At 43.6% G+C, this 72089-nt stretch overlaps 3 protein-coding genes and 1 pseudogene across 3 annotated transcripts; 2 read left to right on the top strand and 2 right to left on the bottom strand.

Annotated features, from left to right (window-relative positions):
- Positions 1 to 14327: 14327 nt before the first annotated feature.
- Positions 14328 to 15800, bottom strand: LOC135546898 (uncharacterized). The gene has a single exon (XM_064975457.1). The coding sequence runs from the start codon at positions 15798 to 15800 to the stop codon at positions 14328 to 14330; it is 1473 nt and encodes a 490-aa protein (XP_064831529.1).
- A 15509-nt stretch (positions 15801 to 31309) lies between these two features.
- Positions 31310 to 34152, top strand: LOC135547727 (motor neuron and pancreas homeobox 1-like). Its single transcript, XM_064976974.1, has 3 exons — positions 31310 to 32188; positions 33147 to 33307; positions 33777 to 34152. The coding sequence occupies exons 1-3, from the start codon at positions 31774 to 31776 to the stop codon at positions 34146 to 34148; spliced, it is 948 nt and encodes a 315-aa protein (XP_064833046.1). The 5' UTR covers positions 31310 to 31773; the 3' UTR covers positions 34149 to 34152.
- Positions 34153 to 44528: 10376 nt separating this feature from the next.
- On the bottom strand, positions 44529 to 53458 carry LOC135547724 (tubulin alpha chain-like). The gene is made up of 4 exons (XM_064976970.1): positions 53209 to 53458; positions 47820 to 48042; positions 47486 to 47634; positions 44529 to 45919 (listed from the first exon to the last, which is right to left on the bottom strand). Exons 1-4 carry the CDS (start codon positions 53209 to 53211, stop codon positions 44945 to 44947), a joined length of 1350 nt encoding a protein of 449 aa, XP_064833042.1. The 5' UTR covers positions 53212 to 53458; the 3' UTR covers positions 44529 to 44944.
- A 14061-nt stretch (positions 53459 to 67519) lies between these two features.
- LOC135547722 (tubulin alpha chain-like) lies at positions 67520 to 70911 on the top strand (annotated as a pseudogene).
- Positions 70912 to 72089: the final 1178 nt, after the last annotated feature.

Here is a 72089-nt window from a genome sequence, read left to right as displayed (position 1 = left end):
CCTGGGCCATGTTTTCAAGTGCCATACGAAAACTGCATTCAGTTACCAAGTGAGACCCACTGCACATTTGCCTAAGTTTGAGTATTTTACCTTTATTTAACTAGGCAAGTCAGTTAAGAACAAATTCTTATTTTCAATGACAGCCTAGGAACAATGGGTTAACTGCCTGTTCAGGGGCAGAATGACAGATTTGTACCTTGTCAGCTCGGGGGTTTGAACTTGCAACCTTCCAGTTACTAGTCCAACGCTCTAACCACTAGGCTACACTGCCGAGTAAAGTAAAATATTTTTTTTTAAACCTGGGCACACACTGCTTGAATTAACGTTGTTTCGACATCATTTTGTCAAGGTACTGTGATATGGAATCAATATGGAATCAACGTGGAAAATACATTGGATTTGAAAAAAGTCCTCGACCAGTAGGCTGCTATTTTCATCAAATTTCAACCAACGTTGTAAACATTGAAATTAGGGTAAAACACTTCAACTTAAATATATTGACTGAACCTGACCAACCTAACAGGTTGTTACATTAATCTAATTTCAACATAAATTTCAGTTGATTATTATAGCCCTACACACGACCTATCCAATCAGAAAAAGGACAGAGCCCTCCACACGACCTATCCAATCAGAAAAAGGACAGAACCCTCCACACGAACTATCCAATCAGAAAAAGGACAGAACCCTCCACACGACCTATCCAATCAGAAAAAGGACAGAGCCCTACACACGACCTATCCAATCAGAAAAAGGACAGAGCCCTGCACACGACCTATCCAATCAGAAAAAGGACAGAACCCTCCACACGAACTATCCAATCAGAAAAAGGACAGAGCCCTCCACACGACCTATCCAATCAGAAAAAGGACAGAGCCCTCCACACGACCTATCCAATCAGAAAAAGGACAGAGCCCTCCACACGACCTATCCAATCAGAAAAAGGACAGAACCCTCCACACGAACTATCCAATCAGAAAAAGGACAGAGCCCTGCACACGACCTATCCAATCAGAAAAAGGACAGAGCCCTCCACACGACCTATCCAATCAGAAAAAGGACAGAGCCCTCCACACGACCTCCAATCAGAAAAAGGACAGAACCCTCCACACAAACTATCCAATCAGAAAAAGGACAGAGCCCTCCACACAAACTATCCAATCAGAAAAAGGACAGAGCCCTCCACACAAACTATCCAATCAGAAAAAGGACAGAACCCTCCACACGACCTATCCAATCAGAAAAAGGACAGAACCCTCCACACAAACTATCCAATCAGAAAAAGGACAGAGCCCTCCACACGACCTATCCAATCAGAAAAAGGACAGAGCCCTGCACACGACCTATCCAATCAGAAAAAGGACAGAACCCTCCACACGACCTATCCAATCAGAAAAAGGACAGAACCCTCCACACAAACTATCCAATCAGAAAAAGGACAGAACCCTCCACACGACCTATCCAATCAGAAAAAGGACAGAGCCCTCCACACAAACTATCCAATCAGAAAAAGGACAGAACCCTCCACACGACCTATCCAATCAGAAAAAGGACAGAGCCCTCCACACAAACTATCCAATCAGAAAAAGGACAGAGCCCTCCACACGACCTATCCAATCAGAAAAAGGACAGAGCCCTCCACACGACCTATCCAATCAGAAAAAGGACAGAACCCTCCAATCAGAAAAAGGACAGAACCCTATCCAATCAGAAAAAGGACAGAACCCTCCACACAAACTATCCAATCAGAAAAAGGACAGAACCCTCCACACGACCTATCCAATCAGAAAAAGGACAGAGCCCTCCACACGACCTATCCAATCAGAAAAAGGACAGAACCCTCCACACGACCTATCCAATCAGAAAAAGGACAGAGCCCTCCACACAAACTATCCAATCAGACCTATCCAATCAAAAAGGACAGAGCACCTATCCAATCAGAAAAAGGACAGAGCCCTCCATCCGACCTATCCAATCAGAAAAAGGACAGAGCCCTCCACACGACCTATCCAATCAGAAAAAGGACAGAGCCCTGCACATGACCTATCCAATCAGAAAAAGGACAGAGCCCTCCACACGACCTATCCAATCAGAAAAAGGACAGAGCCCTCCACACGACCTATCCAATCAGAAAAAGGACAGAGCCCTCCACATGACCTATCCAATCAGAAAAAGGACAGAGCCCTCCACACGACCTATCCAATCAGAAAAAGGACAGAGCCCTCCACACAAACTATCCAATCAGAAAAAGGACAGAGCCCTCCACACAAACTATCCAATCAGAAAAAGGACAGAACCCTCCACACGACCTATCCAATCAGAAAAAGGACAGAGCCCTGCACACGACCTATCCAATCAGAAAAAGGACAGAGCCCTCCACACGACCTATCCAATCAGAAAAAGGACAGAGCCCTCCACACGACCTATCCAATCAGAAAAAGGACAGAGCCCTCCACACGACCTCTCCAATCAGAAAAAGGACAGAACCCTCCACACGAACTATCCAATCAGAAAAACGACAGAGCCCTCCACACGACCTATCCAATCAGAAAAAGGACAGAACCCTCCACACGACCTATCCAATCAGAAAAAGGACAGAGCCCTCCACACGACCTATCCAATCAGAAAAAGGACAGAACCCTCCACACGACCTATCCAATCAGAAAAAGGACAGAACCCTCCACACGAACTATCCAATCAGAAAAACGACAGAGCCCTCCACACGACCTATCCAATCAGAAAAAGGACAGAACCCTCCACACGACCTATCCAATCAGAAAAAGGACAGAGCCCTCCACACGACCTATCCAATCAGAAAAACGACAGAACCCTCCACACGACCTATCCAATCAGAAAAACGACAGAGCCCTCCACACGACCTATCCAATCAGAAAAACGACAGAGCCCTCCACACGACCTATCCAATCAGAAAAAGGACAGAACCCTCCACACGACCTATCCAATCAGAAAAACGACAGAGCCCTCCACACGACCTATCCAATCAGAAAAAGGACAGAGCCCTCCACACGACCTATCCAATCAGAAAAACGACAGAGCCCTCCACACAACCTCTCCAATCAGAAAAAGGACAGAGCCCTCAACGTGATCTCTCCAATCAATCTTGAGAGAGAGAGCTTGGTGACAGCTTGGTGACAGCTTGGTGAGTGCTGGGTGATAGATTGGTGACAGCTGGGTGACTGCTGGGTGATAGATTGGTGACATCTGGGGGAGTAAGTTCTGTCTCGATTGACTGCTGGGTGACAGCTTGGTGAGTAAGTTCTGTCTCGATTGACAGCTTGGTGACAGCTTGGTGAGTAAGTTCTGTCTCGTATGACAGCTTGGTGACAGCTTGGTGAGTAAGTTCTGTCTCGTATGATAGCTGGGTGTAGAAGTCCTGTTTTTTTATGTACTAGTCTGGAAAATATTGCTTTGAGAGACCTAGATGCCACATATCACGTTTGGTGCAGATTGGTCATTCGGTGCCAGAAGAGTAGCAATTTAAGTGTTTTTCACTAAATCCATCATGGCAGACTTTATGGGTTTCAACCTTTGGTTGCGATTGAGAAACCCTGAATGGGAGACTAAATGATAACTGTATATCAATTCTCCAGTAGGAGGTGCTGTCCAGCCTCTAGTTTTTTTTTCTTCTTCTTCTGCAAGTTGATATAACATTGTCTGACATTGTTTTAAAGGTACAAATTCAACACGTTTTCTACAAGGTTTGGATATGAAAGAACATTGGTTACGATGATAACATAATCCTGAGGGTTGAAATTCCACCGTCAAAAAAAACAAGATACTTAACCCTTTTTAAAATTATTTTACTAGGCAAGCCAGTTAACAACAAATTCTTATTTTCAACAACAGCCTAGGAACAGTGGGTGAACTGCCTGTTCAGGGGCAGAACGACAGATTTGTACCTTGTCAGCTCGGGGGTTTGAACTTGCAACCTTCCAGTTTCTAGTCCAACGCTCTAACCACTAGGCTACCCTGCCACCCCAACCCTTGAATGCTTTTATTAGAATGAAGGATGAAGGCCCACTTTAATACATTATTTAAAATCCAATGTATCTTCCATGCAGATTCCACGTCGCAATACATTGACAAATTACATTGGACACAACATTGATTCAACCAGTGTGTGGCCAGTGGGAAATTACAGGGCCGTAAATGAAGCAAGAAGTTCATTCATGATCAGTCACATAGATCAACTAATATGTTGCAGCATTATATCCATGAGGCAATGGGTTTTTTATTGTTGAATACCTAAATGGTGGCAGGGTAGACTAGTGGTTCGAGTGTTTGATTAGTAACCGGAATGGTTGCAAGTTCAAATCCCAGAGTTGACAAGGTAAAAATCTGTTGTTCTGCCCCTGAACAGGCAGTTAACCCACTGTTCCAAGGTTGTCATTGAAAATATGAATTTGTTCCTAACTGACTTGCCTCGTTAAAAGTAAAATATGGCAACAGGCATAATATAATAATTTCCTTTTTTAAAAGATCAATGTTAGTTTTTTTGATAGACTGCTCTAATATTTTCAAATAGTTTTCTAATTATTTCCAAAAAAAAACACAAATGTGGCTAATGGTTAGCCTCAGTTACAGCCTAAATTCTAAATGTAAAACAAATACATTTAACTTGTTTACCCCAAGTGAAAGGTGAAGGAAAGTGATAGCCTATAATGATCTCCTTGCGTTCACCATGAGCTATCTGTGAAGTCTGTGAAGAAGGCTTATCACTGCACTGTGGGAACAGGAAAGCTGAAAGATAGCCAGATAGACAAAGTGCTTTAACACACATCATTACCTGGCCATTTACAGGAATTAGAGCAGGGAGTAGTGGTAGTTCAGGTACACAGAATCGAGAGTGAGGCCTTACCTCGGGGTCAAGGTGTAATAAGGAATTTAGTGACATATCAACAGAGCACAAACCATGGGCGGTCATGAAGGGTTTCTGGTTTTGCAACGATTCCAATCCTCCCAGATGCGTCATGGTCCTGCATCCTTCATTCTAATAACGGCATTCAAGGGTTAAGTATCCCGATGAATAGTTGATGGCACACTAAACACTGGTGGCTAGTCATGTCCACAGTCAGTTTAACCCCTGTCCTCCCCGCCTGTCAGTCCCTGTGGGATCAGCTTGTTAGAGGCTGAATGACAGGGTTGTCCAAACAAGCCTCTATTATCTGTCTGGTTGAGCAGAAGGGCCAAGGACAATGAAGGGAAGAAGGGCCAAGGACTATGAAGGGAAGAAGGGCCCAGGACCAGGAAAGGAAGGAAGGCCAAGGACGAGGAAGGGAAGAAGGGCCAAGGACTAGGAAGGGAAGAAGGGCCCAGGACTAGGAAGGGAAGAAAGGCCCAGGACTAGGAAGGGAAGAAGGGCCAAGGACTAGAAAGGGAAGAAGGGCCCAGGACTAGGAAGGGAAGAAGGGCCCAGGACTAGGAAGGGAAGAAGGGCCCAGGACTAGGAAGGGAAGAAGGGCCCAGGACTAGGAAGGGACGAAGGGCCCAGGACTAGGAAGGGAAGAAGGGCCCAGGACTAGGAAGGGAAGAAGGGCCCAGGACTAGAAAGGGAAGAAGGGCCCAGGACTAGGAAGGGAAGAAGGGCCCAGGACTAGGAAGGGAAGAAGGGCCCAGGACTAGGAAGGGAAGAAGGGCCCAGGACTAGGAAGGGACGAAGGGCCCAGGACTAGGAAGGGAAGAAGGGCCCAGGACTAGGAAGGGAAGAAGGGCCCAGGACTAGGAAGGGAAGAAGGGCCCAGGACGAGGAAGGGAAGAGGGCCCAGGACGAGGAAGGGAAGAAGGCCCAGGACGAGGAAGGGAAGAAGGCCCAGGACGAGGAAGGGAAGAAGGGCCCAGGACTAGGAAGGGAAGAAGGGCCCAGGACTAGGAAGGGAAGAAGGGCCCAGGACTAGGAAGGGAAGAAGGGCTCAGGACTAGGAAGGGAAGAAGGGCCCAGGACTAGGAAGGGAAGAAGGCCCAGGACTAGGAAGGGAAGAAGGGCCCAGGACTAGGAAGGGAAGAAGGGCCAAGGACCAGGAAGGGAAGAAAGGCCAAGGACCAGGAAGGGAAGAAAGGCCAAGGACCAGGAAGGGAAGAAGGGCCATGGACGAGGAAGGGAATAAGAGCCAAGGATGTGGAAGGGAAGAAGGGCCCAGGACTAGGAAGGGAAGAAGGGCCAAGGACTAGGAAGGGAAGAAGGGCCAAGGACTAGGAAGGGAAGAAGGGCCCAGGTCTAGGAAGGGAAGAAGGGCCCAGGTCTAGGAAGGGAAGAAGGGCCCAGGACTAGGAAGGGAAGAAGGGCCAAGGACTAGGAAGGGAAGAAGGGCCAAGGATTAGGAAGGGAAGAAGGGCCCAGGACTAGGAAGGGAAGAAGGGCCAAATACCAGGAAGGGAAGAAAGGCCAAGGACGAGGAAGGGAAGAAGGGCCAAGGACTAGGAAGGGAAGAAGGACCCAGGACTAGGAAGGGAAGAAGGACCCAGGACTAGGAAGGGAAGAAGGGCCAAGGACGAGGAAGGGAAGAAGGGCCAAGGACGAGGAAGGGAAGAAGGGCCAACGACGAGGAAGGGAATAAGAGCCAAGGACAAGGAAGGGAAGAAGGGCCCAGGACTAGGAAGGGAAGAAGGGCCAAGAATTAGGAAGGGAAGAAGGGCCAAGGACTAGGAAGGGAAGAAGGGCCCAGGACTAGGAAGGGAAGAAGTGCCAAGGACTTGGAAGGGAAAAAGGGCCAAGGACTAAGAAGGGAAGAAGGACCAGAATAGCACCCTTGTGCTACATCTGTTTAACATAAAAAGGAAATTGTCATCTCCAATTGTCTCCATTCTGTTTTTGAGTGGCCGTCCCTTGGTAATATCTTGAGACAGAGTGTTAAAATAAATGTTGGGTTAATCCACCCCCCCAAAAAATGGGGGGGATCGGTCAAATTAAGTAGTTGTTCAGTGGGCACACAAGATTTGGTTGTGAATCCAAGATTCCATGCCTTGGGAAGACAACCCAATGTCCAAATCAAACGTCATGGTTACCGTGATGTAACTGCAGCAACAGATTTATGCTATGGCTTGACGTTTTAATTAGGCCATGTAGTGGCGTATCTTAGCTGTCAAACACGGCAAAAGTACAACCTTAGGCATTCATTCCGTGTGGTTAAATTAAGGGTTAAGGTTTGGGACAGGCCTAAACAAACCAGTGCCTAGCACTGAGATTGAACATGTGACCCTTGGAGACAGATTCTGCTGCTTAAAATCTCCCACCGAATCTCCCAACCATCCATCCATCCCCCATCCACCATCCATCCACCCACCATCCACCCACCATCCACCCACCCACCCACCCACCCACCCACCATCCATCCACCATGTGAACAAACCAGAACAAGTGTGACCTTATCAGCTGTGACTCCTGTTCTGTTACGGTTGTGTCTCTGTTCCCCTCCATAAATCATCCATCTTAATTAAACATCCCCTCTCTCCTCCTCTCCTTCCCCGTTAATACCGCAGCTAGGTCGTCTCTGCACTGCTGCTACACAACGAACCTAATGGAACTAGTTGTCCTCATAACGCTGCATTGTTGCCACTGCTGTTGGGCTAGCTGGTGGTAGAGAGACGGCTGAGAGGGGAAGAGAAGGGAAGGAGGGAAAGATAGAGAAGGGGAAAGTCAGAGAGAAAGAGGCGGGAAGGTGGATTCTAATTTGTGAATTAAATTTCATAAATTATCCGTTGACAGATCCACCCTCTCAGCCTTCCAGAGATCCTCCTGACAAAACAGCCAATGAACAGATTGATAATTCCTCCATTAGCCCCTTGGGCCGTCCAGTCCTGGCTCTGACCGACCACTTCCTAAAGGAGATGGTGTTTTGTTTAAGAGCTGGCAGGGGTCAGAGTGCTACTCGGAGGGTGGGTGTACACAGTCACACAGAAAGTTCTGGAACGTTTGGTCGGTTTAAACAGAAAAATGAAAAGAAGAGACTCCTATCTTTGGTTTAGCTTTTCAGAAAAAAATGAGCCGCTTCAAGAAAAAAATCCTTATGCTTAATGTTTCTCCCTCAACGTGCTAGCTGTGTTGTGGTCCTGCTATTTGTTGTTGTTAGATGCCAAGAAATGTCCTTGAGAAATATATGTAGAGGAGAATGAACAGCAGAGAGGCCTGTGTTTGTCCCCAGGCCTTGGGTTAGAGCACATAGATCATCTCTTCCCAGGTCATTTAAATACTAGACAGGTCCTCCGTTCACAGAGTCCTCCGTTCACAGAGTCCTCCGTTCACAGAGTCCTCCGTTCACAGAGCAGGGGATTCAGGAGATTACCTGTTTTAGGCAGGCTCTCCTGTTTATGACAGCTAGCACCTACAATACAGGCAGGCTCTCTTGTTTAAGACAGCCAGCACCTACAATACAGGCAGGCTCTCTTGTTTAAGACAGCCAGCACCTACAATACAGGCAGGCTCTCCTGTTTAGGACAGCCAGCACCTACAATACAGGCAGGCTCTCTTGTTTAGGACAGCCAGCACCTACAATACAGGCAGGCTCTCCTGCTTAGGACAGCCAGCACCTACAATACAGGCAGGCTCTCTTGTTTAGGACAGCCAGCACCTACAATACAGGCCGGCTCTCCTGTTTAGGACAGCCAGCACCTACAATACAGGCAGGCTCTCCTGCTTAGGACAGCCAGCACCTACAATACAGGCAGGCTCTCTTGTTTATGACAGCCAGCACCTACAATACAGGCCGGCTCTCCTGTTTAGGACAGCCAGCAGCTACAATACAGGCAGGCTCTCCTGTTCAATCCCACTGGTGTGTCTTACTGTAGGTCCCATGTCAGCATGTTAGGTTGAAGCGCCTCACAGGCACCGGTTTGCAGCATTTGGGAGACAAGATTTTATGTTATTGTCAACTTGCACATAAATGTGTTTCGAAGAGGGGGGGGATAAATACATTGTACCCATCTCACACAGAGGAGAGGAACATCTGATTAGAAAATGCCAGTTCTATTGGTGGGCGTGTCAGCTCATTAGCTAGCAGAGCAGAAGGCAGGGTGGTGGGGGGGGGGGGGGCAGAGCTAATCCAACTGTCTACTTTAATGTTCTTTCTCTCTGCTGCAGGGAGGAGAGCTGGGACAGATAGACAGAGAATGGATGAGACCCCAGTTAAAAACCCTGGGTAGGATAACCTACTTGAAGTGACTGGGATGCTCTTCGAGGATAAACAGAAGTTATGTGACTAACCAAATAGAAAAAAAATACACAGCTATTTATATGATGGTGTGTATGAATTGATGCCAACAAGATGCCTACTCCCTCCTTTGTTCACTCCTACTAAATGTCCAGAGCACTCCAGTGAAGTTTGAGCATTTTGAAAGAAGTGTACAGATGCTCAACAATTCCTAAAGAAATGATGCACACTGTGGACACCCTGTCGCGCTGGAGGGAGGAGAGCTGGGGCCTTAGGGCAAGGTCTACACCGGGCAGTAAAAAAGAGCCATTCAGCCCTCAGCCATTCATACACAAATGTGACACAGAGGGGTATCCCCTGCTGACACTGTCTGACCCCTGGATTACACTGAAGACGGTAGGAAGGTTTTGAACGCAAACACAACACTGACAAAAAGCTAGAAAGCTTACAGTAGTTTAAAAAGATGAACCACAGGGCTGCACCAAATATAAACTTTAAATCTGAGTTCTGTTTATGAGTCTATGCCTCAGAGAAATTTTATTCTGATGCTGGACGGTGTACACTAGTCTAGACCCTAAATGTATGTCACGATTTGACCTGAGTATTGTTTGTTTTCTTTATTGTTTTGGTTAGGTCAGGGTGTGACTTGGGTGATGTATGTGTTTTTTTGCACTGTCTATGGGGTTTGTAGGTTTATGGGGTTGTGTTATCATCTAGGTGTTTCTATATGTCTATGGTTGCCTAGATTGGTTCTCAATTAGAGGCAGGTGTTTATCGTTGTCTCTGATTGGGAACCATATTTAGGCAGCCATCTTCTTTGGGGTATTTCGTGGGTTATTGTCTATGTCTAGTTGCCTGTGTTTGCACGTTGGTATGATAATGTCACGTTTGTTTAGTGTCTATCTTTATTAAAAGTATAATGTATTCTAATCACGCTGCGCTTTGGTCTCCTCCATATGACGATCGTGACAATTTAAAAGACAAATCTCTCCAAAACGTGACAGATACAGAGCCTTCATAACTCTTGACTTTTCCAACATTTTTGTTCTGGTTAAACCCAGTTTAGTCTTGAATATTACCAATCTTAGGTCACCAACTGGTGTTTCACTTGGTGGTTAAGGTTAGGTTGTGTTTGGTTACTAGATGCCAATAGGAAGAAAATAAATAACAAAACAAACATGTAAACAAACTAGCACTTAACACCTTGCTACATGTATAGTATAATAGTGAAGGCTGTTACATGTGTGTTTGTTATGACGGTGTGTTCTGTTACAGCCCGAATTTAAAATGGATTGAATTGAGATATCTGTAAGGTCCCTCTGTCAATCAGTGAATTTCAACCACAGAGATTCAACTACAGAAACCAGGGAGGTTTTCAAATGCCTCGCAAAGAAGGTACCTATTGATGGGTAAAAATAAAATAAAAAAGCAGACATTTAATATCCCTTTGAGCATCGTGAATTATTAATTATACTATGGATGGTTTATCAATGCACCCAGTCACTACAAAGATACAGGAGTCCTTCCTAACTCAGTTGCCGGAGAGGAAGGAAACCTCTCAGGGATTTCACAATGAAGGCAATGGTGACTTTAAAACAGTTACAGAGTTGAATGGCTGTGATAGGAGACAGCTGTGGATGGATCAACAACATTGTAGTTACTCCACAATATTAACCTAATTGACAGTGAAAAGAAGGAAGTCTGTCCAGAATAACAATATTCCAAAACATGCATCCTGTTTGCAAAAAGGCATTAAAGTAAAACTGCAAAAAATGTGGCAAAGAAATTGCCTTTATGTCCTGAAAACAAAGCGTTATGTTTGGGGCAAATCCAATACAACACAATACCACTCTTCATATTTTCAAGCATGGGGGTGGCTGCATCGTGGTAACGGTATGCTTGTTATCAGCAAAGACTAGGGAGATTTCTAGGATATAAATAATTGGAATAGAGCTAAGAACAGGCAAAATCCTAGAGGAAAACCTGATTCAGTCTGCGTTCCACCAGACCCTGGGAGACTAAATCACCTTTCAGCAGGACAATAACCTAAAACACAAGGCCAAATATACACTGGAGTTGCTTACCAAGATGACATTGAATGTTCCTGAGTGGCCAAGTTACAGTATTGAATTAAATCATCTTGAAAATATATGGCAAGACTTGAAAATAGCTGTCTAGCAATGATCACCAACCAATTTGACAGAGCATGAAGAATTAAAAAAAATAATAACAATGTATAAATACTGTAGAATCCAGGTGTGCAAAGCTCTTAGAGACTTACAGCTGTGAGTCTTTCTGGGTAACCGCTGCCAAAGGTGATTCTAACATGTATTTACTCTGAATACTTACAGTATATAAATGAGACATTTCTGTATTTAATTTTTTATAAAATCTGCAAAAAGTTCTAAAAAAAACGCGTTTTCACTTTGTCGTTATGCGGTATTGTATGTCGATCGGGAAAAAAATATTTGATCCATTTTGAATTCAGGCTGTAACATATCACAATGTGGAATAAGTTTCGGGGTATGAACACTTTCTGAAGGCACTATGAGAGAATCTCTCTCGATTTCCGCACGTCTTTTGTTATGTCCTTGTGTCTCTCTGATTGAACGGAGAAGGGATTGAACATTGAACATTTCCTCACCAACCAGCAGTGGGCGGAGGGGCGGTCCAGGGTCTCTGGGTTCAGCTCCATCCTAAATGGCGTGATTAACGATGGCTGCCGTAGTTGAGACGTCAACACAATAAAGAGGGCTGGAGGGGTGTAGAGGGGAGTGTTAACCAATAATTACCGCTAGATACAATCTCTCTGAATGATGTGGTACTACAACAGACACAAGTACGCTTGCAGCACAATGAGAGGGGAGAAGAGGAGGTTGAGGGGCTAATTGGGATTGGAGAGCTGTCTCAAACATCTGTTGCTCCAGGACCAAGGATGGTAGATGGTTGGTTGGGCTATAGCTTCACACAGCAGGGTCTGTGGTAGTGGTGGCTGACCATCGTGGGTGGTATGTAGGGGCTATGTTCACAAGCTCTGCTTTACGGAGATCAGTTTTCTCATCACACCCAGCTCAAGCGTAGTGGTTTTATAATAACATGGGGTGGCAGGTAGCCTTTCATGGCCTCCAACTGCTTTTAAATGCTAGTAAAACTAAGTGCATGCTCTTCAACTGATTGCTGCCCGCACCCCTCTGCCCGCCTGACTAGCATCACTACTCTGGAAGGTTCTGACCTAGAATATGTGGACAACTACAAATACCTAGGTGTCTGGTTAGACTGTAAACTCTCCTTCCAGACTCATATTAAGCATTTCCAATCCAAAATTAAATCTAGAATTGGCTTCCTATTTCGCAACAAAGCCTGCTTCACTCATGCTGCCAAACATATCCTCGTAAAACTGACTATCCTACTGATCCTTAACTTAGGTTATGCAATTTACAAAATAGCCTCCAACATTCTACTCAGCAAACTGAAGGTAGTCTATCACAGTGCCATCCGTTTTGTCACCAAAGCCCCATAATCTACCAACCACTGCGACCTGTATGATCTCGTTGGCTGGCCCTCACTACATATTCGTCGCCAAACCCACTGGCTCCAGGTCATCTACAAGTCTATGCTAGGTAAAGCTCCGCCTTATCTCAGCTCACTGGTCACCATAGCAGCACCCACCTGTAGCACGTGTTCAAGCAGGTATATTTCACTGGTCATCCCCAAAGCCAACACTTCATTTGGCTGCCTTTCCTTCCAGTTCTCTGCTGCCAATGACTGGAATGAATTGCAAAAATCACTGAAGTTGGAGACTCATATCTCCCTCACTAACTTAAAGCATCAGCTGTCAGAGCAGTTCACATATCACTGGCTGTGTACAGGTACAATCTGTAAATAACCTGAAATAGCACACCCAACTACCTCATCCCCATATTATTACGTACCCTCTTGCTCTTTTGCACCCCATTATCTCTACTTGCACATCATCATCTGCACATCTATCACTCCAGTGTTAATGCTAAATTGTAATTGTAATTATTTCGCCTCTATGGCCTTACTTCCCTACTCTTCTACATTTGCACACACTGTACATAGATTTTTCTATTTTGTTATTGACTGTACATTTGTTTATGTGTAACTCTGTGTTGTTGTTTGTGTCTCACTGCTTTGCTTTATCTTGGCCAGGTCGCAGTTGCAAATGAGAACTTGTTCTCCACTGGCCTACCAGGTTAAATAAAGTTGAAATGAAATAAAAAATAAAATAAATAATAATGGTTAGAGAGTTGGACTAGTAAACGAAAGTGTTGCAGTTATCAAAACAGTCTACACAAAACTTAGCTCTTATTTTAAGGGTTTCTCAAATCCCCAATGGGAAAAATAAATGATGAAAAAACGATTGGAACCATTTCCCTGTCTAACAGCTAGGTTTTATGGGTGTTATGACTCACACTGTGGTACTCTATAGGCAGCTGTTGTTTAGATCAAACCTTGATATTGTAGCCTACAGACAGAGAGTATGAATCAGGCTGTTTGAGAAGGTTTGAATCCTAAGCAACCTGCCTACACATTGTTTGAAGTCCAATAGACCAACATAGTTACTGTTGTAGATCAAAGCTGTGTGCTGGAAAACCTTGGTGGAGCATGGGTGGAGTAGGGACTGTGTTGCTGTAAAACCTTGGTGGAGCATGGGTGGAGTAGGCACTGTGTTGCTGTAAAACCTTGGTGGAGCATGGGTGGAGTAGGGACTGTGTTGCTCATGGGTGGAGTAGGGACTGTGTTGCTCATGGGTGGAGTAGGGACTGTGTTGCTCATGGGTGGAGTAGGGACTGTGTTGCTCATGGGTGGAGTAGGGACTGTGTTGCTCATGGGTGGAGTAGGGACTGTGTTGCTGGTGGAGTAGGGACTGTGTTGCTGTAAAACCTTGGTGGAGCATGGGTGGAGTAGGGACTGTGTTGCTGTAAAACCTTGGTGGAGCATGTGTGGAGTAGGGACTGTGTTGCTGGTGGAGTAGGGACTGTCTTGCTGTAAAACCTTGGTGGAGCATGGGTGGAGTAGGGACTGTGTTGCTCATGGGTGGAGTAGGGACTGTGTTGCTCATGGGTGGAGTAGGGACTGTGTTGCTCATGGGTGGAGTAGGGACTGTGTTGCTCATGGGTGGAGTAGGGACTGTGTTGCTCATGGGTGGAGTAGGGACTGTGTTGCTGGTGGAGTAGGGACTGTGTTGCTGTAAAACCTTGGTGGAGCATGGGTGGAGTAGGGACTGTGTTGCTGGTGGAGTAGGGACTGTGTTGCTGTAAAACCTTGGTGGAGCATGGGTTGAGTAGGGACTGTGTTGCTCATGGGTGGAGTAGGGACTGTGTTGCTCATGGGTGGAGTAGGGACTGTGTTGCTCATGGGTGGAGTAGGGACTGTGTTGCTGTAAAACCTTGGTGGAGCATGGGTGGAGTAGGGACTGTGTTGCTCATGGGTGGAGTTGGGACTGTGTTGCTCATGGGTGGAGTAGGGACTGTGTTGCTCATGGGTGGAGTAGGGACTGTGTTGCTCATGGGTGGAGTAGGGACTGTGTTGCTGTAAAACCTTGGTAGAGCATGGGTGGAGATGGGAGTGTGTTGCTGTAAAACCTTGGTGGAGCATGGGTGGAGTAGGGACTGTGTTGCTGTAAAACCTTGGTGGAGCATGGGTGGAGTAGGGACTGTGTTGCTGGGAAACCTTGGTGGAGCATGGGTGGAGTAGGGACTGTGTTGCTGGAAAACCTTGGTGGAGCATGGGTGGAGTATGGACTGTGTTGCTCATGGGTGGAGTAGGGACTGTGTTGCTCATGGGTGGAGTAGGGACTGTGTGCTGTAAAACCTTGGTGGAGCATGGGTGGAGTAGGGACTGTGTTGCTGGAAAACCTTGGTGGAGCATGGGTGGAGTCGGGACTGTGTTGCTGGAAAAACTTGGTGGAGCATGGGTGGAATAGGGACTGTGTTGCTGGAAAACCTTGGTGGAGCATGGGTGGAGTAGGGACTGTGTTGCTGGAAAACCTTGGTGGAGCATGGGTGGAATAGGGACTGTGTTGCTGGAAAACCTTGGTGGAGCATGGGTGGAGTAGGGACTGTGTTGCTCATGGGTGGAGTAGGGACTGTGTTGCTGTAAAACCTTGGTGGGGCATGGGTGGAGTAGGGACTGTGTTGCTGGAAAACCTTGGTGGAGCATGGGTGGAATAGGGACTGTGTTGCTGGAAAACCTTGGTGGAGCATGGGTGGAGTAGGGACTGTGTTGCTCATGGGTGGTGTAGGGACTGTGTTGCTGTAAAACCTTGGTGGAGCATGGGTGGAATAGGGACTGTGTTGCTGTAAAACCTTGGTGGAGCATGGGTGGAGTAGGGACTGTGTTGCTGGAAAACCTTGGTGGAGCATGGGTGGAGTAGGGACTGTGTTGCTGGAAAACCTTGGTGGAGCATGGGTGGAGTAGGGACTGTGTTGCTGGAAAACCTTGGTGGAGCATGGGTGGAGTAGGGACTGTGTTGCTGGAAAACCTTGGTGGAGCATGGGTGGAGTAGGGACTGTGTTGCTGGAAAACCTTGGTGGAGCATGGGTGGAGTAGGGACTGTGTTGCTGGAAAACCTTGGTGGAGCATGGGTGGAATAGGGACTGTGTTGCTCATGAATTGCCTTTCTTTGTTTTGGCTTGAGCCTTATTCCCACTTCCCACTTCCCATCATAATTTTATGATTGACATTTCTACGGTTTTTACATCGGAAGGTGATTATGGAACGTGATTAATTCATTATTACAACATCTTAACACAGCATAACACAGTATAACACAGCAAAACACAGCATAACACAGCATAATACAGCATAACACAGCATAACACAGCATAACACATCATAACACAGCACAACACAGCACATAACACAGCATAACACATCATAACACATCATAACACAGCAACACAAGTACAGTAAAGTAAAAATACATAATAATGACAAATGTTAACGGAAATAATGTAGTTATTAGTATTTTATTTAATATTAACAGCTGATTTTCCAGACGGAAGCAAAAGAAGAAAAAAATAAACCTATTTAAGTCAATAAGTAAGTAAACTGGAGAAGAAGAGAAAATGTCCCTGATCTCTCATAAACACAACACAAGCTTCTGGAAAATACACAAACAATCTACCAGTAGCCTCCCCATTAACTGTTTATATACTTTATTGACTGTCACATTAGGCGGCTCAGAGAGCAAGGCAATGAGACGCACAAACTGCTTGGTGTTCTACACCAGCAAAGGACCTGTGCTACTTCTCCACCTGACATCCTGGTCATCCACCCCGATGGAAATGACTTGGGATTTACCAGGGGCACTAGAGGTGGTCATCCGAATGTTTCCCAGGACAACGGTGGTCTTCTCTGATAGCTGGATGTTCCAGGGGGACCAGAAGATGAACAAATGCATAGAGGTGGCCTGGAGCTCGGTCAATCAGCTGGTGTACACATTTCACGGAACACAACCTCCCACTCTGCCATTAAGCAGTGTGTCCCTGGGATGTACTGTAGGGGTGGAGTGCATCTGACGGATGAGCGCAACAAAGTATTTCTTGAGAGCCTCCATCGTTCTCTCCTCCGCTGTAGCAAGACACGAGCAGCAGTCCCCACACCACACTCCCTGTCCATTGCCTCTCAACAATGCTGTTTTAAAGGAATAATCCACTCAAAACCAGAAATGTTTAATTATTTCCATTGTTAAATATCGCAAATATGTGATAACAATATGTATTGTGACTAAATGTCACATTTCAGAACTATAGTAAATTAAGAAGCAACTTGTGAAAATTGTGGAAATCTGCAGAGCTCAAGTCGACTCCAAAACCCACAATGCAATGCTCTCTCTAGAACGGCTGGCCGGCTAGCTCGGTAGCTAGCTTGAAAATGTAGTTATATACAATAATACCAAAGTCAATAACAGCATGTAATTTCAGAAGTAGTTAGCTAGTTGTAAAATCCCCGAAACAAACTGCACTATCAATTTCTAAAGGATATTCTCACTATGTTCAACCTGCTAAAGATCGCATTTATAGCTCAAAGTCGTGTGAGTCAGGTTGCTATGGCAACGCGCAGGGGACCTGCAAGCGGGGAGATGGAGGAGAAACCCGCTTTGCGCCATGTAGTCCATGAGCCATGCCCCTCTTCCCCAAATATGTGCTGTCGGGCTCAGTTGGGACGACGATGTCTCATCGTGATTTTTTTTCTTTTAAAGATCATGACAAAGGTTAAAGTTCTGTTGACGTGAACATTCCCGAAAATGGTGTCTGATGGAAAGCAGTGGGAATCTAAGCTTTCCAATGATATACAGTATAATTAAAAGGTATAAGTGAGCAATAACCTGTCGTGTACTGACATTGTTTGTCAAAGGGTAAAATCCCTATGGGAATAATCAATGGGATGGAGATAAAAGTCCTAACACACAGAAAACTCCCATTGCTGCGCTGCTATCACACATTTTCCAACTCTGGGAATATAGTCCTTCAAAATAAATCACTATGAGTCATCGTCGGCCCAAGTGAGCCCGGCCGACCCCCCCCTCCCCCTTTGTCTTGATGATATAGACAGATGGCTGTGTTGTAGTCCAGTATACTCATACCATCTATTGTTTTATTTGGCAATCTGGAATGCAGGTAAATCTGACATTTCTTACATTTCTCGAATTTTAGCTAGATGGCAGCCAAAAAAACCTCTGAAACTCAATTGCTAACGACCCGGTTTGCGGTTCTCTCGTGAGGAGAGGCGGGGTGGGGTGTGTGTTGTGTACCTCCAATCAAGTTGATTTGCTACAATAATACTGTGTCCTACAGACCGACAGGGTGAGAATAATCATAGAACCTGTTTACAGTGTCTGGTATCAGTTCAGCTGTACAATGGATCCTTTGTTTATCTGGTGAGACGTTTCCCATAAAGCATCATCAAAGGGCCATAATGCTACGCTAACTATAATCCTGATTGTTTGATGTGTGCTTTCATGTGCTGCGAACGAGTCCTATTGGGAGTGTAATTATGATTTTTTTTACAACCAGACTTTACAATCACAACTTTCACACATAACAAGCGCCATGGAAACAAGCGCCATTGATAAGATCAAAGCATATAGAAATATTATGATATGATAAAAAATAAAATCCCAAAACTGATATACAGAAACTACCCACTGTAATTGTCACCTGCTCCAAACCAATAATGCTGACAGGTGGAGGTGTTCTGTTCTCACTATTGTCCCATGCAGCTCCAAGCTTGTCCTGTGAGTTCCAAACAACGCCGGTTAATGAATGACGAGCGTGTTTAATAAATGACCACCGTCTCAGTAATGAGTTGACATTAAATAAGGTTCCAAGGTCTAGCAGGCTGTAACTGGATGGAAGGTGATTTATCTGCCCAGTCTAAATGTGTGGGAATTAACTCTAATTTAACAGACTAGCCACCAGCCACTGATTTCCCACAGTGGGGGAAAAAAACCACATGGTGTACTTAAGACATTTATTACGGACGGGAAACTTTAGTCAGGTACAGCTCATGCTGTGGACTGTGATCTCTCTGAATCTCAGGGGGTATTTATTCAAGTGTGTGTTGGTCACTATGGATTATTGTTGATAATCTCCACTAAAACACTTTGGTTTCAGGGTAAATGTTACTTAATTATTGCAATGAGGGGCTCTACTCAATCTGTATAGTGGAAAGTTCACCGTTACAGCGGGATTGAAATTTAAAGTCATGTTCCTACGTTAGCAGTGACTGCATTCACAGTAAACCAACTCACTATCACAGATTAACATTAGCAGAGACTGCATTCACAGTAAACCAACTCACTATCACAGATTAACATTAGCAGAGACTGCATTCACAGTAAACCAACTCACTATCACAGATTAACATTAGCAGAGACTGCATTCACAGTAAACCAACTCACTATCACAGATTAACATGAAATAGACATTAAATTGAAATAGGCACAATTTTCTTTCGTAATGCATTCGTGTTCAGTACACAATTTTCTTATTGTGGTTAATATTAGCTAGGTTAGCTAGGTTAGCAAGCTTGGCTAGGTGTTAACCTCTTGGAACTCTAGGGGCAGTATTTCATTTTTGGATAAAAAAACGTTCCCGTTTTAAACAAGATATTTTGTCACGAAAAGATGCTCGACTATGCATATAATTGACAGCTTTGGAAAGAAAACACTCTGACGTTTCCAAAACTGCAAAGATATTATCTGTGAGTGCCACAGAACTGACGCTACAGGCGAAACCAAGATGAAACTTCAAACAGGAAATGAGCAACATTTTTGAAGCGCTGTTTACCAAAGACTCCTTATATGGCTGTGAATGCGCCCTGAACGAGCCTACAATTTCTGCTGTTTCCCCAAGGTGTCTGCAGCATTGTGACGTATTGGTAGGCATATCATTGGAAGATTGACCATAAGAGACCACATTTACCAGGTGTCCGCCCGGTGTCCTGCGTCGAAATTGGTGCGTAAACTTCAGCTGCAAGTATTTTTCCATGTGATTGAGAGGAGAAAGCAGACTTCCACGAACGATATATCAATGAAGAGATATGTGAAAAACACCTTGAGGATTGATTCTAAACAACGTTTGCCATGTTTCAGTCGATATTATGGAGTTAATTTTGAAAAAAGTTTGGCGTTTTAGTGACTAAATTTTTGTTTTTTTTTGGTAGCAAAACGTGATGTACAAAACGGAGCGATTTCTCCTACACAAAGAATCTTTCAGGAAAAACTGAACATTTGCTATCTAACTGAGAGTCTCCTCATTGAAAACATCCGAAGTTCTTCAAAGGTAAATTATTTTATTTGAATGCTTTTCTGTTTTTTGTGAAAATGTTGCCCGCTAAATGCTACGCTAAATGCTACGCTAAATGCTACGCTAGCTATCAATACTCTTACACAAATGCTTGTTTTGCTATGGTTGAAAAGCATATTTTGAAAATCTGAGATGACAGTGTTGTTAAGAAAAGGCTAAGCTTGAGAGCTAGCATATTTATTTCATTTCATTTGCGATTTTTATGAATAGTTAACGTTGCGTTATGCTAATGAGCTTGAGGCTATAACTGGATACAGGTTTTTTTCGTAGCCAAACGTGAACAAAATGGAGCGATTTGTCCTACACAAATAATATTTTTTGAAAAACTGAACATTTGCTATCTAACTGAGAGTCTCCTCATTGAAAACATCCGAAGTTCTTCAAAGGTAAATGATTTTATTTGAATGCTTTTCTTGTTTTTGTGAAAATGTTGCTAGCTGATTTCTAGGCTTATAGCTATGCTAGCTATCAATACTCTTACACAAATGCTTGTTTAGCTATAGTTCAATAGCATATTTTGAAAATCTGAGATGACAGTGTTGTTAACAAAAGTCTAAGCTTGAGAGCAAATATATTTATTTCATTTCATTTGCGATTTTCATGAATAGTTAACGTTGCGTTATGCTAATGAGCTTGAGGCTATAAATAGGATCCCGGATCCGGGATTGCTCGTCGCATGAAGTTAAGGTTCGGCGTTAGGGGTAGGGTTTAGGGTTTAAGGTTTAAGGTTAGGGCTATTAGTATTTTATTAGGATCCCCGTTAGCTAAAACAGCAGCTACTCTTCCTGGCGTCCACATGAATCATAAAACAATACATAATACGTAACATTAACACAGAAGTACAGCACAGGAACGACAAACGATTAAATCTTCTTCTGGATCATCCAAATGCTCTGTAGCAAACTTCAGACGGGCCTGGACATGTACTGGTTTAAGCAGGGGGACACGTCTGGCACTGCAGGATTTGAGTCCCTGGCGGCGTAATGTGTTACTGATGGTAGGCTTTGTTACTTTGGTCCCAGCTCTCTGCAGGTCATTCACTAAGTCCCCCCCGTGTGGTTCTGGGATTTTTGCTCACCGTTCTTGTGATCATTTTGACCCCACGGGGTGAGATCTTGCGTGGAGCCCCAGATCGAGGGAGATTATCAGTGGTCTTGTATGTCTTCCATTTCCTAATAATTGCTCCCACAGTTGATTTCTTCAAACCAAGTTGCTTACCTATTGCAGATTCAGTCTTCCCAGCCTGGTGCAGGTCTACAATTTTGTTTCTGGTGTCCTTTGACAGCTCTTTGGTCTTGGCCATAGTGGAGTTTGGAGTGTGACTATTTGAGGTTGTGGACAGGTGTCTTTTATACTGATAACAAGTTCAGACAGGTGCCATTAATACAGGTAACGAGTGGAGGACAGAGGAGCCTCTTAAAGAAGAAGTTACAGGTCTGTGAGAGCCAGAAATCTTGCTTGTTTGTAGGTGACCAAATACTTATTTTTCACCATAATTTGCTAATAAATTAATAAAAATCCTACAATGTGATTTTCTGGATTTTTTTCTCTCATTTTGTCTGTCATAGTTTAAGTGTACCTATGATGAAAATTACAGGCCTCTCTCATATTTTTAAGTGGGAGAACTTGCACAATTGGTGGCTGACTAAATACTTTTTTGCCCCACTGTAGATTCAACTACAGAGACCAGGGAGGTGTTCGAATGCCTCGCATCTAACAGGTCTGTGAGAGCCGGAATTCTTACTCGTTGGTGGCTGATCAAATACTTATGTCATGCAATAAAATGCAAATGAATTACTTAAAAATCATACAAAGTGATATTCTGGATTTTTGTTTTAGATTCCGTCTCTCACAATTGAGGTGTACCTATGATAAAAATGACAGGCCTCTACATGCTTTGTAAGTAGGAAAACCTGCAAAATCGTCAGTGTATCAAATACTTGTTCTCCCCACTGTACATGTTATTCAATCACTTCATCTAAACCGCTTTGTGTACGTCAACTGGACCGTCTTGATGCACTGTAAGTCCCTCCTCTACCATCTACTTCATTGGTTTTTAATGACCATATACCCAAGTGGATAGATGAACGATGTCCACACTCCAGTCCAGTTGGTGGCGATAATGCACCTTTTAAAGTTGGTTGCCAACCACCATATAAAATCCACAGAAGAAGAAGAAGAAGAAGACAAAGAAGAAGGAACGAGGAGAGAAAACAAACAAAAAATGAACTGATAGAAAGAGGAAGGGACTAAGGTACACAATAGTACATTCTGGTAGATAGAAGGGGCTCTTTGCTAAAAGGGTAAATTGGTCATCAAAAAGAAAGGAGGAAGTGTGCCTTAGTCCTCCTTTCTTTTTGAAAAAATGAATTAGGTTCAGTAGCAGGATGTATGTAAATTCACTGGGAAACCAAGCCAGGGAGGAAAAGCCATATTACAACCTGTGTGTTGTGATAATTGCATCGTTTTCTCTATAACCTGTTAGTTCGTATGCCTTGGCACCGTGATATACAGGCCTAAAGGCAGAGACAATAAGACACAGTGATATACAGGCCTAAAGGCAGAGACAATAAGACACAGTGATATACAGGCCTAAAGGGAGAGACAATAAGAAGACACAGTGATATACAGGCCTAAAGGCAGAGACAATAAGACACAGTGATATACAGGCCTAAAGGCAGAGACAATAAGAAGACACAGTGATATATAGGCCTAAAGGCAGAGACAATAAGAAGACACAGTGATATACAGGCCTAAAGGCAGAGACAATAAGACACAGTGATATACAGGCCTAAAGGCAGAGACAATAAGTCACAGTGATATACAGGACTAAAGGCAGAGACAATAAGACACAGTGATATACAGGCCTAAAGGCAGAGACAATAAGAAGACACAGTGGTATACAGGCCTAAAGGCAGAGACAATAGGAAGACACAGTGATATACAGGCCTAAAGGCTGAGACAATAAGACACAGTGATATACAGGCCTAAAGGCAGAGACAATAAGAAGACACAGTGATATATAGGACTAAAGGCAGAGACAATAAGAAGACACAGTGATATATAGGCCTAAAGGCAGAGACAATAAGAAGACACAGTGATATATAGACCTAAAGGCAGAGACAATAAGACACAGTGATATACAGGCCTAAAGGCAGAGACAATAAGAAGACACAGTGATATACAGGCCTAAAGGCAGAGACAATAAGAAGACACAGTGGTATACAGGCCTAAAGGCAGAGACAATAAGAAGACACAGTGATATACAGACCTAAAGGCAGATACAATAAGACACAGTGATATATAGGACTAAAGGCAGATACAATAAGACACAGTGATATATAGACCTAAAGGCAGAGACAATAAGAAGACACAGTGATATACAGGCCTAATGGCAGATACAATAAGACACAGTGATATATAGACCTAAAGGCAGAGACAATAAGACACAGTGATATACAGGCCTAAAGGCAGAGACAATAAGACACAGTGATATACAGGCCTAAAAGGCAGAGACAATAAGACACAGTGGCAGAATAAATTCAACCACACCTTTGTTTCATCACAAAACCGGAGAGGAACCTCTGTCCAGTGAAGTCCACAAAGCATATTGCATGTAACTAATAGTTATATGACCTACAGCAGGTCAATCAAGTTAATGTTTCTGACATTTTCAGACTACTAAACAACTACTGATTTAGAACCACAGAGAGTTACCGCAAGTCAGAAGAGAAAACAGGAGCTGCCTCCACTATTCCAGCACCATTTCAACTTCAACAACATCAAATCCCCTCTACTTAGTCCAATACTATAACAACTTAAAGATACCAAAAACAATTTAGTCCAATCAACATAAGCTAAATATGATGTGGCTGTCCATGGTACTGATTTATGTGTCTCTGTTTGTGTGTGTGTGTGTGTGTGTGTGTGTGTGTGTGTGTGTGTGTGTGTGTGTGTGTGTGTGTGTGTGTGTGTGTGGCATCCCCCTCTCGTTCATGTTGTCTCTAACACCAATGCCATCCCCCTCTCGTTCATGTTGTCTCTAACACCAATGCCATCCCCCTCTCGTTCATGTTGTCCCCCTCTCGTTCATGTTGTTTAAACGGTCGATGACTCTGTCATACAGTACAGGTTTTTATATGCGTTGTCCCTGGCTACTTGGATACAATACTTGCTCGCTGGCCTGACTTCCATTCATGGGCAACAATGAGCCTGCTAGTTAATATTAGCATACTACATCTAGCTACATATTGAACGTCCGTCCTTTCAGGTCACGGGCACAACAATGTATGAATTTATTATTTATAATTGCCATTGTACTCATTGGCCAGTACGGATAATTAAATAAAACCACAGAGGGGAAAACATATTTTAGTTTAGCCACCGGAGGACAACAACACAATGAGATACAAGAATTCAAGTTTCTTCTGTCAGTAATGATGTTTGGCTTTTAATGCGACGTGATCGGTGTGAAGCCAAATCCAAACTGGCTTTTAATGCGATGTGATTGGTGTGAAGCCAAATCCAAACTGTCTCTTAATGCGATGTGATTGGTGTGAAGCCAAATCCAAACTGGCTTCCCTTGACACTTTGGTTTGGTGTTCCAGGAACATTCACAGTCGATTGGCTATAATTTTTTATTATTATTATTATTTATTTTTTATCGAGGGGTGCCAAAATACTCGCTGGCTTCCCTTGCATTCAATGCTACAGGGGTCAACAATGCAATTCTCTATTTGACCAGACAGCATCAGATAGATGGTCTACAGTCGTGGCCAAAAGTTTTGAGAATGACACAAATATTAATTTTCACAAAGTCTGCTGCCTCAGTTTGTATGATGGCAATTTGCATATACTCCAGAATGTTATGAAGAGTGATCAGATGAATTGCAATTAATTGCAAAGTCCCTCTTTGCCGTGCAAATGAATTGAATCCCCCAAAAATATTTCCACTGCATTTCAGCCCTCATTAACACAGTTGTGAGTGTTGACGAGGACAAGGCTGGAGATCACTCTGTCATGCTGATTGAGTTTGAATAACAGACTGGAAGCTTCAAAAGGAGGGTGGTGCTTGGAATCATTGTTCTTCCTCTGTCAAACATGGTTACCTGCAAGGAAACACGTGCCGTCATAATTTCTTTGCACATAAAGGGCTTCACAGGCAAGGATATTGCTGCCAGTAAGATTGCACCTAAATCAACCATTTATTGGATCATCAAGAACTTCAAGGAGAGCGGTTCAATTGTTGTGAAGAATGCTTTAGGATGCCCAAGAAAGTCCAGCAAGCGCCAGGACCGTCTCCTAAAGTTGATTCAGCTGCGGGATCGGGGCACCACCAATACAGAGCTCAGGAATGGCAGCAGGCAGGTGTGTGGGGAGCAGAGATGAGGTCGTCATTCAAAAATCATGTTAAACACCAGTCCATGCAAATTATTATGTGACTTGTTAAGGACATTTTTAATCCTGAACATATATACTTTAAGGTGAATTATCGCCACCAACTGGACTGGAGTGCGGACCTCGTTCATCTATCCACGTGGGTATATGGTCATTAAAAACCAATGAAGTAGATGGTAGAGGAGGGACTTACAGTGCATCAAGTGTCTAAAATAGAACCAAGTTATATTCTAGCGCCTGGATACGCAGACGGTCCAGTTGACGTACCCGAAGCGGTTTAGATGAAGTGATTGAATAACATGTACAGTGGGGAGAACAAGTATTTGATACACTGCCGATTTTGCAGGTTTTCCTACTTACACAGCATGTAGAGGTCTGTAATTTGTATCATAGGTACACTTCAACTGTGAGAGACGGAATCTAAAACAAAAATCCAGAAAATCACATTGTATGATTTTTAAGTAATTCATTTGCATTTTATTGCATGACATAAGTATTTGATACATCAGAAAAGCAGAACTCAATATTTGGTACAGAAACCTTTGTTTGCAATTACAGAGATCATACGTTTCCTGTAGTACTTGCTCTCCCCACTGTATGTCTCTATTATTCTGGTTGTGCATAATATATCCGCACGTAATAGGTACATGTAGGTAGTGGCAAAGTAGTTATGCATAGATAATAAACAGCGAGTAGCAGAAGCATAAAAAAGGGGAGCAGGGGGGTCAATGAAAATATTCTGGGAAATAGCCATTTGATTAGCTGTTCAGCAGTCTGATGGCTTGGGGATAGAAGGTGTTCAGTAATCTGATGACTTGGGGGTAGAAGCTGTTCAGCAGTCTGATGACTTGGGGGTAGAAGCTGTTCAGCAGTCTGGTGTCTTGGGGATAGAAACTGTTCAGCAGTCTGATGGCTTGGGGGTAGAAGCTGTTCAGCAGTCTGATGGCTTGGGGATAGAAGCTGTTCAGCAGTCTGATGGCTTGGGGGTAGAAGCTGTTCAGCAGTCTGATGGTTTGGGGGTAGAAGCTGTTCAGCAGTCTGGTGGCTTGGGGGTAGAAGCTGTTCAGCAGTCTGGTGGCTTGGGGGTAGAAGCTGTTCAGCAGTCTGGTGGCTTGGGGGTAGAAGCTGTTCAGCAGTCTGATGGTTTGGGGATAGAAGCTGTTCAGCAGTCTGGTGGCTTGGGAGTAGAAGCTGTTCAGCAGTCTGATGGTTTGGGGGTAGAAGCTGTTCAGCAGTCTGGTGGCTTGGGGGTAGAAGCTGTTCAGCAGTCTGGTGGCTTGGGGATAGAAGCTGTTCAGCAGTCTGGTGGCTTGTGGGTAGAAGCTGTTCAGCAGTCTGGTGGCTTGGGGGTAGAAGCTGTTCAGCAGTCTGGTGGCTTGGGGATAGAAGCTGTTCAGCAGTCTGATGGCTTGGGGATAGAAACTGTTCAGCAGTCTGGTGGCTTGGGGTAGAAGCTGTTCAGCAGTCTGATGTCTTGGGGATAGAAACTGTTCAGCAGTCTGGTGGCTTGGGGATAGAAGCTGTTCAGCAGTCTGATGGCTTGGGGATAGAAGCTGTTCAGCAGTCTGGTGGCTTGGGGATAGAAGCTGTTCAGCAGTCTGGTGGCTTGGGGATAGAAGCTGTTCAGCAGTCTGATGGCTTGGGGATAGAAGCTGTTCAGCAGTCTGGTGGCTTGCAGTCTGGGGTAGAAGCTGTTCAGCAGTCTGGTGGCTTGGGGATAGAAGCTGTTCAGCAGTCTGGTGGCTTGGGGTAGAAGCTGTTCAGCAGTCTGGTGGCTTGGGGATAGAAGCTGTTCAGCAGTCTGGTGGCTTGGGGGTAGAAGCTGTTCAGCAGTCTGGTGGCTTGGGGTAGAAGCTGTTCAGCAGTCTGGTGGCTTGGGGGTAGAAACTGTTCAGCAGTCTGGTGGCTTGGGGATAGAAGCTGTTCAGCAGTCTGGTGGCTTGGGGGTAGAAGCTGTTCAGCAGTCTGGTGGCTTGGGGGTAGAAGCTGTTCAGCAGTCTGGTGGCTTGGGGGTAGAAGCTGTTCAGCAGTCTGGTGGCTTGGGGGTAGAAACTGTTCAGCAGTCTGATGGCTTGGGGGAGAAGCTGTTCAGCAGTCTGGTGGCTTGGGGAGTAGAAGCTGTTCAGCAGTCTGATGGCTTGGGGGTAGAAGCTGTTCAGCAGTCTGATGGCTTGGGGGTAGAAGCTGTTCAGCAGTCTGATGGCTTGGGGATAGAAGCTGTTCAGCAGTCTGATGGCTTGGGGGTAGAAGCTGTTCAGCAGTCTGATGGCTTGGGGGTAGAAGCTGTTCAGCAGTCTGGTGACTTGGGGATAAAAGCTGTTCAGCAGTCTGGTGGCTTGGGGGTAGAAGCTGTTCAGCAGTCTGGTGGCTTGGGGATAGAAGCTGTTCAGCAGTCTGGTGGCTTGGGGGTAGAAGCTGTTCAGCAGTCTGGTGGCTTGGGGATAGAAGCTGTTCAGCAGTCTGATGGCTTGGGGATAGAAGCTGTTCAGCAGTCTGGTGGCTTGGGGATAGAAGCTGTTCAGCAGTCTGGTGGCTTGCAGGGCTGTTAGAAGCTGTTCAGCAGTCGGATGGCTTGGGGGTAGAAGCTGTTCAGCAGTCTGGTGGCTTGGGGAGTAGAAGCTGTTCAGCAGTCTGATGGCTTGGGGGTAGAAGCTGTTCAGCAGTCTGGTGGCTTGGGGATAGAAGCTGTTCAGCAGTCTGATGGCTTGGGGAGTAGAAGCTGTTCAGCAGTCTGGTGGCATGGGGAGTAGAAGCTGTTCAGCAGTCTGGTGGCTTGGGGAGTAGAAGCTGTTCAGCAGTCTGGTGGCTTGGGGGTAGAAGCTGTTCAGCAGTCTGGTGGCTTGGGGGTAGAAGCTGTTCAGCAGTCTGGTGGCTTGGGGATAGAGGCTGTTCAGCAGTATGATGTCTTGGGGATAGAACCTGTTCAGCAGTCTGATGGCTTGGGGATAGAAGCTGTTCAGCAGTCTGATGGCTTGGGGGTAGAAGCTGTTCAGCAGTCTGATGGCTTGGGGATAGAAGCTGTTCAGCAGTCTGGTGGCTTGGGGATAGAAGCTGTTCAGCAGTCTGATGGCTTGGGGGTAGAAACTGTTCAGCAGTCTGGTGGCTTGGGGATAGAAACTGTTCAGCAGTCTGGTGGCTTGGGGATAGAAGCTGTTCAGCAGTCTGGTGGCTTGGGGGTAGAAGCTGTTCAGCAGTCTGATGGCTTGGGGGTAGAAGCTGTTCAGCAGTCTGATGGCTTGGGGATAGAAACTGTTCAGCAGTCTGGTGGCTTGGGGATAGAAGCTGTTCAGCAGTCTGATGGCTTGGGGGTAGAAGCTGTTCAGCAGTCTGATGGCTTGGGGATAGAAGCTGTTCAGCAGTCTGATGGCTTGGGGGATAGAAACTGTTCAGCAGTCTGATGGCTTGGGGATAGAAACTGTTCAGCAGTCTGATGGCTTGGGGATAGAAGCTGTTCAGCAGTCTGATGGCTTGGGGGATATAAACTGTTCAGCAGTCTGATGGCTTGGGGATAGAAGCTGTTCAGCAGTCTGATGGCTTGGGGGTAGAAGCTGTTCAGCAGTCTGATGGCTTGGGGATAGAAGCTGTTCAGCAGTCTGGTGGCTTGGGGATAGAAGCTGTTCAGCAGTCTGATGGCTTGGGGATAGAAGCTGTTCAGCAGTCTGGTGGCTTGGGGATAGAAGCTGTTCAGCAGTCTGGTGGCTTGGGGATAGAAGCTGTTCAGCAGTCTGGTGGCTTGGGGATAGAAGCTGTTCAGCAGTCTGATGGCTTGGGGGTAGAAGCTGTTCAGCAGTCTGGTGGCTTGGGGAGTAGAAGCTGTTCAGCAGTCTGATGGCTTGGGGGTAGAAGCTGTTCAGCAGTCTGATGGCTTGGGGGTAGAAGCTGTTCAGCAGTCTGGTGGCTTGGGGGTAGAAGCTGTTCAGCAGTCTGATGGCTTGGGGGATAGAAGCTGTTCAGCAGTCTGGTGGCTTGGGGATAGAAGCTGTTCAGCAGTCTGATGGCTTGGGGATAGAAGCTGTTCTGCAGTCTGATGGCTTGGGGATAGAAGCTGTTCAGCAGTCTGATGGCTTGGGGATAGAAGCTGTTCAGCAGTCTGGTGGCTTGGGGATAGAAGCTGTTCAGCAGTCTGATGGCTTGGGGGTAGAAGCTGTTCAGCAGTCTGGTGGCTTGGGGGTAGAAGCTGTTCAGCAGTCTGGTGGCTTGGGGGTAGAAACTGTATGTGTGGAAATGTATATTTTTTTGCAACGTATGCGGTTTGGAGCATGTAACATGTAACACTGTTCAGCGAATACAGAGACGATGTCTTTGGTTAAATGTGGGTCTGTTTGACTTTAGCACCGTGCTACGTCTCCAGGACGTTGATATTCTGCTCATCAGTTGTGAACAAGTCACTTTACATAAACTGCTGAGATGTTTTGTGATTAAGAGTAGTGAGTAGTGGGGGAGAAAAAATAAGCTCAGACATTTTCCTTCTCGGATATTAGACAGCTTCAGTAGTTGATAATGATTATCATGATATCTGTAATCGGTGATAAGCACCCTGTGTTCTGTCAACTCAACCACCAAATAAAGTTTATTGAACAGCAATAAATTGATAAGGTTTCATAGGCTTTTATGTATGTTTGGATGATGAAGCAAACCTAATGTGGAAAAGGCCAACAGGTTTGTGTGTACGTGCGTGCGTGCATGCATGTGTACGTGTGTGTGTGTGTGTGTGTGTGTGTGTGTGTGTGTGTATGTGTGTGTGTGTGTGTGTGTGTGTGTGTGTGTGTGTACGCGTGTGTGTATGCTTGTGTGTGTGTGCTTAGCCTATTTGTGAGTTACTGTGTGAGTGAGTGTGGGAGAATCGTGTCTCAATCTCAGTTGGTGAAACTGATACCAAATATTTGTAGTTCGTAGTTTTGTAGTAGACTATAATAAATAGATATAATGCAAAATGTATTGATAATAATTATATGACCTAAAGGTTTACAGATATGATAACATTTGCATTTGGTTTTGAACAAAAAGTCCTGAGGCCATTTTCACTTTCATGTTTCAAAGGCGCGTGAATAGTCATGTATAAAAATTACTAATCCTAAACCATACTGTGCCTTACAGCATCAAACAAAATTGAAACATTTGATGTAGAAAATATTTCATGTTAATGTATATTCTCCGTATATAGTGCATTTATAATGGTTCTATTGGTCATTACTTCTTCCTTTTGGGAATACATTTTTTTGGGGGGAAATAGGTTATATTTTATTTAATTGAGGAGAATTGATCAAATGTCCATGGACAGTATGAATGCAGAAATACATCATGATGGTTCAGAAACGAAACGATAGCGCCTTTCTCTCACGGTTTGCGCTCGTTATATTCCAATTCAGGCTGCTTCCTAGAATAGTTGACCAATTCGAAAATAATCTTCCCTCCAAATTTGTAATTGTAGAGTCACCTATATAATACAATGTTGGCCTAATTCAAACAACGATACATTTACTCGAGTTGTCAGCTACATTTCTAACCATTTTGGTTATTTATAGTGTCAGGTGCTTTGTGTGATAAAACAAGTAAAGAATAACTGCGCGGTTATTATACATGATACATGACATACGGGCTATATTATTATTTGTTTAGGCTATAAATGTATAGAAGTAAAGTTATTTTGAGCCACACCACCCTGCCGACCATTACGTTTCTTTTTCTACACTATTTTCTCCACGCTTTGTGAATTCCACTTGGGGGAAGTCTAAATGGGATCCGTGGGACGTCCCAAATCTGATGTCACACTACTGAAGTTACATTTTATTAAACGGTTTTAGTAAGGGTTAAAGTTAGTTAATGATTATTGTTAAAGTGCAGGTTAGGGTTCGGGTTTGGGTAATGGACGTCCCAAGGTCTCGGATAGCACTAACTATTCTACGAGCGCCCAAGAAGTACAGTGTGGCGAGCTCGAGCGCCCTAGCAGTGTGAACGGGACGGTAATGAACTCATTATAAAGCTGTCTGACCCGGTGTGTTCGCTGAGATTAGCCAATCAGAGACTGGGCTGGAGAGCTTCAACAGCAGAGCGGTGTGACAACATTTGTCAGTTGCAGGTGGAGACGTATTAGCACAGGACAGGACAGGACAGGACAGGAGGAGAGACTGGAAACACCGCCGGAGAAATTTGGCAATAACAAAGAAGGATATTGTCAAGAAAGTGATAACGTAACGTTTTATAATAATTTATTGAAAAAAAACTGCAACATTCTGTGTAACGGGAGTTTTAAAACGCTAGACAAGATGTTCTATCATTTTGTCTAGAACAACTATTTCCGACAGAACTTTACCCAGAACAATCATTCTACTTGCACAATTTGAGTTGGAGGAAAGTTTCAGGAAAGGTCTACAATGGCGAAATCTAAGAACTTTGGAATCGACGCGCTGTTGGCGCACCGGGACAGCTCCCCGGGACTGCGTTTTGAGGACAGCCGCGTCTCTTACCACCCGTCGGAAACACCATCCCCGCAGAGGACCCACAACGGTATCCACGTTCAGAACGGAATGATCCACAAACCGGGTCTACTGAACTTCTCCCAGCCGGGACTCACCCAGCTGTCTCAGGGGGCCATCCATGGAATGTATCCCACTCACATGTACCGCATCGCGGCCTTGGGGGGGCAGCACCCTGCCTTTTCCTACTCCGGTTTTGCGCAGCATGCCCAGCAGTACCCAGAGCACCTACACCCGGCAGCTATGGCTGGGTTCCCGTTAGAACACTGGATTAGAGCCGGAATGATGCTTCCAAAACTAGGGGACTATGGTAGTAAGTATCCTGGAGTGGTCCCATTTATATTTATTTGAATATAATAAAATAAGTAACTCTGTCACTGTTCAAATTAGAAGTTTATTGTGTGATAACAAAAGTAGTTGTAAATAATGTATTAAGACTGAATGTTGTCTAACGCTGAAGACAAATGTTGCTGCTAAATTGTTTTGGTATAGCTTTTCATTTTAATTAATTTGCCCCTTTTTAATTAATTATTTGTACTTTTATAATTTCATTGAACAATGTGTGAATTTACTACATTGTGTTATAATGTTAAATAAAAAATATTCCCTCCGTGTTTTAGATCTTGCTATTTGGAATTATTCAAAATGATGAACTTCGTTTTAAATAATTAACAAAACATAAACAGTCGAAAACAAACTATAATTGAATAAATAACATTTTAATTAATAAGCCGTAGCCACGCGAGATGTTTAACAATAAGGGGAAATAGGTCCACTTCCGTCAATAAAATCCCGGGATCATTTATTGCATTTTCATTAATATAATGGCTCTGAGTTTTATAGACCTGCTTAAAGCAATATCTCGCCGTCCTCACATCACCTGCAAACTAAAGTCCATCAAAACGTATCATCAGGACAGCTTTTAAAGTTGACACTATTTCTATCTTAGCCCCATCCTCCTCCCTTACAGAACAGCTACATGAACTTCACATGACCAAGATAATGTAAAACAAAAACGAAGAATAAACAACAACAGAAATGTAGGCTGGGTTTTAGGCCAGTACTTGTAAAACGCCAACTGCTAATGTAAAAACAAATAAAATAATAAATACCTTTGATTGATTGAATTGTATTGATATAAAGAATAATTTGATAACATGTAATAGGAATTATGTCAACATAGTATTCAGAATAAAACATATTATTATTATTCTAATTATTAATAATAATAACATGTGATAATAACCTCTGTCTCGTGGTCTCCACTCCAGCCTCTTCTCAGACCAGTCTGATGGGGAAGTGTCGTAGGCCCAGAACAGCCTTCACCAGTCAACAACTACTACAGCTGGAGAACCAGTTCAAACTCAACAAATACCTGTCCAGACCTAAACGCTTTGAGGTGGCCACCTCTCTCATGCTCACAGAGACACAGGTGAGCATGATGATCTCTGAACTGATTTTCAAACCTTTGCGTAATCGTTTGCCATTTTTTTTTTTTTACTACTTTGTGTCAGGGATCATACAAAAATAAATATTGCTTCAAGATTTAGATACATAGTTCAGATCAATCTTCAGTCACTTAGAGGTCCTACACATTCAGACTCCACTAAACATGAGCTGCAGGTTGTATGAGTTTGAGTTTATTTTTATTTTTACAGGGACAGTGCACATTAATCAACGTTTCAGTAAAAGTGCCGGTTTTAGCCAGCCGGCTAATTTTCAACCGCAGTCCCTGGGCAGGTTATTAAAAACAATTACAATATAGACAATAGCAACATAGAACAAGCAAGACATAGCAACATAGGACAAGCAAGACGTAGCATACAGACAGAGCAACTAACATGCTTATCCTCATGTGATTGGTATGTTATTTTCTGACGCTGTGTTCCGGTTCCGTTCAGGTGAAGATCTGGTTCCAGAACAGACGTATGAAGTGGAAGCGGAGCCGCAAGGCCAAGGAGCAGGCAGCCCATGTCCAGGGGGAATACGACTGCCCACACAGGGGGAAGAACAGCACCAAGACTGGGTCTGGAGATACCCGGAACTCTGGTACCCTAGAGGATGAGGAGGATCTGGAAGCAGAAGAGGAAGATGAGGAGGATGTGTTAAGTGCTAGTACATTAGCAGCTGGAGTGGGTTTAGTGTCTCACCCCACAAATTTCCTGAGGCACACTGTTACGGATCTCAGCTATAGTTCTCAAGGTTTTTACTCAGAAGATGAACTAGAGGACCGTGGACCTGGGCTGGAGAGGAGGGTTGGGGTGGGGTTTTGAAGAGAGCGGGATTGGAGAGGAGGGTTGGGGTGGAGCTGGAGGGGTGGGGTTATGAGAAGAGTAGCGCTGGAGAGGAGGGGTGGGGTGGAGCTGTAGAAGAGGGGTGGGGTTATGAGGAGAGTGGGGCTGGAGAGGAGGGGTGGGGTTATGAGGAGAGTGGGACTGGAGAGGAGGGTTGGGGTGGGGCTGGAGAGGAGAGGTGGGGTTATGAGGAGAGTGGGACTGGAGAGGAGGGTTGGGGTTATGAGGAGAGCGGGACTGGAGAGGAGGGTTGGGGTTATGAGGAGAGTGGGACTGGAGAGGAGGGGTGGGGTGGGGCTGGAGAGGAGGGTTGGGGTTATGAGGAGAGTGGGGCTGGAGAGGAGGGGTGGGGTTATGATGGAGTGGGGCTGGAGTTGGGGTGGGGCTTGAAGGGTGGGGTTATGAGGAGAGTGGGGCTGGAGAGGAAGGGTGGGGTGGGGTTATGAGGAGAGTGGGACTGGAGAGGAGGGGTGGGGTTATGAGGAGAGTGGGATTGGAGAGGAGGGGTGGAGTTATGAGGAGAGTGGGACTGGAGAGGAGGGGTGGAGTTATGAGGAGAGTGGGACTGGAGAGGAGGGTTGGGGTGGGGCTATGAGGAGAGTGGAACTGGAGAGGAGGGTTGGGGTGGGGTGGAGTGGGACTAGGGGTGGAGTTAGTGAGGAGAGTGGGACTGGGAGGAGGGGTGGAGTTATGAGGAGAGTGGGACTGGAGAGGAGGGGTGGAGTTATGAGGAGAGTGGGACTGGAGAGGAGGGGTGGAGTTATGAGGAGAGTGGGACTGGAGAGGAGGGGGGGTGGGGTTATGAGGAGAGTGGGACTGGAGAGGAGGGTGGGGTTATGAGGAGAGTGGGACTGGAGAGGAGGGGTGGAGTTAGGAGAGTGGGGCTGGAGGGGAAGGGTGAGGTGGGGCTATGAGGAGAGTGGGACTGGAGAGGAGGGGTGGAGTTATGAGGAGAGTGGGACTGGAGAGGAGGGGTGGGGTTATGAGGAGAGTGGGGCTGGAGAGGAAGGGTGGAGTTATGAGGAGAGTGGGGCTGGAGGGGAAGGGTGAGGTGGGGCTATGAGGAGAGTGGGACTGGAGAGGAGGGGTGGAGTTATGAGGAGAGTGGGACTGGAGAGGAGGGTTTGGGTGGGGCTATGAGGAGAGTGGGATGTTTACTGTGCCCTATTCCCTATATTGTGCCCATAGTACTCTGGTCAAAAGTAGTACACTATATAGGGTGCCATTTGGGATACTACAAAAAATGTCTCACCACTCACGAGCAGGTATCATCATCAACAGTGATGACTGGTGAAGAATGAGAATGTTATCCATAGTAGCCACTACTCGGCTCAGCAGTGGCCCAGAGACATTCACTAGTAAGGGGTTACAAGTAGTTATCTTCTGTTCAATCGTCATTTGCGTTACATTCAACAAGGGGAGCAAAAAAGGACTTCATACTATAAGGCTGGGTTTACACAGGCAGCCCAATTCTGATCTTTTTTTTTAACACTAATTGTTCTTTTGACCAATCACATCAAATCTTTTCACATGAGCTGATCTGATTGGTCAAAAGACCAATTAGTGTGGGGGGCAGAATTTGGCTGCTGATGTGAAAGCAGCCCATTTAAGTCCACTAAGCTATTTTGTTGTACATCCGCCCAGTGTTGTCATACTTTTAGAGTCACATACTATGTAGGTCCTGAACAGCACTGCAAACTCTATTGTTTTTTTTATTTAACTCACAACAACAACAAAAACTGATTGTATCCAACTTATTATTTAATAGGCACTTACTATAGTCATTTTTTTGTATTTAACCTATGGAGATGGAAAACTTGTTTTTTTTATGAAGTTGAATATATGTTCTTTATGACAGAATATTAAAATGAGGTGAAATCAAAAGTTAATTTTGACCAAGTTAAACCTCTCAAAGGGCACTGAATCGGTGGAATGACCCAAGAGGTGTGATGTGATTGGAGCTAATAGGTGAATCAGGACTTCATTACAGTCGTTAAGATGTGGAGCTGATTTTCCTGAGTTTCTCTGTGGCGCCACACACACACACACACACACACACACACACACACACACACACACACACACACACACACACACACACACACACACACACACACACACACACACACACACACACACACACACACACACCTCTCTCTGCCTCCCGAGCAGAGCTGTTTAATTTAGGCTATTTCGTTTTCCTGAAATAGTGTGTTAACAGACAAAGCCTTCACGTTTATTAAACAGGAACACAGTGTCACAACGTCAGGACACTGCTTCATAACCTCCTGTTATTCCTCTGTGTACATTACAAACCCCATGGCCTTTACATTTAACACAATCAGTGGAGCTTGTTTTCCGTATCAATTAAAAATGCAATTGTTAAAATATTACGACATACTGACTGCGTTTGTGTAGGTCTCTTTAAAAACTGTCAGAACCTCTATATCAACAGACCCATAATGCAGCACTGTGATCAGAGGCACTCAACCCTGACCCATAATGCAACACTATATGAAGGAGGGTTTATTATAGTCAGCATGAGGGATGGTTTATAACAGTCAACATGAGGGATGGTTTATTAGGGTCAAGACGAGGGATGGTTTATTAGGGTCAACATGAGGGAGGGTTTATTAGGGTCAACATGAGGGAAGGTTTATTACAGTCAACACGAGGGAGGGTTATTACGGTCAACACGAGGGAGGGTTTATTACGGTCAACATGAGGGATGGTTTATTAGGGTTTATTAGGGTCAACATGAAGGATGGTTTATTAGGGTCAACATGAGGGATGGTTTATTAGGGTCAACATGAGGGATGGTTTATTAGGGTCAACACGAGGGATGGTTTATTAGGGTCAGCATGAGGGATGGTTTATTAGGGTCAACATGAGGGATGGTTTATTAGGGTCAACACGAGGGATGGTTTATTAGGGTCAACATGAGGGATGGTTTATTAGGGTCAACATGAAGGATGGTTTATTAGGGTCAACATGAGGGATGGTTTATTAGGGTCAACATGAGGGATGGTTTATTAGGGTCAACACGAGGGATGGTTTATTAGGGTCAACACGAGGGATGGTTTATTAGGGTCAACACGAGGGATGGTTTATTAGGGTCAACACGAGGGATGGTTTATTAGGGTCAACACGAGGGATGGTTTATTAGGGTCAACACGAGGGATGGTTTATTAGGGTCAACACGAGGGATGGTTTATTAGGGTCAACACGAGGGATGGTTTATTACGGTCAACACGAGGGATGGTTTATTAGGGTCAACATGAGGGATGGTTTATTACGGTCAACATGAGGGATGGTTTATTAGGGTCAGCATGAGGGATGGTTTATTAGGGTCAACATGAGGGATGGTTTATTAGGGTCAACACGAGGGATGGTTTATTAGGGTCAACATGAGGGATGGTTTATTAGGGTCAACACGAGGGATGGTTTATTAGGGTCAACATGAGGGATGGTTTATTAGGGTCAGCATGAGGGATGGTTTATTACGGTCAACATGAGGGATGGTTTATTAGGGTCAACACGAGGGATGGTTTATTAGGGTCAACATGAGGGATGGTTTATTAGGGTCAGCATGAGGGATGGTTTATTAGGGTCAACACGAGGGATGGTTTATTAGGGTCAACACGAGGGATGGTTTATTAGGGTCAACATGAGGGATGGTTTATTAGGGTCAACACGAGGGATGGTTTATTAGGGTCAACATGAGGGATGGTTTATTAGGGTCAGCATGAGGGATGGTTTATTACGGTCAACATGAGGGATGGTTTATTAGGGTCAACATGAGGGAAGGTTTATTACAGTCAACACGAGGGATGGTTTATTAGGGTCAACATGAGGGATGGTTTATTAGGGTCAACACGAGGGATGGTTTATTAGGGTCAACACGAGGTATGGTTTATTAGGGTCAACACGAGGGATGGTTTATTAGGGTCAACACGAGGGATGGTTTATTACGGTCAACACGAGGGATGGTTTATTACGGTCAACATGAGGGATGGTTTATTACGGTCAACACGAGGGAGGGTTTATTACGGTCAACATGAGGGATGGTTTATTACGGTCAACACGAGGGAGGGTTTATTACGGTCAACATGAGGGAGGGTTTATTACGGTCAACATGAGGGATGGTTTATTAGGGTCAACATGAGGGATGGTTTATTAGGGTCAACATGAGGGATGGTTTATTAGGGTCAACACGAGGGATGGTTTATTAGGGTCAACATGAGAGATGGTTTATTAGGGTCAGCAGGAGGGATGGTTTATTACGGTCAACATGAGGGATGGTTTATTAGGTTCAACACGAGGGATGGTTTATTAGGGTCAACATGAGGGATGGTTTATTAGAGTCAACACGAGGGATGGTTTATTACGGTCAACACGAGGGAGGGTTTATTACGGTCAACATGAGGGATGGTTTATTAGGGTCAACATGAGGGAAGGTTTATTACAGTCAACACGAGGGATGGTTTATTAGGGTCAACATGAGGGATGGTTTATTAGGGTCAACACGAGGGATGGTTTATTAGGGTCAACACGAGGGATGGTTTATTAGGGTCAACATGAGGGATGGTTTTTTACGGTCAACACGAGGGATGGTTTATTTCGGTCAACACGAGGGATGGTTTATTAGGGTCAACACGAGGGATGGTTTATTGCGGTCAAGACGAGGGATGGTTTATTAGGGTCAACACAAGGGATGGTTTATTAGGGTCAACACAAGGGATGGTTTATTAGGGTCAACACGAGCGATGGTTTATTAGGGTCAACACGAGGGATGGTTTATTAGGTTCAACACGAGGGATGATTTATTAGGGTCAACATGAGGGATGGTTTATTAGGGTCAACATGAGGAATGGTTTATTAGGGTCAGCATGAGGGAGGGTTTATTAGGGTCAACACGAGGGATGGTTTATTAGGGTCAACACGAGGGATGGTTTATTAGGGTCAACACGAGGGATGGTTTATTAGGGTCAACACGAGGGATGGTTTATTAGGGTCAACACGAGGGATGGTTTATTAGGGTCAACACGAGGGATGGTTTATTAGGGTCAACACGAGGGATGGTTTATTAGGGTCAACATGAGGGATGGTTTATTACGGTCAACACGAGGGATGGTTTATTACGGTCAACATGAGGGAGGGTTTATTACGGTCAACATGAGGGATGGTTTATTACGGTCAACACGAGGGAGGGTTTATTACGGTCAACATGAGGGATGGTTTATTACGGTCAACATGAGGGATGGTTTATTACGGTCAACACGAGGGAGGGTTTATTACGGTCAACATGAGGGATGGTTTATTATGGTCAACATGAGGGATGGTTTATTAGGGTCAACACGAGGGATGGTTTATTAGGGTCAACATGAGGGATGGTTTATTAGGGTCAACACGAGGGATGGTTTATTAGGGTCAACACGAGGGATGGTTTATTAGGGTCAACACGAGGGATGGTTTATTAGGGTCAACACGAGGGATGGTTTATTAGGGTCAACACGAGGGATGGTTTATTACGGTCAACACGAGGGATGGTTTATTACGGTCAAACGAGGGATGGTTTATTACGGTCAACATGAGGGATGGTTTATTACGGTCAACACGAGGGAGGGTTTATTACATGAGGGATGGTTTATTAGGGTCAACATGAGGGATGGTTTATTACGGTCAACATGAGGGATGGTTTATTAGGGTCAACATGAGGGATGGTTTATTAGGGTCAACATGAGGGATGGTTTATTAGGGTCAACATGAGGGATGGTTTATTAGGGTAGGGATGGTTTATTAGGGTCAACACGAGGGATGGTTTATTAGGGTCAACACGAGGGATGGTTTATTAGGGTCAACACGAGGGATGGTTTATTAGGGTCAACACGAGGATGGTTTATTAGGGTCAACACGAGGGATGGTTTATTAGGGTCAACACGAGGGATGGTTTATTAGGGTCAACATGAGGGATGGTTTATTAGGGTCAGCATGAGGGATGGTTTATTAGGGTCAACACGAGGGATGGTTTATTAGGGTCAGCATGAGGCTGGGTTTATTAGGGTCAACACGAGGGATGGTTTATTAGGGTCAACACGAGGGATGGTTTATTAGGGTCAACACGAGGGAGGGTTTATTAGGGTCAACATGAGGGATGGTTTATTAGGGTCAACATGAGGGAGGGTTTATTAGGGTCAACACGAGGGAGGGTTTATTAGGGTCAACACGAGGGATGGTTTATTACGCTCAACACAGTGTAACATTTTAATGATGAGATCATCTGAAAGACAAATAAGGTTCCTATGTAATGAATTTGGGTCTCAGCGGATAGAGAGGTTATTGGTTAAATGAGGGGAAAAATATGAATTAAAAATGAATTATTCCACTGGTTGAAGACAGAGAGAAACAGAACAATTGTGTGTTTGCTGAGGTTTATGGGTGGCCATATCCTACTCCAGGCTGGAGTGTAGTAAGGTGTGTGTTTGTTGGTGAGGCCGTGGAGATTGATTACACACACAAAAGACTGTATCATCCTAAAAAAAATACTTCAACTGGTATAAATGAGGTTTTCTCAATTTGTTGAAACCAAATATATGATTCAATGCCAACTGTTATATATGAACCCTATATTTCAAGTTGCAACCTATTTCTTTGAACACTCAAGTTTAACCTATTTAGTAACATAACTACAAACTAAAATGTAATGTAAATACAAAACATTTTTACATCTTTTTTCAAGTAGATTGTTCACTTCGGAATTACTTACCCAAATGTCTTCAATTGGATTACAAGCAAAAAAATCAACAAAATCAATTCCTTGCAAGTGAAGAAAATATGATCGTTCAATAACATGAAAAAATGACTTAAAATTGATTCTTTACGTAAAACCTTCATATTTATTAGCCAGGATTTAATTACCAATTGTTGTCCCCCTCAGCAATGGACGTTTTAATCAGGCTCTTAAGCAACACATTTTTTCTTTTGGAAAAGTTTTATTGGCACAATTCCTTTAAAAACAGCTCATACATTTTTTACATCATTTGTACACATAAAAAACGGCAACAAAGCATAAAACACAGCATTTGAAAGTTACATTTCAATTTGTTAAAAAGTACATGTTGTTAAAACCAATGAAAACAACTATGAATAAAAGTACTTTCCTTGTAAAAACATAAAATCTGTAAAAGCCATTTAAAATGTGTACTAATGATCTAACAAAGGTAAAACATTTTTAAGACATGAAAAACATGTTAACATGTTAAAAACATGTTAAAAAGCCACTTTGTTAAAAGGCTGTCTTAGTCCCTTGTACAGGAGCGGGGTGAGTCTTTATCAAGCTCACCTCATCCTGCTCTTCTGAATGGATCATCGTCCCGTCCTTCGGGGCCCAGGGGGGATCCCTCCCCTAGTCGCATCGCCCTAGGCGCCGCAGCGCTGTCAGGCCGTGGCCGCCGGGACCTAGGGTGTTGTGGGGGACCCTTCGCTTGGGGTTGAGGCCCCCTTTCTTCCGTACCACCTCAGGGCTTCCGTGGCTACCATGGCCACTGCCTGGGGGGTGGTCTCTACGTTTTTCACTACCAGCAGGTTACAGGAGGACCACAGTGCTTCCTTCAGGCACGTGAGGGTGGACCAGAGCTTGGTGAAGGTCTTCGATGGAATGGGCCTTAAGCAACACATGCACTTATGAATGTTACATCACAGACTCAATGCTGGAAATCAAATCAAAGTGAGAAAAAATGGATGAACTGGAATGACATTCACTCTCATGGGAGGCCAAAAAATAACAAGGTTAAAGCCACGACCCCCAATAAGCCATGCCCCAACTCTTTTGATAGGTCACAATGCTGAGGTGCAAATTAGGTTTAATTCAATAAAAAAAAAATCACATTGATCTGCCAAATTATTTATTGGATTTCAGACATATTGAATAGAATAGGTTGAATGAACTGAGAGTGTAATTTTTCTGTTATACCATCAGTAAAACACACTTTAGGAGAACAACAGCGTTGTACCACTTTTTACAGTGTAGTGATCCTGGCGAGAGGACCAGAATCATCTCTGCTAATTGTTTTATATGTACTGAAACAAACGGGGGTGTACTAGCCAATTAGAGTGGAGAAACAGCACAAGGCACCTCTTCTTAATAAGATGTGTTGCGATTCCATGTGCTTCCTACATCATTAGGTCTTCACTTTGCATTAATACATTTTCTTATTTAACCAGGCAAGTCAGTTGAGAACAAACCCTAACCCAGGCGACGCTGGACCAATTGTGCGCCTCCCTATGGGAAAACCCAATCACGGCTGGTTGTGATACAGCCTGGAATCGAAACCAGGGAGTCGGTAGTGACGCCGACTAGCGCTGAGATACAGTGCCTTAGACGGCTGCGCCACTCGGAAGCCCCAATATAAGGAAAAGGATTCAAAGCGCAACATCCTCCCCTAATATTCATCTTGTGGATGGTGTTGGTGAGATTCAATACAACCAGAGATGGAAAGGTAAAGTTTACCAAAGAAGAGTGACCACAGTGTAGGCAACATGCAACAATTAGACTATAGTACGGTCGTAGCATGGTATTACTGGCCTCTAGTGGAACTATTACAATACTACATCTACTTTAAGTGGATAAAAGCAGTCGGGGGAAATCCTAAACCCCTTTTGTACCTACCAACGTAATCTCTGTTAATTTGAAGTCTCATGTGATTTGTCAGCTGCTCAATTAAATTCTGGGCCCCATACATGTAAAGAGAAGCGATTAAGAAATGCTGGAACGAAGATCGAAAACCAGAACAAGGTGCTCCACCCTCTTTCTTTGCAAGCTACCGGCCCGAATGTCCCCTCCCCTTTCCGAAATAAAGTCCCACAGTGGTGTCATAAAACCTAGCGGTCAAACAGGTCAAACAGGGAAATAGCTCCAAATGCTTTTCCACCATTCATTTTTCCCATAGGAGATTTTAGAAACGCTTAAAATAAGGGCTGTGTTTCGTGTAGGCTTAACCTGGCGTGACGTTTTGGTAACCATGTAAATCTCTCTCGGACAAGGTGAAAGATTAGCAAAAAGTGTTAACTCCATTTAGTATGATATGTTACGTTTCATATGGTATGTATTAATTTGTGGATGTCCATCATCCATTTCGTGTGATATTTTACGACTTTGCAAAATGTATGATATGTTAAAATGGGGCGGCAGAGTAGCTTAGTGGTTAGAGCGTTGGACTAGTACCCGAAAGGTTGCAAGTTCAAATCCCCGAGCTGACAAGGTACAAATCTGTCATTTTGCCCCTGAACAGGCAGTTAACCCACTGTTCCTAGGCCGTCATTGAAAATAAGAATTTGTTGCCTGGTTAAATAAAGGTAAAATAAAATAAAAATGTCAATTTGTTGTGGCTAACGCTAACATTAGCTAGCTCTAGGGGTTAAGGTTAGGGATGGTGGAAGGGTTAGTTAAAAGTGTTAAGGTTACGGGAACGATTAACTAACATGCTGCGAAGTAGCAAAAAAAGGAGGGTTGTTAGCGTTATACGCCTACCAATCCACCTCGACCAACCACCCTACTTTTGTTTTTGCCTTAACTTAATAAGTAACCTTGTATGTTATGTAACCAAACGTAACCTATCATACTCATTTGAGCGTCCCGGATTTACAGTTACTATGTTACGTCTAGTCTATGAGACCAGTCTGCCACATATTATAACAACATGTTGTGACTTTTGGTGTTCTGCAAGGTTCTTTCCTCTTCTTTGCCAACACATTTTTTCTTGAGTCAAGTCGAAGTTCAGTAGCCGAAGTCTACACCCTTTCATCGGTGATTGGTCAACATTACTACTCCTAGTAGGCAAATATGGACGGGATTCATCAATGAAGTCTTTGTCATTCAACGAGAGACGAGCAACACACACAAAAGAAATCCCTTACTGCACCAAACATCCCAGATGTAAAATTGATCGACTAAGACTTCCTCTGCAATATTACCAGCTTTTTCCACGTAACACATTGCAGCTATTTCTCGTCTTTTCCAAGCGAATGTCGTTTAAAGGAGTATGACGTTCACTTGGAATAAACCAAATCTGAAGGTGCGGGCACCTTTATACGATACCACGTCGCTCTGAAGCCGCAAAGTGGATATCCAATGATCGAATTAGCCTCAAACATAAATCCTCCACATTTATGAAGGCTGAGATGAGTTAATAAATCCAACATTGATAGCAGTAATCAAAATGCCGGAATACTGGTGCAGTAGGATGATATACTAGGGGATAATTAGCATTTAGCCTACTGTATTCATTCATAAAGTGTCCTTGTTGGCTACAGTAAAACACTAACATCTAGTCAAGTCTTGGTGTAGTAGGGTATGAATAAAGAAGAATAAAGTGATTTATTTTGAGGATAACTTTATTGAGCTTGGACATTATACATTATTGATGAGGGCCTCATTATAAAAACTAGCATGTTCCTGTACAACTTCTGCCTTAGCGTTTAATAAAACATTGATTTAGAATAACTCAGTAAAAAAGGAAAACATTGGCAAGGAAATTGTATTCTTCAAATCAAAGAAAAGGGGTAACTTTTTCAGCAATTTTTCATTTCTAAATTGTCTAAGATGTGGAATTTCATGATGTGGATATAACATTCAGTGTCAATGACATACACATTAAATACGGTTTAATAATTAAGATACAATAACCAAAATATTTGACTGCTCCCTTTGGACTCATTTGGCAATTAACCTTGTAACATTCATTTTGTTCCGGAAGCAAAACCAGCAAATTCGTTGTTTAATACTCTTCTCCTTCTTCCCCCTCCTCAAACGAGTCGATGCCCACCTCTTCATAGTCCTTCTCCAGGGCTGCCATGTCTTCTCTGGCCTCAGAGAACTCTCCCTCCTCCATGCCCTCACCAACGTACCAGTGCACAAAGGCTCTCTTGGCATACATCAGGTCAAACTTGTGGTCCAGACGGGCCCAGGCCTCAGCGATGGCTGTGGTGTTACTCAGCATGCACACGGCCCTCTGGACCTTGGCCAGGTCTCCTCCAGGAACTACCGTAGGGGGCTGGTAGTTGATACCCACCTTGAAGCCAGTGGGACACCAGTCCACAAACTGGATACTCCTCTTGGTTTTGATGGCAGCGATCGCTACATTGACATCTTTGGGAACAACGTCACCACGGTACAGGAGACAGCAGGCCATGTATTTGCCGTGACGAGGGTCACACTTCACCATCTGATTGGCCGGCTCAAAGCAGGCATTGGTGATCTCAGCCACTGACAGCTGCTCATGATAGGCCTTCTCAGCGGAGATGACTGGGGCATATGTGGCCAGAGGGAAGTGGATACGGGGGTAGGGCACCAAGTTGGTCTGGAACTCTGTCAGATCAACATTCAGGGCTCCATCGAAACGCAGGGAGGCAGTGATGGAAGAGACGATCTGACTGATCAGCCTGTTGAGGTTGGTGTACGAGGGACGCTCAATGTCAAGGTTCCTACGGCAGATGTCATAGATGGCCTCATTGTCCACCATGAAGGCACAGTCAGAGTGCTCCAGGGTGGTGTGAGTGGTCAGGATGGAGTTGTAGGGCTCCACCACAGCCGTGGACACCTGGGGAGCTGGATAGATGGCAAACTCCAGCTTAGACTTCTTGCCAAAATCGACAGACAGACGTTCCATCAGCAGGGAGGTGAAACCAGAACCGGTGCCTCCTCCAAAGCTGTGGAAAACCAGGAAACCTTGGAGACCAGTACACTGGTCAGCCTGAGGGAGACATCATCACAGCCTATCAGACCAGCACATCAACACAGCATTATCAGACACTATGAATTTAGAGGCAATTACACTGAACAAAAATATAAAAACGCAACATGTAAAGTGTTGGTCCCATGTTTCATGAGCTGAAATAAAAGATCCCAGAAATGCTCCATAAACACAAGAAGCTTATTTCCCTAAAATGTTTTTCACAAATGTGTTTACGTCCCCGTTAGTGAGCATTTCTCCTTTTGCCAACATAATTCATCCACCTGACAGGTGTCGCATATCAAGAAGCTGAGTAAACAGCATGATCATTACACAGCTGCACCTTGTGATGGGAACAATAGAAGGCTCCTCTAAAATGTCTGCAGAAATGTCCACGATAGCTGTTGCCAGAGAATTGAATGTTAATTTCTCTACCACAGGCCGCCTCCAACGTAATTTTAGAAAAATGTGCCAGCATGTCCAACCGGTCTCACCACCGCAGACCACGTGTATGGCGTCGGGTGAACGGTTTGCTGACGTCAACGTTGTAAACAGAGTGCCCCATGGTAGCGGTGGGATTATGGTATGGGCAAGCATAAGCTACGGACAACGAGCACAATTGCATTTTATCGATGGCAATTTGAATACACAGAGATACTGTGATGAGATCCTGAGGCCCATTGTTGTGCCGTTCATCCGGCGCCATCACCTCATGTTTCAGCATGATAATGCTCGGCTCCATGTCCCAAGGATTTATACACAATTTCTGGAAACTGAAAATGTCCCAGTTCTTCCATGGCCTGCAGACTCACCAGACATGTCACCCGTTGAGCATGTTTGAGTTGCTTTGGATCGACGTGTACGACAGCGTGTTCCAGTGCCCGCCAATATCCAGCAACATCGCACAGCCATTGAAGAGGAGTGGGACAACATTCCACAGGCCAATCAACAACCTGATCGACTCTATGCGAAGGAGATGTGTCGCACTGCATTAGGTAAATCACACCAGATATTGACTGGTTTTCTGATCCACGCCCCTACTTAAAAAAATAATTTAAAAAAGGTATCTATATTCCCAGTCATGTGAAATCCACAGATTAGGGGCCTAACTGATTTCCTTATATGAACTGTAACTCAGTAAAAATTTTGAATTTAAATGTTGCGTTTCTAATTTAGTTCAGTATAACATCAACAGTGGTGTACCACAAGGCTGTCTATTCTCCTCCTTTTGATTTGGATGGTTCAACCGTTATCAATTGATATTGGGAATAACGCAGGGGGTTATGGGTTACGGGGGTTATGGGTGTTACGGGGTTATGGGTGTTACGGGGTTATGGGTGTTACGGGGGTTATGGGTGTTACGGGGGTTATGGGTGTTACGGGGGTTATGGGTGTTACGGGGGTTATGGGTGTTACGGGGGTTATGGGTGTTACGGGGGTTATGGGTGTTACGGGGGCTATGGGTGTTACGGGGGCTATGGGTGTTACGGGGGTTATGGGTTACGGGGGTTATGGGAGAAAAGCTTCTTGTTTATCATATCTACAATGTTCATAATTGTCAACAATTCATTCTTTAATCGTTCTTACCAGTTTACGGATCCTGTCCAGGACGGAGTCAATGATCTCCTTGCCGATGGTGTAGTGACCGCGGGCGTAGTTGTTGGCAGCATCCTCCTTGCCTGAGATGAGCTGCTCAGGGTGGAACAGCTGGCGGTAGGTGCCTGTCCTCACCTCATCTGGAGAAAGAGAAAATAGTATTTTTCTATATGGAGAGAAGACCAGATACCAGTGGATGATGTTCTGTACACATTTAGAAACTGAATGCACTGGCACATCTGAGATTTGCTTCAGTAGAGGCGTCGTAAATGTTGAAATGTTTTTCAAAAGGATAAACGTTTCTGTAAAAAGACAAACAACTTACCGATAACGGTGGGCTCCAGGTCGACGAAGATGGCGCGTGGCACGTATTTCCCGGTGCCCGTGGCGCTGAAGAAGGTGGTGAAGGAGTCGTCGAGGTTACCTGTGGGCTTGTCACTGGGCATCTGTCCGTCCGGCTGGATCCCATGCTCCAAGCAGTACAGCTCCCAACAGGTGTTGCCCATCTGGACTCCAGCCTGGCCCACGTGAACAGAGATACACTCACGCTGTGGAGAGAGACGGGGAGAGAAGGAGAAGAGACCATGTGAATGAAATAGACAGCGATCACACCTGACTGCATGGAGGATATTACAGTGTGGTCCAAGAGGTCCAAGAATTCAGATGTCATGTCACACAGTCGACACACGTGTGTAAATGATTACGATACACTGAGTGGACAAAACATTAAGAACACCTGCTCTTTCCATTACACAGACTGTAAGTATCTATTTGTTGCATGAGAAATATATGGAAATATATTACTGGAATAGTAGTAGTGTTTACTTTACAATGTGACTGAGTTCAAACTGACAGAATCTGTTGATGTCTAGGTGGCCAGTCAGGTTCATTACAAGACAAGGTAGTATGTCAGTCACAGTGTGTACGCCCTAATAGTGCACTATGTACAAACACACAGTATATGTGGGACACACGGTGTCCTATGGCATTCTGAGTCTTGACAAACAAGAGAAGTCGAGACAGAAATGGCTGCCTGCTGCAGAGATAATGACCAGCAGCAGGAGATGAGGAGGAGTCGAGACAGAAATGGCTGCCTGCTGCAGAGATAATGACCAGCCAAGAACTTACTGAAATAACTGCCATCCTCTCCTCTCTCTGACTGCATTTCAAAATGGCAAGGTCAGCACCTATAAGGTGCTGGTAAAAAGTAGTGCACTATATAGGGGATAGGCTGCCATTTCAGACACTATATAGGGAATAGGCTGCCATTTCAGACACTATATAGGGGATAGGCTGCCATTTCAGACAGTATATAAGGGATAGGCTGCCATTTCAGACACTATATAGGGGATAGGCTGCCATTTCAGACACTATATAGGGGATAGGCTGCCATTTCAGACACTATATAGGGGATGGGCTGCAATTTCAGACACTATATAGGGGATAGGCTGCCATTTCAGACACTATATAGGGGATAGGCTGCCATTTCAGACACTATATAGGGGATAGGCTGCCATTTCAGACAACCATTATGTTCTCGAGGACAGATAACTTGGCCTCTGCCTCATCATCAGCAGCAGCTGCCGAAGCCAGAAAACTAAAAATACCCTACAATCATCTATGAGAACAGACCAGAACACGGCAGGATAACACTAAATAATGTCTGACTTATGTCTGTGTGACAATGAGTCAGTGATGTATTGGCTGTGACTCCTGATACACCCAGTTTATAGGCCGAATTCAGACACACACAGGCACACTACCATCTAAAGATCACTTTCCCAGACAGATACTGATTAAACCTAGTGCTGGACTAAGAAGCTATTTCAATGGAGACCCACAACGGAGCATGCTTTTTAGTCCATTGAGAGGTGTAATCTTGGTCTGGGAAACTGGCCCTAAAAGTATGACTCCGTGTCTCCTCTAGGGATTGGTGATAATTCCCTCTGCCCTTGTCACAGACTATTTTTAAACCTGCCCCATTTTAGCTGCCCCCCCCGAGACAGTGATGGACAGGGGCCTACTGGGGGGGGGAGATGATCGCCAAATGGTTGCTATTTCTGAGGAACCCTCAGTCTCATTAACCTGACTTTTACTCACTCCTACGATCGCCAGGCAGTCCCCACCAAAATCCAGCTAGACATTTCATAGATGGAAACCCAGCTCTATCAAACTTTGAAGTACTAGTTGAAGTACTAGTTGAAGTACTAGATAAAGTACTAGATAAAGTACTAGATAAAGTACTAGATAAAGTACTAGATAAAGTACTAGTTAAAGTACTAGTTAAAATACTAGATAAAGTACTCATTGTAGATTCTGCCTGTAGATTCTGTTATATAACTATTCTGTCTGTAGATTTTACCTGTAGATTCTGTAACTATCCAGTCTCTAGACTCTGTATCTTACCCATCCAGTCTCTAGACTCTGTATCTTACCCATCCAGTCTCTAGACTCGGTATCTTACCCATCCAGTCTCTAGACTCTGTCTTATACATCCAGTCTCTAGACTCTGTCTTACCCATCCAGTCTCTAGACTCTGTCTTATACATCCAGTCTCTAGACTCTGTCTTACCCATCCAGTCTCTAGACTCTGTATCTTACCCATCCAGTCTCTAGACTCGGTATCTTACCCATCCAGTCTCTAGACTCTGTCTTATACATCCAGTCTCTAGACTCTGTCTTACCCATCCAGTCTCTAGACTCTGTCTTATACATCCAGTCTCTAGACTCTGTCTTACCCATCCAGTCTCTAGACTCTGTCTTACCCATCCAGTCTCTAGACTCTGTCTTATACATCCAGTCTCTAGACTCTGTCTTACCCATCCAGTCTCTAGACTCTGTCTTACCCATCCAGTCTCTAGACTCTGTCTTATACATCCAGTCTCTAGACTCTGTCTTACCCATCCAGTCTCTAGACTCTGTCTTATACATCCAGTCTCTAGACTCTGTATCTTACCCATCCAGTCTCTAGACTCTGTCTTACCCATCCAGTCTCTAGACTCTGTCTTACCCATCCAGTCTCTAGACTCTGTATCTTACCCATCCAGTCTCTAGACTCTGTCTTACCCATCCAGTCTCTAGACTCTGTATCTTACCCATCCAGTCTCTAGACTCTGTATCTTACCCATCCAGTCTCTAGACTCTGTCTTACCCATCCAGTCTCTAGACTCTGTATCTTACCCATCCAGTCTCTAGACTCTGTCTTATACATCCAGTCTCTAGACTCTGTATCTTACCCATCCAGTCTCTAGACTCTGTCTTATACATCCAGTCTCTAGACTCTGTATCTTACCCATCCAGTCTCTAGACTCTGTCTTATACATCCAGTCTCTAGACTCGGTATCTTACCCATCCAGTCTCTAGACTCTGTCTTATACATTCAGTCTCTAGACTCTGTATCTTACCCATCCAGTCTCTAGACTCTGTCTTATACATTCAGTCTCTAGACTCTGTATCTTACCCATCCAGTCTCTAGACTCTGTCTTATACATCCAGTCTCTAGACTCTGTATCTTACCCATCCAGTCTCTAGACTCTGTCTTATACATCCAGTCTCTAGACTCTGTATCTTACCCATCCAGTCTCTAGACTCTGTCTTATACATCCAGTCTGTAGACTCTGTATCTTACCCATCCAGTCTCTAGACTCTGTCTTATACATCCAGTCTCTAGACTCTGTATCTTACCCATCCAGTCTCTAGACTCTGTCTTATACATCCAGTCTCTAGACTCTGTCTTATACATCCAGTCTCTAGACTCTGTCTTATACATCCAGTCTCTAGACTCTGTGTCTTACCCATTCAGTCTGTAGACTCTGTATCTTACCCATTCAGTCTGTAGACTCTGTATCTTACCCATTCAGTCTGTAGACTCTGTATCTTACCCATTCAGTCTGTAGACTCTGTATCTTACCCATTCAGTCTGTAGACTCTGTATCTTACCCATTCAGTCTGTAGACTCTGTATCTTACCCATTCAGTCTGTAGACTCTGTATCTTACCCATTCAGTCTGTAGACTCTGTATCTTACCCATCCAGTCTCTAGACTCTGTCTTATACATCCAGTCTCTAGACTCTGTATCTTACCCATCCAGTCTCTAGACTCTGTCTTATACATCCAGTCTCTAGACTCTGTATCTTACCCATCCAGTCTCTAGACTCTGTCTTATACATCCAGTCTCTAGACTCTGTCTTACCCATCCAGTCTCTAGACTCTGTATCTTACCCATCCAGTCTCTAGACTCTGTCTTATACATCCAGTCTGTAGACTCTGTATCTTACCCATCCAGTCTCTAGACTCTGTCTTATACATCCAGTCTCTAGACTCTGTATCTTACCCATCCAGTCTCTAGACTCTGTCTTATACATCCAGTCTCTAGACTCTGTATCTTACCCATCCAGTCTCTAGACTCTGTCTTATACATCCAGTCTCTAGACTCTGTATCTTACCCATTCAGTCTGTAGACTCTGTATCTTACCCATTCCGTCTGTAGACTCTGTATCTTACCCATTCAGTCTGTAGACTCTGTATCTTACCCATTCCGTCTGTAGACTCTGTATCTTACCCATTCAGTCTGTAGACTCTGTATCTTACCCATTCAGTCTGTAGACTCTGTATCTTACCCATTCAGTCTGTAGACTCTGTATCTTACCCATTCAGTCTGTAGACTCTGTATCTTACCCATCCAGTCTCTAGACTCTGTATCTTACCCATTCAGTCTGTAGACTCTGTATCTTACCCATTCAGTCTGTAGACTCTGTATCTTACCCATTCAGTCTGTAGACTCTGTATCTTACCCATTCAGTCTGTAGACTCTGTATCTTACCCATTCAGTCTGTAGACTCTGTATCTTACCCATTCAGTCTGTAGACTCTGTATCTTACCCATTCAGTCTGTAGACTCTGTATCTTACCCATTCAGTCTGTAGACTCTGTATCTTACCCATTCAGTCTGTAGACTCTGTATCTTACCCATTCAGTCTGTAGATTCTCCTGTAGGCTAACATTTCTCAACACACCCTGAAACAACCACAAAGCTGCAATTCCTGTCCTGCAAAGCAACACGTTCATTATTGACTGAACATGAGAAACACCCTACTAACTCACTCACTCATTCCCTTCATTAGTAAGAGAAGACTATAGATAGTAAGACAGTATGACAGTACTGTATAGTTAATCCTAATTAATATCTGCAATTACAGTTTGTTCTTGGTCAGTTCAAGTTGGATATGTTTTTTTAAAGGGTTTGAATAAACATCTTCCCAGAACAGAATGATTCAATGCATAATCATGAGGAAAGCATTTCAAATAGTAAATTCACGTGAGCTACACTGAATGCAAAATGACATTCTTCCTTTCAGTGAGAGTAATGGTTTATTTTCGATGCGTCACTGTAGTTTTTTAGAGTTGCACACAAACTGCACTGCACCCCTGGACCGTCTGTCCGGGGTTGGGTAGGAATGAACACTGCGCATGGGAGCTGTGCCATTAGACAAAATAACATCGTGCGTTAAAATGGTCAGTGGTATAGAAACGACGATAGAACAGAAACTGTAGCATATTGCATTGTTTTTGCAAATGAAATGAGAAAAAAAGATAAGAAAACATATGTTGAATAAAAACAGACAGTTAAAACAAGAATGCAAGCCGAACATAAAAAATAAACATTTATGTGTAGTTGAACCTGAAATACCAGCATTCCAAATTAAAAACACTCACCATTGTGCTTTTTCAGTATCAGTCTCTTGGCTAAACGGAGAAAATAATATCAGAGGAATATGTTGGACTTCTCGCAGCGGCCGTCAAAATGATCTCCGTGAGTAAATTGTGCCCGGTGTGGTGGAGCTGCTAATCACGCTATATTCAATGTAGTGGCGTCATGGAATGGAGCTCTCCTCCCGTTGTGTATTTTATTAGTATGCGCAAATTGTCCGACCGTAGGCTACTGGCACAGGTAGAACTTGCTGCGTCATTTTTAGCCTAGGAGTGAGATTATTTTTTTAAGGAGGGAGGGAGGGGGGGGGGCTTGTGCTCAATCTTTGCAGACATTTCTGCTGAGCTGGTACATCAATGCTGATTACAATTTGAGATGTATGGGTGGTAGCCTCTCCAGCAGCGAACTTGGTTTCAGATACTCGTATTATTTGCCTATAGCCTCTATACTCTGATGTGAATGGGCTATTTTCTCCTAACATGTCCACTGAGCAAACATCATATACACCAAGCAGTGACACGTTGCAGCTCTAATATTCTCATCGGTAACCAGTAGGTGGCACTGTAACCTTGTGCTACAGTAGTGGTGCGGAATGTGGAACACGTTCGACTTGACACCTGTCCTGTGTGTCACTGAGTTCACGTCACATCAGTGGTATGCAGAACGCATGCGTTATTAACACCACTCGGTAGCCTTTTGTCATCTGGTTTGAATTAAAGGGTTAAAACTATATTGGCTCCCGAGTGGCACAGCGGTCTAAGGCACTGCATCTCAGTGCTTTGAGGCGTTCGAATCCAGGCTGTATCACAATTGGCTGTGATTGGGAGTCCCATAGGGCTGCGCACAATTGCCTGGGTGTAGGCCAGTGTAGACCGTCATTGTAAATAAGAACTGACATGCCTAGTTAAGTCAATAAAAAAAAAAAAATATATATATATATATATATATATATATATATATATATATATATAATCCAACTAACAGCTCAAGGCATTATAAATTGGATAGTTATTTTTTAGGAAAACACAATGTGTTGCTTTAATTCCAATAATGAAGCAAAAAAAATATAAAATTTGAATTGAAATGTATTTTCAGAGAGAAGAATAAAGCTCATGTTTGACTGGGCGTGCGCTTGTTTGTTGGTACGGAATGGTTCTTTGCGAGCTTCAGGAAGCAAACAAAGTCATCGAGCCTTTCAGGTTGTGACCTGTCAGACGAGCTAGCCATCTCATTGGCTATGTGTCCCCAGTGACTCATTAGGTCTGTATGGCAGCTCCACTATGTTAAAAATAAAAAACAAAAAAACAACAACCTTTGGATCCTCCTCACCAATGACAACCAAATAGGTCACAGCAAAGATAACACATGTTTTCTTCTTCTGCAAGAATGAAAACACATTAATAATTCAACACATGCAAATGAGTTGTGTTCAGGGGGATGTGTTTATGGAATACTCTTGCTTTAAATAAAAAAAAATAGATTAGGGGAAAGCAGAGCTTTGTGCATTTGCTACAGAGTGGTTGTTTTAATGGTGCACGAGTGCAGAGCGGTCATGCCCATAGAGAGTTGGGGTCATGCCCCCTCAGATTGTTGGGGTGCATTACGCCGTTACTCGAGTTATATATGGTTACCAGCGGATTTAGTGCACTTCATGTGAAGAATTGTCTGGTTGTAATCAACAGAATTTGAATAAAATTTACAGTATCAAATTTTCATGGGAATCATGGGAAAACAAAGGTGAACACAGTATAACAGCGTTCAACATATTGTATTTGCTTAAATATCTTGGATGAAATACAGTATGCTGAATGGAATTGATGGGTGTTTCTGTAAACTAATAGATCCTGGATCTTATATGATTTCTGCATATATTTATAACACTGTTATAAAGTCTGAGATCTGGGGGGTTCTGTAAAGCTGTTGTGCTTGTTTTTAAAGTCCTTGAAAGCAGATATTGTGGTAACCATGTTAATGGACTGGACTTCATAATGACCAGAGGCAATGCAGAGCGAGATACAGTGTGAGATATAGAGAGAGATACAGAGAGAGATATAGAGAGATATATAGAGAGAGATATAGAGAGAGATATAGAGAGAGATATAGAGAGAGATACAGCGAGAGATATATAGAGATACAGAGAGATATAGAGAGATATAGAGAGAGATACAGCGAGAGATATAGAGTGAGATACAGAGTGAGATGTAGAGATATATAGAGAGATATAGAGAGAGATACAGAGAGAGATATAGAGAGAGATACAGCGAGAGATATAGAGAGAGATATAGAGAGAAATACAGAGAGAGATACAGCGAGATATATAGAGAGAGATATAGAGAGAGATACAGAGAGAGATACAGCGAGATATATAGAGAGAGATATAGTGAGAGATATAGAGAGAGATACAGCGAGATATATAGAGAGAGATATAGAGAGAGATATAGAGATATAGAGAGAGATACAGCGAGAGATATAGAGTGAGATACAGAGTGAGATACAGAGTGAGATATAGAGATATATAGAGAGATATAGAGAGAGATATAGAGAGAGATATAGAGAGAAATACAGAGAGAGATAGAGAGAGATACAGCGAGAGATATAGAGAGAAATACAGAGAGATACAGCGAGATATATAGAGAGAGATATAGAGAGCGATATAGAGAGAGATACAGAGAGAGATACAGCGAGAGATACAGAGAGAGATATATAGAGAGATAGAGAGATATATAGAGAGAGATATAGAGAAAGATATAGAGAGAGATATAGAGAGAGATGTAGAGAGAAATAAAGAGAGATACAGCGAGAGATATAGAGAGAGATATATAGAGAGATACAGCGAGAGATATAGAGAGAGATATATAGAGAGATATAGAGAGAGATACAGAGTGAGATAATATCTAATATCGGTACTTCAGGCTCTAGCTATGCAGGTTGTTTTGGTAAGTCAATCTGAGCACCTATTGTGTTTCATCCTTTCAATTATCTGTAACTAACACCTATTGAGTTCCCAGAACCAAAGTAGCACATGTTCTGTTACTTTCCTCTCCAAAGGACATAAGAATCTTTAGTAAGACAGAAACTGGTCTTTCATACATTGTATTCGGCAGCCTGTGGGTCTCTCTCTCTCTCAATGTGTCCCTGTAGTCAAAGCGTGAGACCAGCTTTATAAGATCAAGTAAAACAAAAATGTTTCACTAGAACGGTGTTTCAATAATATTCCATTAAAAAAAGCATGAATTCAGTCCACAGGATATTGAAACGTTCACATGTTGACGTTTTCTGCAATGAACAACACTGTTAAAAGAAAAACAAGTATCTCGTGACCATTTCGGTTCTGGGTGACAAGATGAACAAGTATCTCGTGACCATTTCGGTTCTGGGTGACAAGATGAACAAGTATCTCGTGACCATCTTGGTTCTGGGTGACAAGATGAACAAGTATCTCGTGACCATCTTGGTTCTGGGTGACAAGATGAATAAGTATCTCGTGACCATCTTGGTTCTGGGTGACAAGATGAACAAGTATCTCGTGACCATCTTGGTTCTGGGTGACAAGATGAACAAGTATCTCGTGACCATCTTGGTTACGGGTGACAAGATGAACAAGTATCTCGTGACTATCTTGGTTCTGGGTGACAAGATGAACAAGTATCTCGTGACCATCTTGGTTCTGGGTGACAAGATGAACAAGTATCTCGTGACCATCTTGGTTCTGGGTGACAAGATGAATAAGTATCTCGTGACCATCTTGGTTCCGGGTGACAAGATGAACAAGTATCTCGTGACCATCTTTGTTCCGGGTGACAAGATGAACAAGTATCTCGTGACCATCTTTGTTCCGGGTGACAAGATGAACAAGTATCTCGTGACCATCTTGGTTCCGGGTGACAAAATTAACAAGTATCTCGTGACCATCTTGGTTCTGGGTGACAAGATGAACAAGTATCTCGTGACCATCTTGGTTCCGGGTGACAAGATGAACAAATATCTCGTGACCATCTTGGTTCTGGGTGACAAGATGAACAAATATCTCGTGACCATCTTGGTTCTGGGTGACAAGATGAACAAGTATCTCGTGACCATCTTGTTTCTGGGTGACAAGATGAACAAGTATCTCGTGACCATCTTGGTTCCGGGTGACAAGATGAACAAGTATCTCTGGAACATCTTGGTTCCGGGTGACAAAATGAACAAGTATCTCGTGACCATCTTGGTTCTGCGTGACAAGATGAACAAGTATCTCGTGACCATCTTGGTTCCAGGTGACAAGATGAACAAGTATCTCGTGACCATCTTGGTTCTGGGTGACAAAATGAACAAGTATCTTGTGACCATCTTGGTTCTGGGTGACAAGATGAATAAGTATCTCGTGACCATCTTGGTTCTGGGTGACAAGATGAATGAAAACCTAAAAACATAACACACCCCCAGAAGTCAATCACTCCTTTGACACACAGTTCTACATAATGCAAACGTGTGATTCAGCCCTTAAGCCTTATGAACACATTTGATACAGGCTCTTCTTTCTGCGCTGGACACATTTTCGTGAAAAGAAACCCCCCACTAGAAGTGCTCAATAACATGATCTCACAAATTCAACATACTCCAATACGTGTTATTACTCAGTGCACAGCAGAGTTTTACCTCTTTTATGGATCTGATGGTGATGCTGATGATGGTGGTGATGATGCTGATGGTGGTGATGATGATGATGGTGATGATGCTGATGGTGGTGATGATGTTGATGGTGGTGGTGATGATGATGATGCTGATGGTGGTGATGGTGATGATGGTGGTGGTGATGATGATGCTGGTGGTGATGGTGGTGTTGCTGGTGATGCTGATGGTGGTGGTGGTGGTGATGATGATGATGATGATGCTGGTGATGATGATGGTAGTGGTGTTGGTGATGATAATGATGATGGTATCAGACTCTTTGTCCTCTCTACTTGTGTCCAGTACAGATTTAAATGGCCTCCTATTCACCATACAGTGCATTACTTATGACCAGGGCCCCGGGGGCCTTCACAGCCACAGTTAGAGTGCAAAGAAAAAGTATGTGAACCCTTTGGAATGACCTGGTTTCTGCATCAAGAAATGTGATCTGATCTCCCTCTAAGTCACAACCATTGACAAACACAGTCTGCTTACACTATTATCACACAAATTATTGTATATTTCTTGTCTATATTGATTACATAATTTAAACATTCACAGTGTAGGTTGGGAAAAGTATGTGAACTCCCTAGGCTGATGACTTCTCCAAAAGATAATTGGAGTCAGGAGTCAGCTAACCTGGAGTCTAATCAATGAGATGAGATTGGAGATGTTGGTTAGAGCTGCCCTGCAATATAAAAAACACTCACAAAATGTGAGTTTGCTATTCACATGAAGCATTGACTGATGTGAACCAGGCCTCGAACAAAAGAGATCTCAGAAGACCTCAGATTAAGAATTGTTGACTTGCATAGAGCTGGAAAGGGTTACAAAAGTATCTCTAAAAGCCTTGATGTTCATCAGTCCATAGTAAGACAAATTGTCTATAAATGGAGAAAGTTCAGCACTGTTGCTACTCTCCCTAGGAGTGGCCGTCCTGCAAAGATGACTGCAAGAGCACAGAGCAGAATGCTCAATGAGGTTAAGAAGAAACCTAGAGTGTCAGCTAAAGACTTACAGAAATCTCTGGAACATGTTAACGTCTCTGTTGACGAGTCTACGATACGTAAAACTCTAAACAAGAATGGTGTTCATGGGAGGACACCACGGAAGAAGCCACTGCTGTCCAAAAAAACATTGCTGCACGTCTGAAGTTTGAAGTTTACAAAAGGGTTGATCCGCAACTACAGAAAATGTTTGGTTGAGGTTATTGTTGCCAAAGGAGGGTCAACCAGTTATTAAATCCAGGGGTTCACATACTTTTCCCACCCTGCACTGTGAATGTTTACACGGTGTGTTCAATAAAGACATGAAATTGTATAATTGTTTGTGTTATTACTTTAAGCAGACTGTTTGTCTGTTGTTGTGATTTAGATAAAGATCAGATCAAATTTGATGACCAATTTATGCAGAAATCCAGGTAATTCCAAAGGGTTCTCAAACTTTTTCTTGCCACAGAACCTGCTGTTAGCTGCCCACTATAAAGCTGCACCTCATGACCAAAAGTATGTGGACACCTGCTCGTCGAACATCTCATTCCAAAATCATCTTGGGCGATTAGGCCTGGCTCGCTGTCAGCGTTCCAATTCATCCCAAAGATGTGGATGTCGATTAAGGCAACCCCCCGCACCTTTCTGATTCAGAGGGGTTGGGTTAAACGCGGAAGACACATTTCAGTTGAAGGCATTCAGTGGTACAACTGACTTAGGTATCCTACTTTCCCTTTCCCTTTCCAAAGGTGTTCAATGGGGTTGAGGTCAGGGCTCTGTGTAGGCCAGTCAAGTTCTTCCACACCGATCTCGCAACATCATGCTGAAACAGGAAAGGGCCTTCCCCAAATTGTTGCCACAAAGTTGGAAGCACCGCTGGAATCACATTGTATGCTGAAGCGCCAGACCATTATTCCTCCTCCACCAAACTTTACAGTTGGTACTATGCATTGGGGCAAGTAACATTCTCCTGGCATCCGCCAAACCCAGATTTGTCCGTCAGACTGCCAGATGGTGAAGCGTGATTCATCATTCCAGAGAACGCATTTCCACTGCTCCAGAATCCAATGGCGGCGAGCTTTACACCACTCCAGCCACTTCAACCCATTTTATGAAGCTCCCGACTAACAGTTATTTTGCTGTGATTGTTGCAACCGTGGACAGGCGATTTTTACGCAATATGCACTTCAGCATTCGGCAGTCCCGTTCTGTGAACTTGTGTGGCTTACCACTTTGCGGCTGAGCCGTTGTTGCTCCTATACATTTTTACTTCCCAATAACAGCACTTATAGTTGACCGGGGCAGGTCTAGCAGGGTAGATATTTGACGAACTGACTTGTTGGAAAGCTGGCATCCTATGATGGTCCCACGTTGAAAGTCACTGAGCTCTTCAGTTTGGCCATTCTACTGCCAATGTTTGTCTATGGAGATTGCATGGCTGTGTGCTTTTATTCACCTGTCAGCAAAAGGTGTGGCTGAAATCGACAAATCCACTAATCCCTTCCCCCACCCTCTCTCCCCTCCTATCCCCCACCCACTCTCTCCATCAGCCCTCTCTCCTCCCCTTCCTCACACCTCACTGACCCCTCTCCTCTCCCCCAGATATCTCCCCTCCCCCACCCCTCTCCATCCACCACTCTCTCCTCCCCTTCCTCACCACTCTCTCCTCCCTCCCTCACACCTCACTGACCCCTCTCCCCTCCCCCAGATATCTCCCCTCCCCCACCCATCTTCCCTACACCACACGAGTTTCATAATTTCAACCTATCCCTGACTACTTTCAGCCTACCATTTTAAGGTTCCCCACTGAACTCATTTGGTTATGATTTAGAATCATGACGCCAACAGAGTCTTGTAATTTCCATAGAACTGTGCTGTTATAATAATGTCTGTTATACAATGTATTTGGCGAATGAGAAATAAAGAAATAATTCATTATTTTAATTTTGTATTTTCTTGAAAGATAACTGTTATTTAGGGTAGCTTATATATTGGGAGTTGAATCAGTCAAGCAACTAGCGAGGAGTGAAAAAACAAACCCGTGTCTGACAGGCGGGTTGTGTCAAACGTCTCACAAACCACACCCTCCCCTGTGTTGTACCTTCCCTAAAACATTTTGTCGTAGTGCGACAGTGACACATGTCAACTGGTATGTGGGAAAGGGCATGGAGGAGGGAGAGTTCTGAGGCCAGAGAAGACATGGGGAAGGGCATGGAGGAGGTAGAGTTCTCTGAGGCCAGAGAAGACATGGGGAAGGGCATGGAGGAGGGAGAGTTCTCTGAGGCCAGAGAAGACATGGGGAAGGGTTATGAAGAGGAGGGAGAGTTCTCTGAGGCCAGAGAAGACATGGGGAAGGGCATGGAGGAGGGAGCACTAAAAGAATCACCCATCTTTGAATATTTATATTGTTTTTGTGTGCATCTCTGAGCGATGATCGATTGCCTGGGTCATTTCATGTGAATCTGAGCTATTACCGTTCAAGCAGGCAGAAATTCGCTCGTTATGACGAAGCGTTGCGATAAAGCCGCTCTCGTTACACTAATGGGGACAATTGTAGATCACTAAAACGTCTATCATACACGTGCGATTTCAATGTCGGTCGATGTCATAACGCGGGAGGTTGTCTTCTCTCGAATGAGTCATTGATCATATTTTTTTTTGGCGATATTCCTACCTAGAGAAATGTGCAATTTAATTGAACAGAGGGTCTAACAACGTGTTTCCTATTTGTCTGCTTCTCCAGTCCAGGGTGCCATTGCGAATTTCAGACTCCACTCTGTGAGGCACATCGATCTGCAGGTTGAACATGGTGAGATTGTACACTCCTAAATTGATAGTGCAGTTTGCTTAGGCGATTTTACAGCTGACTGGGTACTTCAAACTCTGATATTCAGTTCGGGATTATTGTGTTGCGCTTGCTTGCGCGCGGACCATAGAGAGAGCATTGAATTGTGGGTTTTTGTAGTCGACATGAGCTGCAACAGATTTCCACATCGATTTTCACATGTCGCTACCACCCGTATTATATAACAAATCAATTATTTGTTCACTAAAAAATATATTGTTCTGTAACACTGTAAATTATAGGAATGAGTGGATTTTTCCTTTATAGGTAGACGCTTCAGGTCGAGATTTCTGGAATCCTCCTTGCGAAAGCTTCAAAGCTTCTGCACGTTTTCTCCGAATCTTCAAAGGCCTTTTTCACTAAAGTTAGTTCCATTATCTGGGGACCTAATTTAGCTTTTATAGCCCGGGTGGTGTCTCCTCTCCTCTCTCCCACGCCCATATTTCCCTTCCCCCACCCCTATCCTCCCCTCTCTCCCCCTCGAACTCCCCTCCCCCTTACATCCCTCTCACACTCAAAACAAGTTGTATTGGTTACACATAAATATTTAGCAGATGTTATTGCGGGTGTAGTGAAATGCTTTTCTTCCTAGCTCCAACAGTGCTGTAGCATCTAACAATTCACAACAATACACACATCTAAAAGTAAAACAATGGAAATGAGAAATATATAAATATTTGGACGAGCAATGTTGGCGTGGCATTGACTAGAATACAGTATATACATCTGAAATTAGTTAAGCAGTATGTAAACATTAAAGTGACCAGTGATTCCATGTATATCTACATAGGCATCAGCCTCTAAGGTGCAGGGTTGGTAGCCAGCTAGTGACAGTGGCTAAGGTTCAGGGCAGGGTACACCCCCTCCTTTCCACTGCCCCACCCTTCTTCTCTCCCCCACCTCACTCCCCTCCCCCATCCTTCTTCCCTAGACAACCCCTCTTCCCTATACCATTCTAGTTTCATAATTTCAACCTATCCCTGACTACTATCAACCATTTTGAAAGTTAACCCCACAAAACAAATTTCGTTATGATTTAGAATCAGGATGCGTCTTGTAATTTCCATAGAAAATGTGCCCTTATAATAACCTGTCTGTTATACAATGTATTTGGCAAATGAGAAATAAATAATACATTTTATTTTTGTCTTGAAAGAGAGCTGTTATTTAGGGTAACTTGTATATTGGGTGTTGAATCAGTCAATTAAACAGTGAGGAGTATCTGACAGGTGGGATGTGTCAAACGCCTCACAGACCAGTACCTTCTCTATGTGGAAATGAATGGGGAAATGACCACACCCAATGTAGTACCTTCTCTATGGGAAAATGAATGGGGAAATGACCACACCCGATGTAGAACCTTCTCTATGTGGAAATGAATGGGGAAATGACCACACCCAATGTAGTACCTTCTCTATGGGGAAATGAATGGGGAAATGACCACACCCGATGTAGTTCCTTCTCTATGGGGAAATGACCACACCCGATGTAGTACCTTCTCTATGGGGAAATGAATGGAGAAATGACCACACCCGATGTAGTACCTCCTCTATGGGGAAATGAATGGGGAAATGACCACACCCGATGTAGTACCATCTCTATGGGGAAATGAATGGGGAAATGACCACACCCGATGCAGTACCTTCTCTATGGGGAAATGAATGGAGAAATGACCACACCCGATGTAGTACCTTCTCTATGGGGAAATGAATGGGGAAATGACCACACCCGATGTAGTACCTTCCCTAAAATATTTGTCACAGTGACACATTTCAATAAAGGATTTGAGTGAAAACATCCACAAACATACCAAGTGCTTTTATTATTATTTATTTACCACTTCTTTATGCTTTCAATGCAACTATCTCAGTCCAAGAAGCTCAGTCCTAAATATTTATAAAACTAAAACATTGTATTTGTGACAAATCATTCATTAAACCCTAAACCTCAACTAAATCTTGCAATGAATAATGTGGAAATTGAGCAAGTTGAGGAGACTAAACTGCTTGGAGTAACACTGGATTGTAAACTGTCATGGTGAAAACATATTGATACAACAGTAGCTAAGATGGAGAGAAGTCTGTCCATTATAAAGCGTTGCTCTACCTTTTTAACAGCACTATCAACAAGGCTGGTCATACAGGCTTATAACCAAATTAGTTTTGTGGGTTAACTATCAAAATGGTAGGTTGATAGTAGTCAGGGACAGGTTGAAATTATGAAACTAGAATGGTGTAGGGAAGAGGGATTGTCTAGGGAAGAAGGATGGGGGAGGGAAGAGAGGTGAGTGAGGGAGGGGACAAGGGTGGGGAGAGGGATGGGGAGGGGGAGGGGGAGAGGGGTTGGGGGGTGGGAGAAGGGGTTGGGGGGTGGGGTTGGGAGAAGGATGGGGGAGGGGAGAAGGGGTTGGGGGGTGGGAGAAGGGGGTGGGGGGTGGGGAGAAGGGGTTGGGGGCAGGGAAGAGGGATGGGGGTGGGGAGAATGGGTTGGGGAGAGGGGGTGGGGAGAAGGGGTTGGGGGGTGGGAGAAGGGGAGAAGGGGTTGGGGGGTGGGGAGAGGAAAGAGGGGCGGGCAGCGACGCTCCTCATCCAACCTGACAGAGCTGGAGAGGATCTGCAGAGAAGAATGGGAGAAACTCCCCAAATCAGGTGTGCCAAGCTTGTATTGTCTTTTACTGTCATACCCATGAAGACTCGAGTCTGTAATCGCTGCCAAAGGTGCTTCAATAAAGTACTGAGTAAAGGGTCTGAATACTTATGCAACTATGATATTTCAGTTTTTTATTTTGAATTAAAATTGCAAAAACAAACAGTCATTATGGGGTATTGTGATATCATTATGGAGTATTGTGATATCATTATGGGGTATTGTGATATCATTATGGGGTATTGTGATATCTTTATGGAGTATTGTGATATCATTATGGGGTATTGTGATATCATTATGGGGTATTGTGATATCATTATGGGGTATTGTGATATCATTATGGGGTATTGTGATATCATTATGGGGTATTGTGATATCATTATGGGGTATTGTGATATCATTATGGGGTATTGTGATATCATTATGGAGTATTGTGATATCATTATGGGGTATTGTGATATCATTATGGGGTATTGTGATATCATTATGGGGTATTGTGATATCATTATGGAGTATTGTGATATCATTATGGAGTATTGTGATATCATTATGGGGTATTGTGATATCATTATGGGGTATTGTGATATCATTATGGGGTATTGTGATATCATTATGGGGTATTGTGATATCATTATGGAGTATTGTGATATCATTATGGGGTATTGTGATATCATTATGGGGTATTGTGATATCATTATGGGGTATTGTGATATCATTATGGGGTATTGTGATATCATTATGGAGTATTGTGATATCATTATGGGGTATTGTGATATCATTATGGAGTATTGTGATATCATTATGGGGTATTGTGATATCATTATGGGGTATTGTGATATCATTATGGGGTATTGTGATATCATTATGGGGTATTGTGATATCATTATGGGGTATTGTGATATCATTATGGGGTATTGTGATATCATTATGGGGTATTGTGATATCATTATGGAGTGTTGTGATATCATTATGGAGTATTGTGATATCATTATGGGGTATTGTGATATCATTATGGGGTATTGTGATATCATTATGGGGTATTGTGATATCATTATGGAGTGTTGTGATATCATTATGGAGTATTGTGATATCATTATGGGGTATTGTGATATCATTATGGGGTATTGTGATATCATTATGGGGTATTGTGATATCATTATGGAGTGTTGTGATATCATTATGGAGTATTGTGATATCATTATGGGGTATTGTGATATCATTATGGAGTATTGTGATATCATTATGGGGTATTGTGATATCATTATGGGGTATTGTGATATCATTATGGGGTATTGTGATATCATTATGGGGTATTGTGATATCGTTATGGAGTATTGTGATATCGTTATGGGGTATTGTGATATCATTATGGGGTATTGTGATATCATTATGGGGTATTGTGATATCATTATGGGGTATTGTGATATCATTATGGGGTATTGTGATATCATTATGGGGTATTGTGATATCATTATGGGGTATTGTGATATCATTATGGGGTATTGTGATATCATTATGGGGTATTGTGATATCATTATGGGGTATTGTGATATCATTATGGGGTATTGTGATATCATTATGGGGTATTGTGATATCATTATGGAGTATTGTGATATCATTATGGGGTATTGTGATATCATTATGGAGTATTGTGATATCATTATGGGGTATTGTGATATCATTATGGGGTATTGTGATATCATTATGGAGTATTGTGATATCATTATGGAGTATTGTGATATCATTATGGAGTATTGTGATATCATTATGGGGTATTGTGATATCATTATGGAGTATTGTGATATCATTATGGGGTATTGTGATATCATTATGGAGTATTGCGATATCATTATGGGGTATTGTGATATCATTATGGGGTATTGTGATATCATTATGGAGTATTGTGATATCATTATGGAGTATTGTGATATCATTATGGAGTATTGTGTGTAGATTGATGAGAAAAAAAGGTAACAAAATGTGGAAAAAGTCAAGGGGTCTGAATACTTTCTGAATGCACTGCATATTGTAATATTGTTGTATTGTTTTTATTAAACATTTTGTATTGTAGATATGTAGTGGTGTAGTAATGTTATATGATGTACTGTTTTATTTTTCAGTTTTATATGTAATGTAAGTGCCTTATTAATGTGTTTGGACCCCAGGAAGAGTAGCTGCTACCCAATTTAAGTTAAAATGGTTTATATAAGGGCAGGAACGTCCCAAGGATCCCGGAGAGCACTGACTATGCTATCCCACAGCTCAATACCCCAAATTCGTATCTGCGTAGAGAGAGAGAGTCAGCCAGTCAGCCTCTCTGTGAGAAGAGGGAGGGACTTCCTTGTTATTTTCATACCAGGGTTGTTCTTCAATTGCGGTGGCATTTGCATTCCTTGCCTTTGCAACCACAAAAAAAAAACACTTTAAAATGACAAATAGTTATTCATTATACATGTTTTTGTTTATATTGAACTGTTTATCAATGATAAAACATAATGCAAGTCCTTTATACTGCACAACGTTATGTTTACGCATTTTAAACATACGCAAGAACTTAGAGTAAGCAAATTGGCTGGTTCTACTACTGATGTGTCGAGTTGAAATGGCATGTTCTGTGGATTTAGAGAAATCAATATATTATTTTGAATGATAGTGAATAAACTTATTTGATATTGTAAATATCAATAACAACAAAGAAGGCGACTAAAATACCTATTTACTAGCATCATGTCTGTTCCTCACTTCAATGTTGTTACTGCCTTAAATCCCTAATTACAAAGATATACAAGATCCTTGAGCATTCCCTCCAGAGGCAAACTGTTATTGGTGAGGGGTCAATATTAGAGAAAATTCTTAGCTAATCACACCCTTTTAGTATGTCATGTGGTGCCACTTGGTGTTCGTCAATTTAAATGAAGGTAAATAACATTGTGAGCAAAATAATTGATCATATATCATTTTAGTAAATACTTTTTAAAAAGGGTTAGATTTGAGCATCTCCTGCCCTTCAAAATGGTACAAATTATGTTAAGTCATTCAACTGCCATATTAGTTGATTTAGGATGTACTCAAATACATAATAATAAAAAAAAAGATTCTAAACTATTTTTCCTAAATGCCAGAATGACCCACCAACAGTCTCTCCCGCCAAGCAGACCGCTGTCGCTTACCTTCCGGTCTGTCTGCTTCCCGGTCTATAAAACCCCCCACCTCTTCATTTCTTCTGCAGTTCTGCCTTCTCTTCTGAATCCTCAACGTCAGCCTGTGAAGGAAAAGAAAACCAGACAAAATGGTGAGTACTGACTGCTGATGTAGATAATAAAATCATCTTTATTTCACATGGTATTCGTATGATCGAATCATATACTTGTTTTTTCAATCTGAAAAGCATGTGGACGATGGATTCTGTACATAAAGACCATGTTCCGAAAACTATTTCCTACTGCTCTAAAAAAAACGAAATACTGTGTACTAATCGTACTAGATATTATTTTTAACGGACTGTTTGTGTCAAAATGAATGCAGGAAGAACATATCAGCATGGTAGGCTCACCCAACCTAATGCGCAATTGCGCTGATTCCCGCCCTTATGATATTATCAGCTGATTATATGCGTTTCCTCTTTTTCATATGGCGATTTTAAGGTGTTATGTATTCAACTGATATAATGATACATGTAATTTAGGTCAAATTATAATATATATATATATATTTTTATTTTATTGTGACAGAATCATCTGTAGCCAAACATCAAATGTGGGTTAGATGTCGGTGTTCCAAGTAGGAATAACAATGACAGTCTGTGTAGATGGAACACCTCTTTGCTTCAGGGCAAAGACATTAATTGCTGATTTTTACATGGGAGGGGGGGGTTCTATGCGACATGAGGAGGCACAAAGGAGAACAGGGAGGGGCAGTCTGAGATGGTTGCCATTTTATGTAGCTATCTCTGTTTTACACTGCAATGGGTGGGCAGCTGGCCCGGATGGCGGGAGGGGAGGGGGGGGGGGGAGGGGGGGGGGGGGGTCAACGAGGCACTCCCTTTTCACCCTGGTTCTCTGCTCTTAAAGATACAGGGTCATGCATGACGATCTGTGGTTAAATGGCAGATAGAGGATTTGCAAGATGGTGGCACAGCAGAATAGCCTAGCCAATCAATTCGCTTACATGTCCCTTTTGTTAAATGGGTGGCCATACTGAATTCACCGTTCAGTCAAATCCAGGCCTTTCCCATGAGAACATATTACTTTCATAGATAGATGCTACATAGAAGGAGATTAAAATAAATAAGGACAATGAAAGTGATACTGCCAAAGACAACCTTGCTTTCACCATATCTTAAAAAAATACATGTCATGTTGGTTTACTCATTTATACTCTGAAACTGCTTTAAACCTACAATAAAAGTGCACATCACTATTTTGATTCAAGTTTCCATGTAGTTGATGTCTTGTACCTTCTCTCTCTCAGCGTGAGTGTATTTCCATGCATGTGGGCCAAGCCGGAGTCCAGATGGGTAACGCTTGTTGGGAGCTGTACTGCCTGGAGCATGGGATCCAGCCGGACGGACAGATGCCCAGTGACAAGACACGTGGAGGTGGAGACGACTCCTTCAACACCTTCTTCAGTGAGACCGGAGCCGGAAAGCATGTCCCCCGTGCCATCTTTGTAGATCTGGAGCCCACTGTCATCGGTAAGATGAGACTCTTGATATCCTGGAGATTTCCTATTGGATTATGGTTTACAAGCTTTGAATGATTTGATATTCTGTCCCAAGATATTCCTCATATTCAAAATATTAGGATATTCTACCTTTGTTTTTCAGATGAGGTGAGGACAGGTATCTATCGTCAGTTGTTCCACCCTGAGCAGCTGATCACTGGTAAAGAGGATGCTGCCAACAACTACGCCCGCGGTCACTACACCATCGGCAAGGAGATCATTGACATTGTGCTGGACAGGACACGCAAACTGGTGAGTCATCAGGCCTCTAACTAGGGTTCTACACAGAACCTTTTTCATTCTAGAAGGTTCTTCAGAAACCTGCTCTATGGAAGAAAGCGTTTTAAAGGGTTCTTAAGGTGTGTCAACCCTTTATGGTTCCAGGTAGAAGTTTATCTTACAGGGACAAGCCGAAGAACCCTTTATGGTTCTAGGTAGAACATGGAAACAGGTTCTCCATTCTCCTCTTACTGCTGTAACATAAGATAACATCTAACAATGTTATTGTACCATTTCTCCATTCAGGCTGACCAGTGTACAGGTCTCCAGGGGTTCCTCATCTTCCACAGCTTCGGAGGAGGCACTGGTTCTGGTTTCACCTCCCTGCTGATGGAACGTCTGTCTGTCGACTACGGAAAGAAGTCTAAGCTTGAGTTCGCCGTTTACCCAGCTCCCCAGGTGTCCACGGCTGTGGTGGAGCCCTACAACTCCATCCTGACCACTCACACCACCCTGGAGCACTCTGACTGTGCCTTCATGGTGGACAATGAGGCCATCTATGACATCTGCCGTAGGAACCTTGACATTGAGCGTCCCTCGTACACCAACCTCAACAGGCTCATTGGTCAGATCGTCTCCTCCATCACTGCCTCCCTGCGTTTCGATGGAGCCCTGAATGTTGATCTGACAGAATTCCAGACCAACTTGGTGCCCTACCCCCGTATCCACTTCCCTCTGGCCACATATGCCCCAGTCATCTCCGCTGAGAAGGCCTATCACGAGCAGCTGTCAGTCGCTGACATCACCAACGCCTGCTTTGAGCCGGCCAATCAGATGGTGAAGTGTGACCCTCGTCACGGCAAATACATGGCCTGTTGTCTCCTGTACCGTGGTGACGTTGTTCCCAAAGATGTCAACTCTGCCATCGCTGCCATCAAAACCAAGAGGAGTATCCAGTTTGTGGACTGGTGTCCCACTGGCTTCAAGGTGGGTATCAACTACCAGCCCCTACGGTGGTTCCTGGAGGAGACCTGGCCAAGGTCCAGAGGGCCGTGTGCATGCTGAGTAACACCACAGCCATCGCTGAGGCCTGGGCCCGTCTGGACCACAAGTTTGACCTGATGTATGCCAAGAGAGCCTTTGTGCACTGGTATGTTGGTGAGGGCATGGAGGAGGGAGAGTTCTCTGAGGCCAGAGAGGACATGGCAGCCCTGGAGAAGGATTATGAAGAGGTGGGCACTGACAGCGTGGGAGAAGAGGATGAGGAGGGAGAGGAATATTAAAAGGCTAAACATGCTTTGCCACCCTACATTCCAACACTGACTGTTGGAGTCCTACACTTAACATGACAGCAACACATTCCCCATTGCAGTGTTAACAGTCTCTGTTACATCTAGTCATGTTGTGTGTATTCTCAATAAACACGCTACGTCTCTTGTCTAGACCAAAAAAAAAAGAATGTGAAATGAGTTTTTTTTTTTGGCAAATCTGTTGAACTTCTGCAGCAGCCGTTAATGAGTTCTCCGTGAGTAAGTTCTACCAGTCAATGTAGGAATTGCATCAAGGTACTGACCCCACCTGTGCAAATATGGTTGTAGCCTACTGAAATAGAATAAATGACACGATGTGTTTCAGGTAGACGTCACTGCATCCTTTTTAGCCTAAGTGATATTTTGATGACAGCTATTGATATTTGGTAGGCATTAAACTTGAATACATTTCTGCCAAACTGGTTAATGCTGATGTTGTGGACAGTCTTCCACAGGGAGACTCAAATTCAATCTTAAATTAATCTTTATTGCCAGCTCACTGGAGAGGTTCCATCCAACTCAGTGCACCATAGTACACGTCAATCAGGAGCTCTGCCGGGGCAGTCCCGGCAGTTGTCCTAAACGGCTATACACACAAGTTAAATTTGCATAATTAATTCATCATTACCGTTTTGTTTCATTAATGTGACCCGACCAACACTGGTTCAAAACATGTGACAGACAGATACCTCACGAGGGTTCTTCTCTCAGCTGAGGTCTTGAACCGTTGATATCTTTCATTCTCAAATGAAGTTCTGGGAGTACTGCCAAATTGCAGATAGTGAGGATTCGTTCAGCCAGTCACTTGCATGAAAATAGAAATTGGTAAATAGAAAAGCACAAGTATAAAATGTCAATCGCATTCCATCCTCATCACTTGTGTGATGATAATAATCATTACATTTTAATGTAAACATTTAGATTTTTAGCTTCTATATTCAATACTCCTAAATCCCCGCTATTGACAGCTAATGTAAACACTTCAAACCCAGACACTTCATAACCTTCATTTGACCTTTATTTAACTAGGCAAGTCAGTTCAGAACAAATTCTTATTTTCAATGACGGCCTAGGAACAGTGGGTTAACTGCCTGTTCAGGGGCAGAACGACAGATTTGCATCTTGTCAGCTCGGGGGTTTGAATTTGCAACCTTTCGGTTACTCGTCCAACGCTCTAACCACTAGGCTACCCTGCCGCCCCTAATCATCACTTGTGTGATAATCATTACATTTCAATGTAAACATTTACGTTTTTAGCTTCTATATCAAAATATTCGATACTCCTATTAAAGTTGTATAATCCAAATAGTATGGTAATATTACAATCATAATAAAGGCTATACTTCTATACTTATATTAATGGGAGTGAGTATTGAGGTGAATAAATGGCTCAATGTTAACCGCTATTGATATTTGCTTCCATATCTCTTAACACGACTCGGGTTTGGATTGAGCAATGCTCTTCACTAACTGTCCCTGGGACATCAACTTAAGTCACAATA

Source organism: Oncorhynchus masou, chromosome 10, assembly GCF_036934945.1.
Source record: "Oncorhynchus masou masou isolate Uvic2021 chromosome 10, UVic_Omas_1.1, whole genome shotgun sequence".
NCBI lineage: Eukaryota > Metazoa > Chordata > Actinopteri > Salmoniformes > Salmonidae > Oncorhynchus > Oncorhynchus masou.
Note: the sequence above shows the minus strand (reverse complement) of the source record. Positions and strands in the feature narration are given on the sequence as shown.

What these genes read in the sequence shown, in the direction of transcription:
- LOC135546898 (XM_064975457.1), bottom strand. Translation starts at nt 15,800, where the DNA reads ATGAGCAACACAGTCCCTATTCCACCCATGCTCCACCAAGGTTTTCCA.
- LOC135547727 (XM_064976974.1), top strand. Translation starts at nt 31,774, where the DNA reads ATGGCGAAATCTAAGAACTTTGGAATCGACGCGCTGTTGGCGCACCGG. An exon ending in AAAACTAGGGGACTATGGTA is followed by an intron (nt 32,189 to 33,146) that starts GTAAGTATCCTG and finishes TCTCCACTCCAG; the next exon opens with CCTCTTCTCAGACCAGTCTG. An exon ending in TCATGCTCACAGAGACACAG is followed by an intron (nt 33,308 to 33,776) that starts GTGAGCATGATG and finishes GGTTCCGTTCAG; the next exon opens with GTGAAGATCTGGTTCCAGAA.
- LOC135547724 (XM_064976970.1), bottom strand. An exon ending in CCTGGAGCCCACCGTTATCG is followed by an intron (nt 47,635 to 47,819) that starts GTAAGTTGTTTG and finishes CTCTTTCTCCAG; the next exon opens with ATGAGGTGAGGACAGGCACC. An exon ending in TGGACAGGATCCGTAAACTG is followed by an intron (nt 45,920 to 47,485) that starts GTAAGAACGATT and finishes TGTCTCCCTCAG; the next exon opens with GCTGACCAGTGTACTGGTCT.